The following is a 72,089-nucleotide window of genomic DNA, read 5'->3' on the forward strand; positions in this document are numbered from 1 at the left end:
GCGTCTTTTGTGTCGGGACGAGCGTCTTGCTGCAGGGGTCCGAGCGTCTTGGGAAGAATCCGCTCGGATTCTAATCCAGTTGATACCTGTCGAAGTGAGTACAAAAAATAATATTTATAAATTCCGAACTACAACTAGCAAGCGGTAATAAAGATCGATCCGCAGGGAGGTAGGGAGATAATAGTTGCTATATATTTCAGTCTGTCGGGTAACAGTTGTGGGGGTTTTGATGTGAATAAATTCTAAAACTAATAACATAAATTAAGTAAATAAAATAAAAGTTGCAAAATATGTAAACTATGATAAAAGAAATGCTAAGACAGTCGGTTCACTATAGCTGCGATGGCACATAATCCTAGGTAACTTCGAAATACGGTCGCGAAGGATGGGGAAAACAAGTCCTCTCGGTCCATGTTAAACAGTAGCTACCTCTCGGCCTATGCTACTATTCCCTAAGTCTCATTAATACGTAACTCTCGTTCTTGATTAATGATTCTTAATGCAAACTAAATCACGTTATCTCTCGATCTTAGCAATTTAGTCGTTTTAATTCGTTAATTATTGTCCATTCCTATCTCTCGATCTATGGGATGGTCAAGTTTAAGCATCTATCAAGTCTCCTTTCGGTCTCATTGAAAGATAAAGCACTTAAACAAACAAAGCAAACCAGACGCGTAACCAGTCGATCGACCATGGGTACCGGTCGATCGACCATACCGTGAATCGAAATCGCCTATAATGTATGCCATCTACGCTACAGCTCCCCTACATCCTAGAAATGGTGATTTAGCTACTCATATTCATGCAAATAACAACAATGAAATTGGTAATTAAAACAATAAATGAAAGCATAATTGAACTAATTAAATTGATAAAGCACATAAAACTATACTAGGGTTCAAGGGATCTAAACTAGCAATTTCTAAACTAATAAAATAGTAAGAACAAACTGAAATAAAAGAACAAGGATTACCGAAATTGGAACAAGCGAAGAATAGATCCGAAAGCAATGAGAACTTTATTGATAAATTGAATGTGAATGAAAACCTAAAGTAAAGTAATCTGAAAACTAGATGCCTGATACAGGAGAGTTGTGTTACGTTATATAGAAGAAGTAACGTAACCTAATTTCCTAAACTTAAGTAGAATGAGCTTCTCGTCTTTTAATTCACGCATCAGCTCGTGGGGTGGTCGATCGACCACTTGTACTAGTCGATCGACCAAGAGTGCTGTACAGAATTGCATTCTGACGATTCCTGTAGCGCGCACTGATCTTAAAACAGCTGCCATTTCTTCGTTACTTGGTCAAATCAGGAGTTCTACGCGGCGTTGGAAAGCTAAGAGGATAAGCTTTAACCTCCAATTGGAATAACTCGATTATCGGCTCTAGAACTCTAGATATTGCCATCTGAAGCCGGCTGAAAAATTGTGAAGTGCTTCTTTGCTTGTTAAACTCGTACGCACCCATGCTTTTGCTATCTTTAGGCCTTGAAACGCGCACCAAGCTCATTCCTCGAGTCAATACTTCATGTCAAATCCTATGCTAAACACTCCGGGCCAGATTTGGTCCATTTTCCGCCATATTCTTCACATTCCTACAAAATCACACGAAAAGGAAGAAATACACGAAACAAGGGAAATAGTAGCATAAACTACTTAATTGAGCTCTGAAATGCAAGTGAAATGAGGTGCAAAACATCATACATTAGACACGCATCAAACTTCCCCAAACCAAACCCTTGCTTGTCCCCAAGCAAGAACTAGACTCGTTCTTAGAACCTAATGGAACGAGTTCAATCTCAGAGCGAAATACAACAAGTAAAAACTAAACCAATTTAATGCACAACTAACAATCAATTAGCATTGTGAATCAAGCAAACGAGTTATGGAGTCGTTTAAAACTGCTAAACCGTCAACTATAGAGACTTATCAAATTGGACTCTCACGGGTCGCTCAAATCACTCAAATAAGTACAGGTAAAAATATGTAAAGATAGAAAGAAGTAATTTTGTAACGACACTCACCTAACTACGACCTATAAGAACATGCCTGCAATCTAATATGAAAATAATCTCTACAACTGTACATATGCATTCCAACCAAACCAGTGACCATGACACATGCCGAGGTAAATATGGATATGTAAGGTAATGGGTAAGAAGAGGCAAAAAAAGAATTTTGATAAGAGGAGTTAAAGCCAAGCTAGTAACTACATGTCCAAATTATAACAACATCCAACTTCTTGCTCCAGATAAATCAATACAAAATGTTGCTAATGAGTAGCACTAATCTCACACTCTCCACAAAAAGTCAACTCCCCAAATGATAATAATAAAGCATGGGAGCAAAAATCGCCATTTTATACAGACTTTGAATTATGCGATTTTGATTTTTTCTTTTCTTTTCTTTTCTTCCTTCTTTTCATTTTTTTCTTTTTTTCTTTTTTTTTCAATTCTATTTTCTCTTCCTTTCTTTCCTCCTTTCAACATTCCACCAACCTTCTCATACAGAGCAATATAACCAAGATGCAATAAACACATTCCCACAACTACCAATACTAGCTCGGATAGGGTAGGCTAAATAATGGTATGTAGCTTAAGGGACGAAAAGGCAAATTTGGCTATGTGAGGCTTATGGGTAAAATGAGAAAAGAGGACCTCTACCACATGTGTCAACAAACCACAAACCGAATGCATATGGGTATTAAGCAGATTAAGTACATATTTATGCATATTGATGTAACATGTCTTATAAGGAGTAACTACTCACATCCTAAATAAACTGGTCATAAATGTCACCAGTTATAAGCTCTAAATCTCATAATATAATGTAGTTTGCCAAAAATCTAAGTCAAGTCTCAAGTTGAGCAAGAAATTTAACGAAAACTCGTAGACTATGCATATATGATTCTACTAATAACATGTCAATTAGCAAGGCTTAGGCATAAACAGCTGCAAATGCAATGTCATCATTGAAATACTACCGTTCCGACTCGACCTATATGCTAAAATAAACGTGAATTTATTTGAAATTTTTGAAATTTTTCAATCAATTTTTTTTTTGAATTTTGATATATATATATATATATATATATATATATATATATATATATATATATATATATATATATATATATATATATATATATATATATATATATATATAGGAAATGAAATAACAAATGCAAACCGAAATGCAATAAACGTGAAACAGAAATGCAATAAAACATGTGAATGCAACGCAAAACCCTCGGGCGGATTTTACGAGGTGAGTGCAGGAATCCAAGCGTCTTTTGTGTCGGGACGAGCGTCTTGTTGCAGGGGTCCGAGCGTCTTGGGAAGAATCCGCTCGGATTCTAATCCAGTTGATACCTGTCGAAGTGAGTACCAAAAATAATATTTATAAATTCCGAACTACAACTAGCAAGCGGTAGTAAGGGTCGATCCGCAGGGAGGTAGGGAGATAATAGTTGCTATATATTTCAGTCTGTCGGGTAACAATTGTGGGGGTTTTGATGTGAATAAATTCTAAAACTAATAACATAAATTAAGTAAATAAAATAAAAGTTGCAAAAGATGTAAACTATGATAAAAGAAATGCTAAGACGGTCGGTTCACTATAGCTGCGATGGCACATAATCCTAGGTAACTTCGAAATACGGTCGCGAAGGATGGGGAAAACAAGTCCTCTCGGTCCATGTTAAACAGTAGCTACCTCTCGACCTATGCTACTATTCCCTAAGTCTCATTAATACTTAACTCTCGTTCTTGATTAATGATTCCTAATGCAAACTAAATCACGTTATCTCTCGATCTTAGCAATTTAGTCGTTTTAATTCGTTAATTATTGTCCATTCCTATCTCTCGATCTATGGGATGGTCAAGTTTAAGAATCTATCAAGTCTCCTTTCGATCTCATTGAAAGATAAAGCACTTAACGAAACAAACAAAGCAAACAAGACGCGTAACCAGTCGATCGACCATGGGTACAGGCCGATCGACCATACCGTGAATCGAAATCGCCTATAATTTATGCCATCTACGCTACAGCTCCCCTACATCCTAGAAATGGTGATTTAGCTACTCATATTCATGCAAATAACAACAATGAAATTGGTAATTAAAACAATAAATGAAAGCATAATTGAACTAATTAAATTGATAAAGCACATAAAACTATACTAGGGTTCAAGGGATCTAAACTAGCAATTTCTAAACTAATAAAATAGTAAGAACAAACTAAAATAAAAGAACAAGGATTACCGAAATTGAAACAAGCGAAGAATAGATCCGAAAGCAATGAGAACTTTATTGATAAATTGAATGTGAATGAAAACCTAAAGTAAAGTAATCTGAAAACTAGATGCCTGATACAGGAGAGTTGTGTTACGTTATATAGAAGAAGTAACGTAACCTAATTTCTTAAACTTAAGTACAATGGGCTTCTCGTCTTTTAATTCACGCATCAGCTCGTGGGGTGGTCGATCGACCACTTGTACTAGTCAATCGACCAAGAGTGCTGTACAGAATTGCATTCTGACGATTCCTGCAGCGCGCACCAATCTTAAAACAGCTGCCATTTCTTCGTTACTTGGTCAAATCAGGAGTTCTATGCGGAGTTAGAAAGCTAAGAGGATATGCTTTCACCTCCAATTGGAATCACTTGATTATCAGCTCTAGAACTCTAGATATTGCCATATGAAGCCGGCTGCAAAATCGTGAAGTACTTCTTTGCTTGTTAAACTCGTACGCACCCACGCTTTTGCTATCTTTAGGCCTTGAAACACGCACCAAGCTCATTCCTCGAGTCAATACTTCATGTCAAATCTTTTGTTAAACACTCCGGGGTAGATTTGGTCCATTTTCCGTCATATTCTTCACATTCCTACAAAATCACACGAAAAGGAAGAAATACACGAAACAAGGGAAATAGTAGCATAAACTACTTAATTGAGCTCTGAAATGCGTGTGAAATGAGGTGCAAAACATCATACATTAGACACGCATCAAACTTCCCCAAACCAAACCCTTGCTTGTCCCTAAGCAAGAACTAGACTCGTTCTTAGAACCTAATGGAACGAGTTCAATCTCAGAGCGAAATGCAACAAGTAAAGCCTAAACCAATTTAATGCACAACTAACAATCAATTAGCATTGTGAATCATGCAAACGAGTTATGGAGTCGTTTAAAAACTGCTAAACCGTCAACTATATAGACTTATCAAATTGGACTCTCACGGGTCGCTCAAATCACTCAAATAAGCACAGGTGAAAATATGTAAAGATAGAAAGAAGTAATTTTGTAACGACACTCACCTAACTACGACCTATAAGAACATGCCTGCAATCTAATATGAAAATAATCTCTACAACCGTACATATGCATTCCAACCAAACCCGTGACCATGACACATGACGAGGTAAATATGGATATGTAAGGTAATGGGTAAGAAGAGACAAAAAAAGAATTTGGATAAGAGGAGTTAAAGCCAAGCTAGTAACTACATGTCTAAATTATAACAACATCCAACTTCTTGCTCCAGATAAATCAATACAAAATGGTGCTAATGAGTAGCACTAATCTCAAACTCTCCACAAAAAGTCAACTCCCCAAATGATAATAATAAAGCATGGGAGCAAAAATCGCCATTTGATACAGACTTTGAATTATGCGATTTTGATTTTTTCTTTTCTTTTCTTTTCTTCCTTCTTTTCATTTTTTTCTTTTTTTCTTTTTTTTTTCAATTCTATTTTCTCTTCCTTTCTTTCCTCCTTTCAACATTCCACCAACCTTCTCATACATAGCAATATAACCAAGATGGAATAAACACATTCCCACAACTACCAATACTAGCTCGGATAGGGTAGGCTAAATAATGGTATGTAGCTTATGGGACGAAAAGGCAAATTCGACTATGTGAGGCTTATGGGTAAAATGAGAAAAGGGGACCTCTACCACATGTGTCAACAAACCACAAACCGAATGCATATGGGTATTAAGCAGATTAAGTTCATATTTATGCATATTGATGTAACATGTCTTATAAGGAGTAACTACTCACATCCTAAATAAACTGGTCATAAATGTCACCAGTTATAAGCTCTAAATCTCAGAATATAATGTAGTTTGCCAAAAATCTAAGTCAAGTCTCAAGTTGAGCAAGAAATTTAACGAAAACTCGTAGACTATGCATATATGATTCTACTAATAACATGTCAATTAGCAAGGCTTAGGCATAAACAGCTGCAAATGCAATGTCATTATTGAAATACTACCATTCCGACTCGACCTATATGCTAAAATAAACGTGAATTTATTTGAAATTTTTGAAATTTTTCAATCAATTTTTTTTTTTGAATTTTGATATATATATATATATATATATATATATATAGGAAATGAAATAACAAATGCAAACTGAAATGCAATAAACGTGAAACAGAAATGCAATAAAACATGTGAACGCAACGCAAAACCCTTCCCCAAACCAAATCACACAATGTCCCCATTGTGCAAAGTCATATAAGAAAATAAGCAAAGGAAATGGGAGTTGCGGAATTATAACTAAAATTGACATAGAAGAAGGACTCGGAAACTCACAAGACTTTAAGCGCAGCAAAAATGAAACCTCCCCAAACCAGCGTGAGCTAGGAGGTTTCAGTAGCCAGCAGTGCTATCAACGAGTACGTGAAAAGACAAACAAAAGTGCCGCACATAATTTCCGAGAAAGCAATTTATGAAACGCAAAATTATGTGCACAATAAGTAAATGGAAGAAAACAGAAATAAATCGGAGAATAAAATGGAGAAAATACTCCCTCAACTCCGCAAATCGACCAAACGCAGTAGGGGAATGATCGAAATGTGCAGGCGAATGACAACGGTCGATCGACCACCTTACCTCGATCGACCAAGATGACGGAAACAAAGCTCCTGAATCAGAGCACTCGACGATCGACTAAGATGGCGATCGATCGATCAAATAGTCTCTTGTAACTTCCTGATTTCTTCGAATTAGCTCAATAAATTGAGCTAACAAGGTCTATAAACCTGCAAATACACATAATAATGCGCCCAAAATTGCGCAAAATCCAAAGTAACAGTCTAAAGTGTATAAAAATCCTAAGCAAACCAAACTAAGCGAAGTTTCGCGCACACGAAAAACGATAAATAGTCTAAAAGCAATAAATTGTCTTAAAAAGGTCTTAGAAACGAATCAACGAAATCATGGAAAATCTCCGACCAAGGGTTCTGTCTACATGAAGTAGCTTCCGCAGTGCTCATCTCGTGCCGGACTCCACTCTACTCCGCCTGGAATACTCAACGGATCATCTCTAGCATCTTCCCAAGCATGGCCATCATCTTCTAGCTCCTCACACTCAAGATCCGACTCAAATTTTGACTGGCTCCTTCTTCTTGGGCTCCTCATCCTGCTCCTCGTCGCTTGCATAGCTCGGACATCCCAAACCGCCTCTCTCGAACAATGGACTCCTTCATAGCCGGGAGCGATTAGCGGTTCTTTCTTCCCAAACCGGTTCTGAATCACCAAAACAGAAGAATCTTCCTCCAATTTGCTCCCAATCTGGGGCGGAGGTGTCATAACAGAATAGGCACGAGGTAATGAAGGAGGAGTGTCAGTAATTACAACATAAGACTTACGAGTAGAAATCGCATTACAAGTCACAGGACACATAGCATCTTTCTTCCTATAAGTCCGAGCAAAACTAATGGATCGCTTCCCCACCTTAAAGGTCGTGTCCCCGAGCCAACATCAATAATTGCACCAAAGAGTGTGCGAAAGGGTCTACCCAAAATGATAGGGATATGGGCATCCTCGGGTATGTCTAACACAATAAAGTCAACTGGGAAGAAGAATTTTCCTATTTGCACAGGAATATCCTCTAGGACTCCTACGGGCTGGACCGCAGAACAATCAGCCATTTGCACTGTCATATTAGTGACTGCAAATCTAGTCAATCCTAATCTCCTAGCAAGACTCAAAGGCATGACACTAATACTAGCCCCTAAATCACATAATGCCTTCTCAATTGAGAAGGTACCAATATTACAAGGGACTGAAAAGCTACCCGGGTCAGCTAACTTATGTGAAGCAGTGTGAGTCAAATAAGAGCTAGATTCTTCAGTTAAATTAACAGACTCGACCTATCAAGTTTCCGCTTCTTATTTAAAAGCTGCTTCATGAATTTCATGTAAGCGGGAACTTGATTAACCAACTCAAGAAAAGATACTTGCACATTGAGACTATGAATGACATTTTTAAATTTTTCAAAGTATACCTCATCCTTCGTTGGTACCAAATCTCTCCGGATATGGGGGTCATCGAAGTAGCTTAGCCCTCTCCTCTAGGTCTCTCATACCGGCATCGGTGGACTTAGGCTGAAAATCCACTACTTTATCCTTGTTATAGCTCGAACCTTCTTGATCCGTCTCAGAATGAACCATTGACCGTTGTAGGGTCATACTTTGGAATCGAACGGACCCATCAATATCCGGATCTTGCCTCGATAGTTTTGAGCCGTCGTACCCGAAATAACAAGTCCCTCAAGTTGTCTGGCATTGGAGGATGGAATGTTTCGTCATCAGCTGTTTCCTCAGTCGATCGACCATGTTGGTCAGTCGATCGGCTGGTTTCAACAGTACCAGAAGCTATGTCATTTCGCGGACTGGTCGATCGACTGGGTGATGTGGTCGATCGACCGTGATTACTGTTGATCGTCTTTTTCTCGCCCTTTTTCTTCTTCCCTTTTTCAGCAGCTTTCTCGGGTCCATCGAGAGAAGACCCTCTCCTCAGCATCATTGCATGTACGGTCTCAATACGCTGATTCGAGAGTGAAATTGACTCGGATCTCACCGCATTCTTGTCTAATGTAGCAATTTGAGATTTTAGCTCCATGATTGAGACCTCATTTGCCGCATTACTTTTCTGTACCTCTACCATAAGCAGCTGCACTAGACTTATCAACTCTGCAACTTTATTATTTGACTCTTGCTGTGACGGAGTGGATGGTGGTGGGGTTTCATAATGAGGCACATATGGTTGATGCGGTGAAGTAGGAGCGTAATTATATGAATTGTCGAGTTGAAGTTGATGAAAAGCAAACATCTTTTCCTTAGGGTTCCTGCATGCCTCAGATGTGTGTCCCGCTCCGCCGCATCTCCCACAAAACGGCACCTGATGCTCCTGAGAATGGAACATGGGTGCACCCTTCTGAACTACTGTAGATAGGACCTGTAGGACCTAACAAAACAACACTAGAGGAAATGGTAAGAACTGCCTCAAGGTACTCAGTCTTCCCTTGAGGCGAAACACAGACTAAAATAAAAACAACTAAAACTAGCGTTGCCTCCCCGGCAACGGTGCCAAAATTTGATACCTGTCAAAGTGAGTACCAAAAATAATATTTATAAATTCCGAACTACAACTAGCAAGCGGTAGTAAGGGTCGATCCGCAGGGAGGTAGGGAGATAATAGTTGCTATATATTTCGGTATGTCGGGTAACAGTTGTGGGGGTTTTGATGTGAATAAATTCTAAAACTAATAACATAAATTAAGTAAATAAAATAAAAGTTGCAAAAGATGTAAACTATGATAAAAGAAATGCTAAGACGGTCGGTTCACTATAGCTGCGATGGCACATAATCCTAGGTAACTTCGAAATACGGTCGCGAAGGATGGGGAAAACAAGTCCTCTCGGTCCATGTTAAACAGTAGCTACCTCTCGGCCTATGCTACTATTCCCTAAGTCTCATTAATACTTAACTTTCGTTCTTGATTAATGATTCCTAATGCAAACTAAATCACGTTATCTCTCGATCTTAGCAATTTAGTCGTTTTAATTCGTTAATTATTGTCCATTCCTATCTCTCGATCTATAGGATGGTCAAGTTTAAGCATCTATCAAGTCTCCTTTCGGTCTCATTGAAAGATAAAGCACTTAACGAAACAAACAAAGCAAACCAGACGCCTAACCAGTCGATCGACCATGGGTACCGGTCGTCGATCAACCATACCGTGAATCGAAATGGCCTATAATTTATGCCATCTACGCTATAGCTCCTCTACATCCTAGCAATGGTGATTTAGCTACTCATATTCATACAAATAACAACAATGAAATTGGTAATTAAAACAATAAATGAAAGCATAATTGAACAAATTAAATTGATAAAGCACATAAAACTATACTAGGGTTCAAGGGATCTAAACTAGCAATTTCTAAACTAATAAAATAGTAATAACAAACTGAAATAAAAGAACAAGGATTGCCGAAATTGGAACAAGCGAAGAATAGATCCGAAAGCAATGAGAACTTTATTGATAAATTGAATGTGAATGAAAACCTAAAGTAAAGTAATCTGAAAACTAGATGCCTGATACAGGAGAATTGTGTTACGTTATATAGAAGAAGTAACGTAACCTAATTTCCTAAACTTAGGTACAATGGGCTTCTCGTCTTTTAATTCACGCATCAGCTCGTGGGGTGGTCGATCGACCACTTGTACCAGTCGATCGACCAAGAGTCTTTGTCATGCACTGCATTCGAAGATTCTGCGTGCGCACACCGATCTTAAAACAGCTGCCATTTCTTCGTTACTTGGTCAAATCAGGCGTTCTATGCGGGGTTGGAAAGCTAAGAGGATAAGCTTTCACCTTCAATTAGAGTCACTCGATTATCAGCTATAGAACTCTAGATATTGCCATCTGAAGCTGGCTTCAAAATTGTGAAGTGCTTCTTTGCTTGTTAAACTCGTACGCACCCATGCTTTTGCTATCTTTAGGCCTTGAAACGCGCACCAAGCTCATTCCTCGAGTCAATACTTTATGTCAAATCCTATGCTAAACACTCCGGGGAAGATTTGATCCATTTTCCAACATATTCTTCACATTCCTACAAAATCACACGAAAAGGAAGAAATACACGAAACAAGGGAAATAGTAGCATAAACTACTTAATTGAGCTCTGAAATGCGTGTGAAATGAGGTGCAAAATATCATACATTAGACACGCATAACCAGTGATCCTGGCTCATCTGTTGTGGACTGAGGACGAGTGGTTTGAGTAGGACGAGCGTCTTCATCAGAATCCGCTCGGATTCTGTTCCAGTGCAAAATTTTCTTCAAGATGCCTCACAGGACGAGCGTCTTACAGCTAATACGAGCGTCTTTGCCAGGACGAGTGTCTTGTCCTATAATCTGCTCGGATTTCAAGTCAGTGCCAAATAGTACCCACAAGGAGGCTGAGGACGAGCGGCTTGCCCTCGGGACGAGAGTCCAGTGCTGTTTTTCACGTTTTTCATTCTTTTCTTTCCATGATCATACCCTTGCACCCTTTTGTTATTCCTCCTTATCTTTTTCTGAAATTGTGCTCAATAAATATGTAAGAGAACTCTCTCTCACTACTCTCATGCAAGAAATTGTAAATAAAAGTGCGAAAATGTACAATATTATATAATGCAAAGGTTCGAGAAATATCTTACAAATGGTGGTTTGAGATAGGACTCCACCAAACTAGTTCAATTTGTCGAGATTCTTTGTCCATAGAGCTTAAGGCTCTTAGGAGGAGATCAAAAGCTTGTGAACAAGATCCAAATAAGCATAAGTATGATTTGCTTAACTTCAAGACGAAGCTTGGCCAAAGAAATTTGTCATTCATTTTCGTTTTCTTCTTCTTCTTGGCACTTGAATATTTACGATGCTTCAAACCAATTAGCCCATGATTCTTGTCAACATAAGGCATGAAGTGTGGTTCATATTTGTCCGGAGACTTCCACTTACCACCTTCTTCTTCAATTTCGGTGATGATGATAGCATTTTTATTATTCAATCCTTCCAAAGTAGAAGGAGAACTCTCATGACTTTGATGATTGAATTCTTTAGAAGTTAACATTGTGGGTGCCAAATTTCCACAAGTAGCTTTATGCGCAAGTTTCTTCTTGAGCTTTTCCACCAAGTACCCTTTGTATGATGTCTTGACCTTTTGGAGGAGATCCACCATATCGTCTTCAATAATCATAGGGTCCATAGTGGGTGTAAAGTAGTCTTCATGGGCACTAGGGAAGGGACATTCTTCTTGTTCATGATAAGATATCTCAAATTTCTCAAGAATAGGCTCCTCAAGTAGAGCAACCTCACAAACTTCCGCTTCCTTATCCCACGAGTTCTTGCAAAACACGATTTTATCATCATATCTATCTTGATAAGAATCATAGATGGGGGCTCCATTCAATTCTTTCTCCAACATCTCAAAGTTCACATCAAAAGACACACCCTCATACTCACAAAGGCTAAGAGTATTTGGCTTATTCAACCTCATGTCTTCTTCGTTGAATACAACACTTTCATATTCACAAGAGCTCAAATAAATTGGTTCTTCCCACTTCTCATCTTCCATATCAAAGGTTACTACTTCAAATTCACATTCATGATCAATGTTGAAGGAGTGGTGATGGGTGGTTTCTTGGGATTCTTTCATTTGGGCAATTTGAATCTCCAACTCCTCACCTTGGGTAATAATGCCTTGAAGAACATTATCCCTATTTTGGCTCTCTTCTAGCATTTGTTTGAAGAAGATTTGTTGATCTCCCATCATTTGGAGAATCACATTTTGAATGGGCTCACCTTCTTATTGTGGGTGGGTGTGAAAGTGGTTGTATTGTGGCAATTGAAATTCATTATAAAGTGGGTATTGGGTGGGTGGTTGTTGTGGATAATTGATGTGGTGATTTTGTTGGAAAAATTGGGGTAGTAGTTAGGATTTTCATTGTATGAGTTGTAAGGTAGGTTTGTGTTGACTTGCTCCTCAAACTCCCCATACCCATAGTCATACTCAAATAATCTACCACATACTCCATATGTCATGTCTCGAGTCATCATAGCTAAAACAAGGAAACAACTACAACCATGGAAACTACAAGAAAACGGTAAGAACAATCCTTGAGGAACAAGTTCCTCAAGGTGAAAGCAAAATCAAAATAGACAAACAAGTAAGAATTTAATCACATAACACCGTCCCTGGCAACGGCGCCATTTTGATGACAGTGTCGTTGGGGCTCTCAATCAAACACATTTATAATTCTCAACAAACAACTAGTTAGTGTTTAAGTCGAGGTCCGCTCGTGCAAAGGGGGAAGACGCTTAAATTATGGGCAGGGGAGACCAGCGGCTCAAGTGTCGGGACACTCGGATTGTATGAGAGGGCGACGAGCGTCTTCCTTTTGGGACGCTCGGACTATTCTTCAGAGTGCTTTGCTTGTTCCTTTCACATACTTCTTATTCTTGCATTGTTGATCTTAGTTCTTGCCTCTCCTTCCATACTCGTTCAACCAATATCGTCAATAACCTTCCAAATAAGCATGAGAGACGGGAATTTCCGCCCAATTGTCTCCTTTCCTACAAAACAAACATAATGCAATAGGAAAGCGAAATAGAAGGCATTTGGCGGATAAAATGGCTATGGAACGCTATAGTAATAACCGGGACGGAGGGAGTACATTATTAGATATGCTCGTACAATTGTTGGGTCCTAAACTATGTGTATGTACTTACTCAATTCACAAAGCGTCTTGCTTGTGACGGGCTAGTCCTGTCACAAGCTTGTGATCTCTGACAAAAAGGGAGAGGGGACAAGGTGGGGCACCCCCATGTGCTTCTCCACTCACCTCTTATGAGTATTTTGTGAGAGGAAATGGTATCCATCACAAGCTTGTGACGGATATCGCCGTCACAAATGAGATTTTGTGCTCCATTCAACTCTCTACCTATTTCCATTTTCTACACTATTCACAAGTGCACATTTAATTTCGATTTTCTCTCAATATATAAGTGAAAATATATTCATATGGGATCTTATTTAATTTGTTTTTATGAGTACATTAAAAATATACAACTTTTATAATTTTTGCAAACACGCGTTGACAAACGTGAAAAAGAAAGTGGTAGAGTGGAGTTGAATGGAGGAAGTATAAATGAACGAGATTTGCAGGAACATGCATTTTATAACTACCAAAAATAACTACTTTTTTTTTACAGCAACAAATAGCATAGCTTACAACAGAGCTTCCTGAGCAAGATTATGAGCTATCCTATTCACTCCCCTAGGACAAAAGCTAAGAGAGCAACAGTGAAAAAGAGACGCAATAGACTTAATATCCTGGATAATGCAAGTAATAGACGCAATAGGCTTATCCGCTCTGGCCTCCTGCATAACCAAGACAAGACAATCCGTAACCAATATAACATGAAGATACCCTTCATCCAAGGCCCATTTTAGCGCCTTGATAGCAGCCTGACGTTCAGCTTGCAGGGCAAAAGAAGCAAACGTGCGAGCATGCGCAATATTCCTTAAGATCCCATCACCATCCAACAAGCACCACCCCATGCCAGAACTTCTATCAGCCCTCCAAGCAGCATCACACTTAACAGTGCAGACATTTCCGCACCCAGGTGTTGGAAAATATGTCCTCAACAATAGTGCGATCACATGATTTAATATCATAATTAAATCTCATATAAAAAATACATAAGGGATGATTCATTTATATAGGCAACTAATCAACATTAATCGGTAACGATTGGCTTGCTAGAGTTTGACGTTACTGTCGTGGGACGGTGGTGGTCAGTTGATCCCTTAAGGTCACACCTAAAGGATGATGCCCTTATCTGTAAAGTTGATTAATTGTATGACGATACAAATTAATCAATTCCTTAAATATGAACAATTTATATTTATGAGAGGAAATATATATCTTATTGTAATGTGATTAAATAAGATTCAATTTAGTGAATTAATATGTTAATTTACTAAATTATGTTGAGGTTTTATAAATATTTCGAGGTAGAGGTAATTAGTTATTTACATTTACAAGAGGTTGTAAATTTAACTAACTAGCTATTATGGGACCTATTATATGTTGATATAACGGTAAAATATTACTCAATAAGTTGAGTGGATATATGTGTATTAATTTATCATATAATTGTTGTATGATCAAATTAATATTTAATTATGTGAAATAATTAAACACAAGACTTATAAGTATTTGTGGGACAAATATTATAAGACAAAAATGGACCCATATACACTAAGTGGACCGTCCAAAACCATAAGCATACTAGATTTTTGGTTTTTGTCATTTAGTTGTTGGATAGATTCTCCAGCATCTTATGACACACCTAAAACTACTAGCCTACAACCTCTACTAAAGCTTTTGCATGTGATAAGTTTTGAGAAGACCAAAAGTGTTCCATATAGAGCATATGGCCGGTACACACAAGGGTAAGAGGACACTTGTTGTTCTTATTTTTCTACTCTCTTATTCTCAAAATATGTAACATGAAAAAACCTCTCACATATTCATTTTCTTCTTCATCAAAACATAAGATTTTGATTCAAATTGTTCAAAGAAATTACTAATATTATTAGTGTAATATATGAGTATTAGTAATCAATTTTAAGGTAGACTACTAAACAAATATCTAGCAAATATTATTTAGTAGAGATAAGGGATAATCTTGGGTGCAATCAAAAGGAGTGGCTTCTATACTTGGAGTCTTTGGAGGATCATCCTATTACTCATCATACCTCAAGAACAAGTGAAGGTAGGAGACCTTACTTGTGCCCACGAAACCGAAATTAACAATGTAAGGGACATTGTTTTCTTATAAATCTTTTATTTTGTTATGCATGCACTAGATCTAAAGAACAAATAATTAAGAAGTTAATTAGTTCATTATTAGAGGAGTCTAATAAGAGGTAAATAAACCGAACACCAGGTCCAACAATCCAATAGGGAAATGAGTTTCTAATTCTCTTTGCTAGTTCAAAATCAGAAGAGAAGTCCAACGAAGACGCTTGAAGGAGGCAAGCATCCTTATTGCAGACTACCTCATTCATACACTGAATGTCTCCAAGAATAGAACTGAGGGCACCCATAGGCCAAGGGTGACGACTCCTGAAGACCATATCATTCCTACAACATTAAATTCTCCACAGGGTAGCGATAAGGGAAAAAGCAGGGAGGTGGGATCTGGGCCACTTAAGAAATACTTGACCCAGTTTATGACCCAAATCCTAACATCAATATCTACTCCCCAGTGATTCTAATTCCTAAAGGGCAGCTAAACCAAAGAGCTTTTGCAAAGCAACAATCTCTGAAGAGGTGAGAAATAGATTCCACACAAGTAGGTAAGCCATCGCAGAGAGTACAAGAGGAGCGCCAACTCATCTTGCGTTTGAGAAATTCAGACCCCACGGGAAGGGCATTAGCCATAAATTTCCATAAAAACACCCTTAGTTTGTTAGAAATAGGCAACTTACAGAGCTTTGATTTGTAGAAAGCCACAATGGTTGGAGACATTCTAGAGCGATCAACATTCGTGGTAGGTCCATCAGATAAGGCCTTAGCAACATAGTAACCTGAGTTGACAGTGTAGACACCATGTTTAGAAAAATTCCAATAGAATGAGTCTTCAGAAGGTTGACACGGAATATAAGTTGCGAGGATTTTCCTTGTAACTTCCGCACCCGTATCGAAACCAAGAGAATAAAGATCCCATCTTCTGTGATTATCATAAAGGTCGCCTACCAAGAGCGTAGAGTCAGTAGGAACGTCCAAAGAATCCCCGCAAAGATCATGAAGACTATAACCCTCTATCCATTTACTCTTCCAAGCATTAAAACGAGATGAGGATCCAATTGACCAAGCAATATTGTTGTAGATAAGATCGGAACCCCAGACAAGGCTTTTGAGAGCCCATGACGACGCATGGGGAGCCTTCCAGCGATTCTGGAATAAAATATCATCTTGGATACCAAGCTTGGGACCAATTATCATACTAATAAGACTTTCCGGATCACATAAGATTCTCCAAGCAGATTTAGCAAGGAGGGCTTGATTAAAGCAACCAATATTGCGAAGACCAAGGCCCCCTTTTCCCACAGGTCTACTAAGAAAGTCTTTACTACACCAATGAATAGACTTATTAGTTCTGGTTCCACTCCACCAAAAATGCACCATCAAAGACTGAAGTTTTGATGTTACACTTACCGGTATGCGAAATACCGATAGAGAGAAAAGGGATAGTGAAAAGAGAACAGAACAAATAAGAGTCAGTTTACCAGCCGAAGAAAGAAGAATATTATTCCAGGAGGATAGCCTTCGCTTAGTTTTTTCGACAAGAAATTTATATAGCTCCCTCTTAGAAGACCCAATACTCGTTGGTAAGCCAAGATAGTTACCAAGATCATGCTTAGGAGCAAATTTAAAGTCAGTCAAGCACTTTTTGACCATCATGAGTGAGCAATTTGGACTGAAAAGAATAGAGGACTTATCTTTGTTAAGGCATTGTCCAGAGGCAGCACAATATTCATCGATAAGGTTCATAAGAAAGTCCATATCCCCATAGTCACCACGTAAGAAGAAGAGTGAGTCATCTACAAACAGTAAGTGGGAGATTTTCGGACCGTTCTTACATATCTTAATACCCTTAATGAGATTACTATCCTGGGCATAGAGAATCATTTGTGATAGGACTTCCGTACACAGCGCGAAAATAAAAGGGGATAAAGGATCAACTTGCCTAATCCCACAACAAGGTTCAACATTTTCCATAGGAGCACCATTAATAAGGATTTCATAGGAAACAGTTTCAATAGTACTCATAATAAGATGAACCATAGAGTCTGGCAAATTCAAGTAAGAAAGCACCCCTCTTATGAAATTCCAGTTCAGTCTATCATAAGCTTTACTCATATCAGCCTTTAATGCCATCATACTCTTTTTACCATAACTCCTATGGTTGATGACGTGAAGAATTTCTTGAGCAATAACAATATTATCCGCAATACTTCTATTTGGAACAAAGGCACTTTGAAATGGACTAACCAGATCATCCATAACCCCTTTTAATCTGTTAGCAATACACTTTGTGATAATTTTCATAATAACATTGCAAAGGCTAATCGGCCTAAAATCCCCAACTCTCTCAGGGCAATCAATTTTTGGAATAAGGATAATAAAGGTTTTATTAAAATCCTTAAGAACAGTACCCGAATTGAGAATATTGAGAGCTCCACTAATAACGTCATTCATAACATTAGCCCAATACTTCTGGTAGAAGGCCGCAGGAATCCCGTCAGGACCCGGAGATTTTAGGGGTCCCAATTGGAAAACAGCCTGACGAACTTCATTTTTCGAATATAAACGACCCAACTTGGCTCTCTCTTCCATACCCACTTTACGTTTAAGATTATCAAATAAATAACCGTAGTTATTTATGTAATCTTCAAAACACTCAGGCTCAGCATCAGACTTAAAGATGTTAGAGAAGTATATATTAAACAAGCCACCAATCTCCTCCATATATCAAAAGTCCATTCATTAGACTCCTTCTTAATACCCAATATAAGATTAGCACCAGATCGTCCTTTAACCCAATTGAAAAAATATTTAGTGCACGTGTCACCCTCACAATTCCATTTCAATTTGGCACGTTGACGCCAATAAGTGCCAGCGGCAATAGAGAATTCCATTAGCATTTTATGACATGACTCATAGTTAGTAGTGTCACCACCATTCTCAATATCCAAAAGATAGGACTCCAGGTCTTGATCAAAAGAACTCCACTTTAGACCCCATTCATCTTTTTTGTTACAAGCCCAGACTCTGAAAGCTTTGTTTATACGACGTAATTTTGATAAAAGAGCATGAGAAGCATCACCCTTGTCTGTCCTTCCCCAGTTATCTTTAACCAGGCCACTACATTCAGCATGGTCAAAACACCAAGTCTCTAGCCTGTAAATTTTTTTCTTGCTTGGAAAATCATATTTGTATCAAGGATAATAGGTGCATGATCCGAAATTTGAATAGGCATGTGTTTAATAAAAGTATTAGGGAATAGAGAGAGCCAATCATTAAAAGCAAAACCCTTATCAAGTCTTTCATAAATATGATACGGATTCTCCCTATTATTACACCAAGTGAATCTAGGTCCCTTGAAGGGGATATCCATCGGACAGTGTAAATTCTTCGTTTGCCCCTCTAATTAATTTATCACTACCACCTAACTTATCAGACGAGAATTCAACTTGGTTGAAGTCACCAAAAAGAAAGAAAGGTTTGTCGAAGGAATTAGGATGATAAGTAAAAGATTCCCATACAGCGTCCCGCTTAGAATGATCAGGTTCACCGTAAACACAACACAAATACCACAAACTATCTTTACATTGATTAACCAAGAGGATAATAAGATTGCGGCTGGAAAAGACACATTCTAATTTACAACTACTTTTCCATCCAACCCACAGCCCCCCCTTTAAACCATCAGCGTCATACCCGGCAGACTCGAGAAAACCCATAGGGCGCAAAAGAACATCAATTGATCGTACATCACACTTAGTTTCAGAACGGAAGACGAAGTCTAAATTATTATGAAGCGACCTACAAATTGCTCTAATTTTAGGGATTGAAGGGGCAAGCGGTTCATCAAGACCCCTACAATTCCAAGCCAACCTGTAGATACCCAGTATCTGCTGAGACTCCAACAAACACCCGATGATTATCGGACTACGACATGTTTTGGGATCGCAGCGTTTGATCGACAGTTTGTTTACAACTTTACGTCGAAAAACTTAAAACGATTTCGAAAACAAAACATTTCAAAACATTTCAAAAATACCTGGAGTGTTTAATGCACGACGACGGGGTCGCAATGACACTAACTAGAGTCAAAACCGACACCGGACCAAAACCCGACTCGAAAATTCAAAATCCCGACTCCAACAACGAGTCAAACCGAGTCAAACACAAAAACCAAAAATATCTCAAGCCTTCTATACTAAGTTTTCCCGGATTCATGTTGGTCAAGTACCAAACATGTGACTACAAAACCTAGGATAGAACAAATCATGATTGTGTTTGTTGTGATAGTGACAACACGACTCGAAGTGCCGCGACGTGGGTCGCGCCTCTTTGAGCAGCCCAGGTGGTCACGTCGCTCAAAACTCACACAACCACTCATTCTCCTATAAATACCCCTCAAATGCCACCCATTTGAGACTTACGCGAGTGTCCGCCCCCTCTTTTCTCCCTTAAAATTCTCGACTCGACTTCTAAAGTCACAATCCGACGCGTGTTTACGACCTACGGATCGTAAACACGAGCCTTACACATTGTTTGGTACCGTCATCGTGCATTAAATCACTTGTCCGACCACTTTGACCACTACACCATCACAAAACTTTTAAAACACTCTTTTACTTACCAAAACGGTTTTAAACCGAGTTTTTTCCGATCAAACAAGTTGTTACACTTACGTCGGTCACTCGCCATAACCAAACATGTAAGTATGAGGGTGTAAAAAATCCTCTTTTATTATGTTTTCATTCGTTTCATGACTTTAACATGCTAAAACATGCATAACATGAACCAAAACATGGAATAAACGAGCCAAAATCGATTTTTGGTCCGAGGCGTAAGCCCCTTAGGTCGCCAACGCTCGCGCCTAAATGGGGTGCTCGGACTGAGAGATCAACCGTGTTTGTTCTCGTTATTTCCCTTAATCCATTTTCATATTTGTAATCGGTTTTTACCATTTCAAGTATTTTCGAAACCTTTTTGTTTCATTTCACATGTTTTAACCATAAAGCATTTTTCACCCTTGGTTCTTCATACCATGACGGTTAAATCCGTGTTTCGGTGATAATATTTGGTTAATGACATTTAAGAGGTATTTTAAAGCCTTTTATTTCATTTCTTTACATTTTCAAACAAACATATTAGTCACCAACACGAAATCATCCTTGGTTCTATATACCATGCCGGATTTTAACCCGGGTACGATGATGAGTACCGACTAATTACATTCAAAATGGATTTAAAACAATTAGTCCATAATCATTTTCAAAACTATTCGTGTCAAGCTTGTCATAACCGAACCCGACACCGAATATTATCAAACAATGATGATTATTCGAGTCTAGTTCTTCAAATCAACAAATACGGTCTAAACGACCCTTTCAAAATCAAACCGGGTCCAAATACCCATTTTCAACACGTTTCATAACGTTTTCTAAAATGATCGAACACGGCATACAAATAGTTGGCTAACCCGCGCCTCAAGCGTGCCTTTTTCTCATTTTCAAAACCAGAGGGAGGCCCCTTACACCGCCACCGGCTCGCGCCTCTTATAGCCGTCCCTGCAGGGCCCTGCTTTCCCTTCCAAAGATTAGTCTAGGACGATCCCGACTCCGGTTAACCCGGATATAGGACGGATCAGATGACTATTCGATTATTCAAAACCATATTTGCAAAATGCCTTACTAAGACAAATGGATCATGTTATGCATCCTAAACCTAATACGGTAAATGGATGTTTAATTTCCGTCTTGCATGCAAATCAATCATTAATCCAACTCGACATCTTATACTTGATACTTGGATTAAATCAACCGACTTAGAAAGCTCTCACATGTTAGGTTTAAAACATTGGATGCCCATTCATGCATTTAAACCGTTTTATCAACTTTTGCATTCAACCAACCAAGATCGATCAGTAGAGGCCGCTAAACGCGGGCGGGATTGGGTGTCTGATTAAAGGGCTTCCCAATACGTACCTTCACCTCTTACTCAGAAACTTTGGATAGTGGACGACCTTATCCAGGGCGTACGAGAGTCATTCTAGAGATAGGATGCTAAAGAGGGACGATTTCCTTATCTTTAGTACCTATGTCAAACGCTGCTTTGTGCTTCGATTTGACCGAGGTATAAAGTGGAATTCGAACGGGTTTCAGGCATCCCACAAATGCTTGGTGGCGACTCCGAACATCTCTAATCGTTTCGAGACCCTTACCAAGATGAAACCGACTGATCTAAAACGATCCGGTCGAAAGCACCCTTTACGCCGCCGAGCGTGACTTTCAAAAAGACCGCTGCCATTGTCCACAGATCGGCTGGGCATACGCAGGTGGGCCCATGTCCACACAACCCTTTCATGTAGACAAGTGAAGTTGAAACCACCGCATCCAGGCCACCCAACAGCAGAGCCAAACCTCGACTTCACCCTACCAAGCACATCTCATACGGAAACCCTTCAACCTTAAAACAGACACCAGCAAGACCACCACCTCCGGGTCAAAAAGCCCAACCGAAGCACCCAAGACAAAGCCGCATACAACACAAGAAAACCTCAACAACCAGACTCCTCAATCCGAAAAGACTAAAAAATACCCAACAAACCCCAGAAGATCCTAACAAACAGCAGGAACCATTAACACCAAACCTGCTACTCAAAATTACCTCAGACAACTCGACAACATTAGCGGCACAAAACCATCATAGACCCGCCAAAAGACACCAAGACGGGTCAAACCACTACAAAGCACCCCAAATTACCAAGGGACACCTCCCAGGACCACCGCCAAGCAAACAAACAGACAGACTTAAAAGGAACAAAACAGGTCGAAAAACAAATTTAAAAAAAACAGAGGGCACAACCGGTGGGGGAAATGGGGAGATCACCGTGTCGGACCCAAAAAGCAGCCACTAAGGACGAAGCAGCGCAGACGGATGAGTTAGCTCATCGACACAATCAGACAAACTTTAAGACAAGGCAAACAACCCAGGGATGGGGGGAATGGGGGGATCACCCCTTGATTGAAAGCGGAAAACGGCGGTGACAGGACAAGGTATCGACGGGACGGGACCGGAACGACAAGGAGGGAACAACACCCAGACAGTCCAAATAAAAGAACAAACAAGAACCAACACCGAGACAAGAAAAACAGCTCCATCCAAGAAGCGGGTAACGGAGCAGGAAGCAGCCGACATGAGATCAAAACGGGTCCAACCGACGGACCAAAAAATCGGGTCCCAGATCAAATCAGAGGAGGAGACGTTCTGGGCTACAGAAAATAACTACTAGTACACTGCAATAAGATAGATGCAGAGATGAGTAGTTGTTTATGAGTCTCTAATCACATGTATGCTTCGTATAGTGAGATTTTATGCGCCCGCAAGGTGTTTGATGAAATGCGCCAACAAACAAGTGTTCAAAGCTGGTATGGGTAGACCAAATAATTCTCAGTATTTATGAGTCGCATTATGTTCCTATAGAGGAAACTATGATTGTTGGTAGCTATTGAGCCACCAATGGCCAACCATAAGCCATAACCTTACCAAATAAGCATCCTATGTCGCTTAGTACTTCACCTTCGCAAGTTGTCTAACACGGTGGCAAATGAGCCTGAGCCAATCTTTGTGGATGGTTTAATTACACAAATTGCTAGGAAGACAGACTATCGGGTTTTTAACTTATAGGGCAACATACCAGTTTAAGGCTCGTTTTTCCTTTACGTGAGCTATTTTGAAAACTCGCTGGATTGGTTGAAAATTGAAATTCTCACGGTCTCACCTAAAGACGGGAGCTTGTTTTGGATGATTGATTAAGAAGTTGCGACCTGATTATTACGCCGACCAAATAAGCATACTGATATGCGTGTCGAGACCTTTCCCCTCCTACTATATTTCACCTTCAGTCAGACTACTTTAACGATCCTAGCTTTGGAAGTCCCACCAGGAGTGAGTATGAGGACGGTGGTTGGTGTGATGGTGATCAGACTCTAGAGTGATTAACCCGATATATTTGGGGAGGGTTTGTATGAGAAAATGAGAGTCTTTCAGTTCAATCAATTGATTCATAGCCTCGGTTTAGATGTATCCAGCCATCCAGACATGCGATTCAATTTCAGTTTGATTCAAGTTGAATCAGGCTTTGGGTACAATATAGGATTTTTAATTTTCCTTCTTTTTAATATCCACTACTTAAGATTAGACTAACTACTTTGAACATTACTTTATTTTAATGTCAATAGGTTTCATATTATAATGAGCTAAGTATTATAGTAATACTTGCTGTTTTCCTGATCACATGCTCCTGTTTCTCTCTCTGTAATTGACTCATGATTTCAAGTCATGTTTGTGCCAAACTTTCAGATCTATCTAAATACCATTTTCTTCATTTTCCAATAATAACTCTTCCTTTTTCTTTATTTTTTTTTCTGTTGTTCAACTGTCACTGTTATCTTTTGGAAGTGTTGCATTTTTTCTAAGTTGACATTAATCCCATTTTCCAAGGTTAGTAATTCTTACTTTTATGTCTTCTTTTTCATCTCAATTCTATGTTTTATTTGATGGATTCTTTAGTTTGACTTATGATCACTGTTTTTTGCACTTTGATTATGATTGTTTGAACTTTGAAAGTTTGTTCTGTTTTTCCCTGAAATCTTCATCTTAGCATCATTCATAACCTTTTTTCCTAGGGAAAATTCTCAGTTTTAGATTGTGCAAAGTTTGGGAGGGTTATGAGTTATGACTCGATGCAAATGGTATAAATAAACGTATTACTCTGGTCGTGAATAAGATGGAATAAAGCAAAATGACTCGCTAAATTATCGACGCAAATTGCATTATAGAGGTAATCTGAAAATAGTTTCTATGTATCAGTCTGACCCTCTTAGGTAGCAATAGCTTGGAAATTTGAAGGCACTCGAATAACGTTTTTTCATCGAGAGTCGTCTTACAGGGAAAGAAATTTTAACTGAAATGGTAAAATTCATGTTGTTTCTGCAGGCGGGTTACTCTTTTCCTTCTCGTCTGGTAATGGTTACAACAGTGTGCTGGTAATTGGAATTTTATTGTTTGATGTTATGTCACAGAAGAATTCTCTTTTCTTTAATGCTTATAGGGACATAATTGACTGGCCAATTTTTCGCGTTCCAAGTCTTTCTGAGCTGAGTCCTATTGGATTGATGAATCAGTGATAGAATCTGGGATGAAGAATACTGCTTGTATGTGCATAATCACGAAGATTTATTGAATAGGATTTCTAGTTAGGTTGACTACCGATAAGTATGGAGGGGTATATAGTTGATAATATGGATGTTGAAGAAGAATTTACGGCAGTGTGGCCAGAAGATGTAAATGAAGCCGGGAGTCAAGTCAATGTAGATAGGCTGAGGGCAGATCAGGATATGTTAAAGGAAGTTGCAATCAATTCGGAAACTTCTGAGGCCGATTTGGAACATCTGAATGAAATGATGGGTCAGAGTGAGAAGGGTTCGTCTCAGTTGTCGTACCTGGTACAGCACTGGGAATACAAGCAAGCAAATGCTGTTCGCCTGCTGAGAGAAGAGGTTGACCACCTGAGCAAGCAGAGAGAAGAGGCTGAGCTCAAGAGGTTGGAGATCTTAGAGCCATACGATTGTAATAAAGTGGCGCCAAAGAAAAAATATGAGGTGCTTGCAGAAAGTAAAGGGCTAGAGATAGATGCAGAATATGATACGGTTGTGTACTGGAAACAAAGGGCAGTGTTCCTGGAGAAAATGTTGGAGGAAAGTAGGCAGAGAGAACAGGCATTACTGGAGAAGTTGGAGGGCAGCATTAAGAATATGGAGAAACAATCTTCACCTGTTCAAGAATTGTCCGACATTCTCAAAAGAGCTGATAACTTCACACACTTTATCCTTCAGAATGCACCCATTGTTCTTGGTCATATGGTAAGCCTGCAAACCATTGGAAATCAGTACTATTTATGCATTTTTGGCCCTAATATGGTTTTATAACAGGATAAGGAATTGCGCTACCGTTTCATTTACAACCACTACCCAAGCTTCAAAGAGGCTGTAAGCAATTGTTTGTTGAATTGTTTTTCTCAAAGCTTGGTAATGTATTCTTATATAACACTTCTATGCTTGATAATGTGTGTTGTGCCATACATAAACTTGTGCTATTCTTTATCAGGACATTATTGGAAAAACAGAGACAGAAATTTTCTCTGGTGCTGGAGTAAAGGAGTCCCTGGACTTCAAGAGAGAAGTCCTAGAACGGGGAATACCTGGAAAAAGAGAGATAACATTTGAGACAGAGCTGTTTGGATCTAAAACATTTTTAATGTATGTGGAACCTGTGCTTAATAAGGCAGGAGAAACAATTGGTATCAATTACATTGGAATGGATATTACAGATCAGGTCAGCTCCTCTTCGATGTTTTATGTTTTGAGTGTATCAGTTGGTGATCGTATGGTTTACTCAACATACATCTGACCCTCTAGACAGGTGCTTGGTTTGAGATTGAGGCTTTTAGAGTAATAATGTAATGTTGCAATGCTGCAACATATATTGTATCGAAGTTCAAAATGCCTTTGCATGAAAGAAAAGACAAAAATAAAGAAATGGAGGTGCAAAGAGTCAAAGACCATCGTTATTTACCCGAGGGATTTGATTAGGAACATGTATTAGTGAACATGGCAATGTCAGCCTATTAGCAGGTGCTCATTGGTAATCTAGTTTGTATCTTCTATTTTTCAATTGATTTACTCATTGTCCAGTAATTCTGAGCTAAGAGGAATGAGGGGATTAATAGATTTTTGTTTATGCGAGCCTCATTGTTAGTGAACCATGTGGATGCTAGATAATTAATCTTTATAGAAAAGATGTGGTCATTTGTTTCCCTCTTCCTATGAAAGAAGTTATTGGAAAGCTCTTGTGGTCAAAATAGAAAGAGTCAAGTACTTGTACTGCAGCATTTTTTATGCTGTTGACTGCAAAATGTATGGTTTATGATTCGTCAACAGGTCAAAAAAAGAGAAAGAATGGCAAAGCTCCAGGAGGAGATAGCTGTACAGAGAGCAACGGAGATAAAGCTTAATAAGACGATACATATAACAGGTTTGGCAGCAATATACGAGTTTTGTTTTGATGCCTGAGTGTTGGGTATTTAACCTAAATATCTGCTCAATCAATTCAGAGGAAACAATGATGGCTAAACAAATGCTAGCAACCATGTCTCAAGAGATTAAATCACCTTTGACTGGAGTTTTAGGCGTGGCTGATATTTTATCCACTACAAATATGGACAGGCAACAACGAGAGTTGTTGAATGTCATGATTTCTTCAGGAGACTTGGTGCTTCAGCTTATAAATGACATCCTTGACCTGTCTAAAGTCGAGTCAGGTCTGAGACTACTCTTTTTTTTTTTAGCATACATCTTAAAGAAAACTGTGTATTTTATAACTTTCTATATTACATCTGAATCGGACACTTTGGATTCATTTTTTTATGGGAGTCAGGAGTTATGAGGTTGGAAGCTACAAAGTTCAGACCAAGAGAAGTGGTAAGGCATGTTCTTCAAACTGCTGCTGCATCCTTGAGGAAGACACTAACATTGGAAGGACATATTTCAGATGATGTTCCTATAGAGGTAACACCTTCAGTTTCTATAGTATTGAAACCTGCTTGTTTTGTTTAATGCAGTCATGTAACTGAAGGGTTCTGTAACGATTTTCAACAGGTCGGAATTACAAACTTTTTAAGATTTCATGCATGTTACTCTGTAAATACTAAGATTGAACAAAAAGGGTAATTAGCAAACTTACTAGAAGAAATCCAATTAAGATGCTAATAAGAAGTATAATAAACCCAAGTATAAGCTCCTTGAATAACAATATAGTCCGTGAGACCGTCTCGCAATAACGCCCCACGTGTTGCGCCTCTACTGGTATTTACACAATATGGATCTTGTATGCTAATACAATAAAGATGGAAAAATCTCTCCCTTTCCGCTAAATATGTGCCTCCTATCTCGGGTTTTCAGATTGAAGAGTTTTTCTCTCATGAACCCGTATAGATAGGTGATTGAGGAAGTGTTCTATACCTATTCTAGAATTAACGCCCAAAGTCTCCAATAATTAATAAATCATACTGATTAATTCCATCCTGATCCATCAAGTGACCCTGAAGGACAGATTACTACCCGAATCCGAACTCATTTAGGATTCAAACTACGAGCGGATCCTAGCAGAGCATCACAACTACATTAAAAAAGAATCAATTCTACAATATTACGGACATATGGGCATACTAATTCCTTCAGTCTCCCACTTGCACTTATGCCCTATAGGCTATAAGGCATCATAATCTCTTCTATTTCTTCACATGAGAATAGGGTAGGAAAAATGTCATCCTATAAATCTCTCTCTTTTCTCGAATCTCTGTGTTGAATTGTTACTCACATTCACCTTATCTGGGCACGTCAATACACTTACACAATTCACACTCTTCAAGAGGCCGAAGATGTTTAACTCATTTCGCAAAGGAGGAGCAAAGTGCATCTTGTCTAACCAACCATATGCTGACACATGTTCCATGACAAGTCCAATCATCACCTTTATAACAACATTTATAGCCACCTGTCGTCCGGTCATGGTTGACGTTTGATGATATCAAAACCAGCACTTTGCATGTATAGAATAATGAAAGACACTTTGCTGACACTAGGCGTAACCTTAGCAAAGTTCTTTTAACGGGTGTCCAGTCATTTTGCTAGTTAATTAACGAATATAATTCCATGTATAATAGTTGTACATGAAAATCAGTCTGACTTTGTTGGAAACATGTGTTTCAGGTGATTGGAGATGTTCTCAGAATTAGGCAAATTCTGACTAATCTGATCAGGTATTGATCATCTGCAACTTGCAGAGATCCATTCATTTAATGGGTTTCTTTTAGACTTCTGCACCTTTCCTATTTGAATTGAGTACTCTGTATGTAGCCAAGTTGCTAGATCTGATATTAAGAATTCTTTCATGGTTAGTACCCCCAAAAAAACACCTCTATGACTGCTGAGGGAGACTTGTTTTTCGTCACATAGTTGCTAGTTATATATTCTGTATGGGTGAAGCCTGAACATATCTTTACTTCAAACTAATTCGCTATGGCTACATAAGTTAGAGGTAAGAGAGTGATATCAGCTTGATGTAAGGTGAAAATAACACGAGGTAGTATGGATTATTTTACGTGTAAGAAAGTTAATATCAGCTCAGTTCTGACTCAGATGGCATTATAGCATTGCTCTCTAATTTTTACGAGTCCTTTATTGCTCTCCTTATTCATTTTGTCCAGTTGTTCATATTGAGGTTTAACAACCTAATGTATATTTTACAGCAATGCCATTAAATTCACCCATGAAGGCAAAGTTGGAATACGGCTTTATGTAGTGGCAGCTCCATGTACTACAGAAGATCAGAAGTTTGTCAATGATCACACTGACATTCAGGAAAAGCAAGGAGAAAATCCATATGGTGGTCAAAACAAGGTGGATGAACCTAAAACACCAAGCAAGGGCGGAGAAACTGCGTTTGTAGACGACAGAAGCTATGCTGCTGAATCTCCACAAACTGTGTGGATACGCTGTGACGTGTATGACACTGGCATTGGAATCACAGGTTTCATTACAACCTTTTCCTATTTGTTTGATTTATTATTATTATTGTTATTTTTATTGTTATTGTTATTGTTATACAACCTTTTCCTAGTATCGTGAAAAGATCACTAGCTTGGAGATCAAGGCCAAGACTACGTTCATGATCTTTTCCTACCTTAATTAAACTGATGTCCTCTATTTTACATGATATGCATCTACTTGCACAAATGTAATATAATCTCACACTATCTTAACAGTTGTTATTTTTTTTCGAATCTTGTGCAATAGTATTTTCAGGCTCACTTTATTTTCATTTTTTGTAAAGAGCATGCTTTGCCGACATTATTAAAGTACATGCCAGCCAGTGCGGATCATGCTCGGAAGCATGGTGGACGTCTTGCCATTTGCAAACAGCTGGTAATTTTGCTTCTACTTGCCATTTTAGTTAGATCTTGCCATTTTAAAATGCTAACTGCATTTCGGCTTCAAACTCTTGTAATTTGGAGGATGTCACTAGCTATACCGTTCAGATTGACAGTACTTTTTTTTGCGGAGACTTTTGTATGTTTTCAGGAGCTGTCTACGTTTAAACTTGTGTCAACTGATGTTTGGACACTTGTGCAGGTTGAGCTTATGGGAGGTCATCTGACAGTAAGTAGCAAAGAGCATTGTGGATCGACATTTACATTTGAACTTCCATATAGGGTCTCTTCCAATTCAGGGAATGATTCCGATGATCCTGATGAGCTTCCAGATGCTACCGGCCAAGGAAACAATACAGAAGCTGAAGATTTGACTGCTGGATATTTTCTGTTTCAGCCAGGAACATTAGGTTCTTCCTTGTTTAATTCCAGCAGGACACAAAGTACGTACGGATATAGCGGACTTCCTGACATCAACCCAGTGTCAGAAAAGGCTTCTGATGGTTTTACAATCCCCCAAAGGCATGATAAAATCGAATTCAAGGAAGATTCTAGAGTTAGTAGCAGGGGTGTCTAATACCCCGTGGTCGCCCGGGCGGCGGAATCGGGCCTCCAGTTTTGGCCACCGAATTTATAAGCTTTACTAATAAAATTCAATACAAACCTCGACATGTACTACACTTATACATTCATATTTGGGCCTCATTTTTTTGTGGTGCACCGGGCCTCCATTTACTTTAAGACGCCCCTGGTTAGTAGGATACTATGATTATGCCTATTTTATAAATTCATAATTCAATTCTATATTTCTACAGCCCTAAAATGCGATAATGGTAAAGAGATTTCATTTTGATGAAAGTGGTGATGAATATGCAAATATCACACAAAAAAATGAATAATTTCAAGGACATGGAGGCTCGAATGGCATCCCAAGTTTTAGCCAACCACATAAGACCTCCGGGAGGTTTCATAGGGCAAGGGCAATCATCAAGAGACCTTGCAAAAGTTTGTAGATACCTCATTTCTGCACCTCTCGCAAGCTACCCGGTGATGATTGGGCCGCATGTTTGGTACACGGAACGATTTATGACAATTCGTAAGTTTATCGTCAAGTGGCAGCTCAAATACTTGTGTCTACCCCTTGGTCGTCATCTACGCGTCGTTACGGTCGTTTTGACAGTAATTAGAGTACATTTGGAGTCCGAGTCAAAAACCGTCTTCATTTTCTAATAACCGTTTAAATGCCAAGTCGGAATATTCTGGAATGTTCCGGATATTTCTATTCCATATTTCAATCTTTTAATCTTTTGGTAAAGTATTTTCCGAAATAATATTTTAAATAATAAGGAAATTAAGATCAAACCGCAATTCCATAATAGAAACGCGGGAAATCTTTCTTCCACAGGAGGAAACTTTTGGGGAAAGGACGCCCTGCTGCGCCTCTTCCAAGAGCCGCAGTGGTTGCTGCGCCTCTTCCCCAGCTCCTCTCTGCGTATTTTATGATCTTTTCGAGATTTACTTCCAAAGTTTTACCGAAACCCTAATTCCTCCGTGTGATTAGTATAAATAGGGACCTTCGTTCCTCATATTTCTCACGCAAGCGTCCTCCTTTCTCTTCTCCCTTTGCATTCTAAGACCGTGCTCCTTGCTTATTGGCGTCTACGTGCTTGAACTTTTGACCACGTAAGCTCGGATCTTTCTGAGTACCAGCCTCGTTTTGCATGACCGACCAATTTGACCAACTCTACTCAATCAACTTAATCAATTTTGTTTAAATTTCTCTTACGAGGGCACTTTCGTCGCACATTCGAGTCGAGCAATCACTAAACATTAACTTAGTTAATCTCGTTTCATCAAACATGTAAGTCCGAGGGTGTAAATCCCATCTTTTATTATTGTACTTTATTTTTTTGTGAATCATTGTAAGATTTACGTCGAAAACATGTTTAAAACCGATTTATAAAACCTTTATTCAACCTTTTTTTTGCGGATTAACGGGAGATAGATGTCGAGAAGGAACGCAGCAACTGTTGCGCCTCTTCGAAGGGCCGCAGCATCTGATGCGCCTCTTCCTGAGGTTGCCGCAGTTCCTTCTTTCCTTCTTCTTCCTCCGTCTTAATTTGTTTACTTTCTTTCGTCTTTTCTTGTTTATTTCTTATTTCGTTAATATGATAATTTTAATACATAATTCATTAATAATTCATCTTTAATTCCCGACTTAAATCCAAAGTAATTAATATTTGCGGGTTTTCGTCACTAAAATCAAATCTGGGTTTTAGAGATTCGAATCATCGATATCAAGTCTCTGAAATTCGATCTTTGATATATTTTTTTTATCTGTTCGTCATTATCGTCAGTAGTTAAACATTAATTCAACCTAAATAGTTAGTTTTAATAAATTTAATTCATAATTAATCTTGTAATTAGTCTTTAATTTGTTCTAATTAATTTGAGTCCGTCTTTTATTGCTTTTATGACCAATTTTCATGTAAATAATCTATTAAACCACTTCTATCCGAGTCAAATATCAATAATCGATCATAAAATTCACCAACGAACATTAACAATATGCAGTTCCGGCTTCACAGCCAGAACTCACCTCAGGAACAGACGCAGTGACCACTGCGCCTCTTCCAAGAGACGCAGCTCTGCTGCGCCTGTTCCGGGTTGAGTTCTGTCTCTGAACTTCCGTTGTTGCTTTGACCTAGTTTATTAGCTTACGTATTAACCTAATATTATCCGAATTATCACCCTTAATCTGCTCCTTAATTTATTTTCCCTTTTTTTCTCAAATTATCCGTTTTAAATGTATTTTCGACGTAAATCAATCAAACCGTTGTAATTGTTGTAATTTTTAGTTATTGTATTTCTTATTGTATTCGTTATTATCGTTTGTTTGTATGTCTTCACATGTAATCAACCTAAATTCCTACTTCGACCTAATTGTATGCTAAATTACATGTTCACCTACTTAGTTAATTCTTCACATGCTAGGATTAATTTATTGGATGTTGCATTGCATGCATATAACCTTCAACATATCAAGTATAGATGATTTCCTCTAATCATTAGTAGAGGCCGCTATCGAGGTGGGCGGGATTAGGTGTTCGATCAAAAGAGCTTCGTAATACGTACCCTCACCCTTTACTCCAGATCTCTGTGAACATCCATGTTCATTGGCATCCACGAAAGTCATTCTAGACATAGAATGCTAAAGGTAACGAGTTCTTAGTGTTCATGTCACTACTTTGTGTCTTGACATGACATGAGGTATTCGAACGGTTCCAATTTCCCATAAAAATTGGTGGCGACTCCACAAATGCAAAAGCTTGTTTACCCAAGCGAACCCGTGGGCCCGCGTCCACAAAGTTAAAGATGTGAATGCAATTGAGGCGGAAGAATCTCATGTGTCACCTAATCTAGGTGAGGATTCAATAGCAACACCCTTAGTGACAAGTGAAAATATTGATGACACATTTGGTTCAACCACTACCGAGTTTGAGAAAGGAAGAGATTGTGAAATTGAAGATGAGTTTGTCCTTGAAGAGATATTGGAAGCACCAATTGAGAGGAAAGAGACGGAATTTGATCCGGCAGAAGTGAAAATGATAATGGTGGAAGACGACCCGCCGGCCGCGCAAGAAGCGGCCAAAGATGGCTCAAGATATGAGAAGTTCATGAACTTAGTAATGAAGATGGAATCCACCTTTCCATCACCGGAAGAGATGCCTCTTTACTTCGGTTTCTTAGCGGAAGTTGTTGTAAGAAAATGGAGTAAAGATGACCATGAGCTAGTCGCTTCAAGGGAGGAATGTAACTCGGTCACAACAAATGAGGTGCCTGCCAAACTTGATGACTCGGGAAGTTTCTCAATTCCATGCACCGTTGGCAACCAAAAAGTGGACCGCGCTTTGTGTGATTTGGGAACAAGTGTTAGCGTGATACCTCTTACGATTGTCAAGAAGTTAGATGTTACAAACTTGACCCGCACATCCATTAAAATCAAGCTAGCTGATAGGAGAATCAAACCGCCAATTGGGATTCTCAAGGATGTCATGGTAAAAATCGGTTGGCTCTCCATTCCCGCGGATTTCATGGTGATGGACATCTCTATGGGTAGGCGCTCCTATATAATCTTTGGTAGACCATTTTTAGCCACGGGAGGAGCTATTGTTGATGTTCAAAGGGGAAGTTTGTCATTTGAAGTCGGGAACGAGAAAGTTGAGTTTAAGTTACCAAGCGTTTCTAAGAGGGAACTGGTTAAAGACACGTTTGCTTCAGAAACATTGGGGCATATCTTATGCCAATGAACTCATGTGCAAGAAGATGACAAAAACAAGAATCAAGTACGGCTTGTGGATGATGAGAAGGGAAAAGAGAAATGCCACGTCAAGTTTGGAATGAATGACACTAACGTCCCTACAATCGAGTCCGTCTCTACCGCCTTCGGTCCGAGAATTGGTTTCAAGATTGAGAGGTTGCAAAAGCCGAGGAAGTTGATAAGTAAATTTTGCGGGAAATGAGAGTGTGAAAATTATCATGCAAAGGATAAAGGGTTTGACGATAACAAAGTGGACCTTGAAGAAGAGAAAGGGCTAAAATGGCAAGAAGTACATCAAGCCACGAGTGAACTACAAAATGAGTTGATAAGAGCGAAACATTCTCTTTCCTTGAGCAAGTTCAAGTCAAGTTCTAGTGACAAAAGGAAAATGGAGGGACACCAAGGGGGTGATCCCGGCTAAATGAATCTTCTCATCATGATAGGTTTGGTGAAGTTCCTCAAGAACCACCATTTTTGTAAATAGTGCATGCATATTAGATAGAACATGAGAGCATTTGGAACAATTTTCATCTTGTGCAAACTTGGATTTGGTGACGGGATGTCACACCGATGTCGTTTGGGAATATATGGAACACAAGCATACCCTTCACTTAGTCTAGTTCCCGACATGACGCGTCGGCTTGAAAGTGGAAAACACGCAAATCGAGGCTAAGTGAAGATGTTATGGCGTGTTCATTTTATATATACTTTTATCTCTCATTTTAGCTAGGTTTTGATTGCATATCATACTTTAATTAGTATATTTATGAGCTAATCTTGTGTTCTAGGTGTGTTGCTTGTATTTTATCGCATTTTGTAGGAATGAAGCACTTGGATGCTTTTTCCCGTCATTTAACAATCACCGAGTTCACTAAGCTAAGTGGAAGCAAGATGGACCATGGTAGGAAATTATGGAAATGACAAGGACCAAGCATGATCATGGAAGAGTGTGTTTCCAAGCCCAAGCAAGACTGTATGAGATATGGATTGATAATGCAAAATGATCTTACAAAAGAGCCCAAAAGAAGTCCAAATTTATGAAGAGAATACTAAACTTAGGATGATCATTTGGATGCTCTTAGGTAGTATTATGAAGCATTAACCGGAGGCTTAAAGATGACATTAATCGCAAACATTGGATTCCCTCAATATTTAATCAAGAAGTTAAGTGAAAATGCCCGGATTCCTACGCCCCCGATCGGGGCTGGCAACCCCGATCGGGGTTGACCTCCTCTTGGACTTTTACGTTATGCCCCTATTTTACTATAAATAGGGGACTTAATCCGTCATTAGGGGACATCTTTCATACATCTTCATATACCATTTTACTCTTTTATAGCCTTAAGCAAACAATTCTCTCACAGTTTTCATCATAGTTTTAATATTGTTAAGCATTTGATATTTGTTAAACATTTGGTTCTATTTATTCAAGCTTTTGGTTCTCATTTTGTTCTACCTTGCAAGTTCCTAGTTCAAGTTCTATTTCGGTAATTCTAAGTCTAATTTATTTAGTTTACATTTCTATTTTGGTTATCACATAGTTTTATCATTGGTATTTTAATATATCACATAGTTTGCTATTGCATTTTATGATTCACCATTTAGTTTACATTATTTCTATAATCATGTCTAGCATTTCTTACATCATAGTTTGTAGTTTACATTTCAATATGAGTAGCTAAATTTCCTTAGTCTAGAGACTAGGGAAGCCATGCAATAACTAATATATGTAAAATGATAAATTAGGCTGATATAATATTGTCTAATTATTTCTATCACATGTTTGTATCGTCACGATTAATCTTTGTTTAGAGGCCTTATTCATTGATTAAGTTTGTTAATTCTTTCTATAAGTCGAGAGGCACGGAATCGGATTAGACTAAGCATGTGTAGTAGGACGACCTAGTCATAAATGATAGTTTCTCTAGGACCCGGTCTATGGCCGACACTAATATCGATAGGTGGGTGTCTTTAAGCCTAAAAAATTGACAATTTTATTATTTCCGAGTTTTAACATGAATATATATTTACAATTACATGTGTGACCCAACTCCCCTAGACTCCTTTAATCATATATTTTTATATCATTTATTTGCTAATCATCAAACCAAACCAATCGTTATCGATCTTGATAGAAGTCTACTCATAGCATTTCATAGTGCAATTCCAGTCTCCTTGTGTTCGACCCCTATTACTACATTTATTTGTGTCTAGGGAAATTATCTTTGTTAGGTGTGCAACATAGCCTATCAAATTTTGGCGTCGTTGCCGGGGAGCACGATTTTATTGCGTTTAGATTTGTCGATTTCTATCTTGTTTCTTTTGTCTTGAGGAACATTTGTTCCTTGAGACCGTTACTTATCACTTTCTAGAGATTGTTGTCTTATGCCCAGGTTTTCTCGTAGCGGAGATTTGCTTTCACCGGATTCCGAGCCCGAGAAAATCTTTCGTAGAAGACGACGTTTTTGGAAAGAAGTTAAAGAAGCCGCTTCTCACGTGCAAGTTGAAAGTGAAAGAAAGTCTCACTTAAGACGATTTTAAAGCTCTTGAAGAAGAGGAGGTTTCTAGTTCATCATCTCCACCAGCACCACCATCTCCAACCAGAAAGACGGTAAAAATTTCCGATCATTCCAAGCCCACCGCAGCTATGCTTCCGGCCGATATTACAACAACTTAAATTACCGCCCCGGAATTCGAGATCAAACCAGTTGTCATTAGCCTTGTGGGGAGGAAGCAATTTGGGGGAAGTCCTTTGGAGAATTCCAATTTGTATATGCAAAACTTTTGTGATTATTGCTCCATGATTCGGCAACCGGGCGTCACTCAAGCCCAGATTAGGGAAATACTTTTCCCTTTCTCTTTGAAGGACAAGGCAAAGCTATGGATCAATAGCCTTGATCGCACCGCCATGGGGATCACAAATTGGGAGACATTGGCTCTTGCTTTCTATCAAAAGTTTTTTCCACCAGAGACAACTCAAACCTTGAGGAGCCAAATCACCGGATTCCCTCAACAAGCTCTTGAGAGATTATCTGAAGCTTGGGAGAGGTAAAAAGAGTTGCAAAGGCAATGCCCACATCATGGGTTGGATGCTTGGTTCCTAGCTATAACATTCCATAAAGGATGTTGTGCTGAGTCCCGAAGGATTATAGATTCCGCCAACAATGGGCGGTTTGATCAAATTGACACTGATATTGCAAATGCCACAATCGAATCCATGGCGACCCATGACGCGCAATATGTCAATTCCCGAAGTGTGCCACTCAAGGGTAAGGAGGAATCTTCCGATAATCCCATCTTGTTAGCTTAAATTGCCCTACTCCAACAACAATTAGCGGAACGAGATGCTAGGGATTCTCTTAAACAACTCAATGTCGTGTCCTCTACTAGCCAAATCATTGTTTGTGAAGGTTGGGGGGGTGCGGGTCATTATGCCGCTCATTGCCAAGCTACTATGGAGGAGGTATGCGCTTATCAAACTTTTAGACAAAATTCATATCCACCGGGTACATTTTCAAATACTTATAACCCGAATACAAGATTTTACCCGAATATGTCTTATTAAAATAATATTGTGCTTAACCCTCAACCTCAACCCAAACCACAACAACAAAATGCTTACATTCCACAACAACAAAAGTATAATCCCCCACCAGGTTATAAAAATCAAAACCAACAACAAAGGCCACCTCAGCAAAATTACCAACAAAATCAAAGTCCATCACCTCAAAATGGCCAACAAAACAACCAAGGAGGGGGTAAACTTGAGGCCTTGGTGTGTACACGGGGGCGCTTGGGATAAGCGTTTGCATTTGTGGAGTCGCCACCAATTATTATGGGAAATTGGAACCATTCGAATATCTCGTGTAGAATGACTCTCGCGGATGCCAATGAACACGGATGTTCACAGAGATCTGGAGTAAGCGGCGAGGGTACGTATTAGGAAATCCTTTTACTGAACACCTAATCCCGCCCGCCTCGATAGCGGCCTCTACAAATGATTAGGGAAATCGTTCGTATTCGATATGTTGTCGATTATATGCATGCAATACAACATCCAACGTTTTAATCCTAGCATGTGAAAATTAACTAAGTTGGTGAACAAACAATTAGCACTTATTAATGTCGAATTAGAGTTTAGAATTATTCACATGTGAAAAACAAATAAATACATCATCCATAATTAAATATAAGAAATAGCGATAATTAAAATTACAATGAATTACAGTGATTTAATTGATTTATGTCAAAAATATATTTAAGAGGGACGATTGGAGGAAAATAAAAGAAAATAAATAAGGTTGGAAAATATGGACAGGTTAAGGGAGATATTGCTGCTAATAGTCAATTAATTACGTAATTAAAGGGTTAAGTCAAAGCAAGAACGGAAATTCAGAGACAGAACTCATCCCGGAACAGGCGCAACACTGCTGCGTCCCTTGGAAGAGGCGCAACTATCACTATGTCTGTTCCTGGGTTGAGTTCTGGCTGTGAAATCAGAACTGCGGGTAGTTAATATTCGTTGGTATGTTTAATGATTGATTATCGATATTTGACTCAAGTGAAGGTGATTTAACATGTTAATTACATATGAAACCGTCATAAAAGCGATAAACACAAATTAAAACGGATTAAAACGAGTTAAAGATGAATTAAAACGGGTTAAAACTAATTAGGTTTACATACGAAGGCGGAAACGATTTGAAAGGACGTAATAAACTGGAAATAAGCAATGAAAATATGTACAAAGGACGAATTCCAGAAACTTGATATGAACGAATCGAGTCTCTAAAATCCGGATTTGATTTAATGACGAAAACCCGCAAATATTGAGTTATAAAGGATTTAAATCGAGAATAAAGCGTGATTATTAAAAGGAATGATTTATGTATGAAGGAAAAAGAAAGACAATAAGAAAGGTAAGAGAAAAGAAACGAAACAACAGAGAACCAAGGAAGAAGAAGAAGAGTAGAAATAGCGGCAGCCTCTGGAAGAGGCGCAGCAGATGCTGCGACTCTTCGAAGAGGCGCAACTGTTACTGCATTTCTTCTCGACGTCTGGTTACTGCTAATCCGTAAAAACGGGTTAATAATAGGGTTTTAGAAGTCGGTTTTAAACATACTTTTGACGTAAATCTTACATTAATTAGTACAAAAAAATAAAATACAATAAAAGATGGGATTTACACCCTCAGACTTACATGTTTGACGAAACGAGATTGACTAAGTTAACGTTTAGTGATTGCTCGACTCAAATGTATGTAGAAAGTGCCCTCATTAGAATATTTAGATTAAGTTGATTGATGTGTAGTGGTCAAATTGGTCGGTCATGCAACGTGACTGGAACTCAGAATGATCTGAGCTTACGTGGTCGATTGATCAAGCAGGTAGGCGTCGAAAGCTTAGAGCACGGTCTTAGAATGCAAAGAGAGAAGAGAAGGGCGGACACTCGTGTGAAAAATATGTGGAACGAAGGTCCCTATTTATACTAAAATATATGAAGAGTTATGGAATGACTCAAAATTTGGAAAGAAATCACGAAAAAATATGAAAACAGGCAGAAATGAGCTAGGGAAGAGGTGCAGCAGCTGCTGCGATCCTTCCAAGAGGCGCAGCATCTGCTGCGTCATTTACCCAGTGGTTTCCTCCTGCGGAAGAAAGAATTCCACGTTTCTTTTAGAGAATTGCGGTGGATCTCTACTTCCTTATTTCGTAAAATAAGATTTATGGGATATATTTTACCAAAAGATATAAAATTAATTTATGGAATGAATATCCAGAATATTCTAGGACATTCCGACTCGGCATTTTAAACGGTTTCTTAGAAAATGAAGCGGTTTTTTGACCCGAACTCCAAATGAACTCTAATTACTGTCAAAACGACCGTATCGGCGCGTAGATGACGACCAAGGGGTAGACACAAGTCTTTGAGCTATCACTTGACGATAAACTTATAGACTATCATAAATCAATCCGCGTACCAACATGTGGCCCAATCATCATTGGGTGGTCGGCGGAAGGTGTATAAATGAGCTATCTACAAAGCCCCTACTTTTAATGAGGCTTGGACAAGGCGAAAGTCAAAGTATAGCCATCAAGTCAATCGAATATTACAACCTGACGACTATGGCGACGCGAGGCGGCTCAAGGGATCTCAGCCAAGGACCTATCGTCGGAAACATTTTAGAGTCTGTCGACTATCGGAGAGGGTTGTTTAAAGTCTATTAGACTATGTAAGGAGGCTCTCCGGCCATATGAAGAGACCATACCTGAGACACTCCTGGGTAAAATGAGACCGAAGGCGCTTCGACAAAATTCTTTGGTCTGAAGATAACTTGATGTTGCTGGGGGAATCTACTTGCGTTGGTCTCGCGAACTCTCGTCGGGGAATATACTGATGATTCTGTCTGGATTGAATCATTTCTGGAAATCTGCTTGTGTCTGCTTCCAAACAAACTCCATCTCTCGAGAAGTGCAATCGGCAATCATGAACTCTCGCTGGATAAAAAGTATTGACAAAGGTGTGTCATAAAACACCGTCAAAGGGGCTTGACTGATAATGGCGTGTCCTAAGCACCGTTGGAAATCCGCTCGTTGTTGCAAGCGAAATCCTTGCTGGGAGATAAAATATTGCGACGGTTTCGCAGTCTGCTTTAGAAAAATATACGGGTCCGGACAAAAGTAAATGTCCAAAAGAATCAAATATATGATATAGGCGCGTACCAAAGATGGGCCCACAAATAACCAATTTATAATGAACTTTTGAAAATTGAGTTAGAGGAAAGCTGGGGAACAGGCGCAGCAAGAGCTGCGGCTCTTGGAAGAGGCGCAACAGGTGCTGCGTCTTTTCCTGGGTTTGTCCCCGCCTGAGTAAAAACACGATAAACCGTGTATTATTCACAATTAACAAAATACAAATCCTCTCTAAACTCTCTCAAATTCCAACTAATTTCCGTCAAAATTTGATCAACTCGTCCATTAATCATGACTAATAGAGGTATGCATCACATTCTTGCTTTTAATTCTTGTTTTTGATCAATTAGAGCCGAAAAAATTAGGGTTTCCCCTCCCCTTTATGTCGAAAATTTGGGGGTTTTGCCCTTAATGGATTTGTTTGATAAAATTGACATTAGAAATGGATAATTGGCAATGTTAGAAGCATAACCATGTATTCTATTTGTATTTTCGTCAAGTATTGAGCATTTGAGCGAAACTGAGACGATTTCTCAGCTGTTTCGAAAATTGCTTCGAAAATGCCTTTAGAATTGTCCATTTTTGATGAAATTTGGTTTTATGGAACTCTTGTGAAATGGGTGAACTTCCTAACATGTCGGATTTTTTTATTTGTGACGACTTTTTCAGGATACGTTTCTAGGGCATAATCGCTATTATAGCGAAATGCTGCCGAAATTTCGACTCAAACCCATGACTAGGCTTGAACTTAGACTTGACTTGACCCAATATTCACATGAGTGGTCGGGTTTTGAAAGAGATGGCCAAAGATGGCGGGAAATGGCCACTTTTAGGGCTTGAAAATGCTTGAAACGACCTCATCAAGGCTCGTCGTGGCTTGACACAACCTAATTTGCTTTAATTTTGCAGGTGACGTTCCTTCTACGTCGGGGAGGGCTCCCATGGACATGGTGGTTCTTGTCTTCGATTTACCTCGGAGACAAGGGGGAGAGGCTGTCGACGAAGCTTCTTCCTTTTCTGTCTGACTTGAGTAGCCTAGGTCGGTGGGACTGGGTTACTCCTGGCTTTGCGGTCCCCACTCTCTACATGAGGGCCATGTTACGTCCTGAGCTAATGGAGAAGGGGAATTCTCCTGCTACTGTCGGTCCTGGACTCTTGTTGGAGGTATGAACCTTTACTTATTTATTTATGAAAGATAATTACTTATTCATTTATTTCCACTTCTATCGATTTATGAAAGATCATTATCAATTATTTTTGTTCTGTAGGTGTGGGTGTACTCCTACTTTACCGGCTTCACACCCAAGAGGACGGAGCCTAAGCTGAGGACGTACCCTGTCGTGAGAGACTGAGTAGTGTGTCGTAGGAAGAGCCAACGCTCTTCTTACGGTGTTTGTCGACGGGGCGTGAATGCCCTAAAGTTGGAGAACGTAAGTATTCTTGATTATTTAGAAGCAATCATAGGAATGACCTTCTTTTCCCGTTTAGAGCCGATCATAGGAATGGCCCCTCGTTTGCTTGTTTTAGTGGGTGCCTAGACCTTGGGTGGACTACCCTGACGCTCCAGCCTTCGTGGCCGAGGTCCTTCGTCCTAGGAGCTCGAGTCGGTTGTTGCTAAGGACGTCTATGGGACCTGTGTGGTACCTGGGCGAGCGTTTGACTCGACAGTGCTATCGTGACACCTTCACGGTTCCCATCGATCCTCCATGGATGATGTTTAGGGAGCCTTCTGATGCCGAGAGAGAGGCTGACTTGGAGGACACTAGCGGTGACGCCCTTCTCATTCGTTGCGAGGAGTACTATCAGTTCGTTCACCGGAGGTTGGCGTTCTGGCCGATCGTGGTAAGTATCTCACTTTTCTGCTTTTGAATTGATTTGAAAAATGACGAATGATCGTCAAGTAAAAAGCTATTTGAAACTCCTAGGAGAGCTAGGTGGAAGGCGTCGAGCCCCCAGCTTACCCAGAGACCCTCGAGTACACCGACGCGGCGGGGATGACGACGATCTCGGAGATCCACGACTTTGGTGAGGAGGTGACGGACGCTGACATAGGGGATTGGCAGCACTAGTGATTAGGGTAAGCCCCCAGCTTCAGCAGTCTTACTTGTCTTATTTGCATAAGAATGCGTCTTTTTTGTTGTTTCTGAACCTTTTGGTTATTCAAATGCAGGTGGCATCGTCTCAGTACGTGGCATTGTGGAGGATGGCCAACCGGCTGCGGGCCACGGCCATCGAGGAACTTGTAGGTGGCTGAGGGCGACAGGTATGAACCTCTCTTTCTCTTCCTGATTTCATTTTCAAATTTCATTGCAATTTCTCGCATTTTTGTTTCGAAATGACTGAAATGAGTCATTTCTTCATCACTTGTAGAGAGAGCGTGACCTAGAGCATGAGCTGGTGCAGTCCCGAGAGAAGACATCTCATCTGTTGAGGGAGTTGGAGGTCAGGGACGCTGAGATCACTGCTCTCGAGGCGACCGTAGCTGAGCTGAGTGGTGACCAGAAGTAGCTACTTTCCCTTTTTATTGTTGTCTTGTATATACTTTGTACATCTTGGACTTCATTTTGGATTTTTCGGACCTATTTTGGGCGAGAGCCCTCAGTTTATGTGTATATCGCATTTTTGTTGTATATATGATGGCCTGAGTGCCTTTGCTGCTGGGTGTTTGCTGTTCCTGCAGGTTAACTTTAAAAATAGGTTTTGGTAGATGACGGTTTGTGCCGTCATGCTGCCAAAATTTACACAGAATTTACAAATAATACACATGACATACGAGTGGCTTAAGTTGGCGCAAAATGAGAAAAAGTAAAAAAGTGCCCGAAAATGAGCAAAACTGACAAAAATGTCCAAACAAGCATAGAAATGAGCAAAAATGATCAGAAATGAGCAAAAAAAATGACCGGACGGTAGGGAGGGCTACCCCTTAAAAAAAAACTTAAAAAGAAATGTATAAGTGTGAAATGTATTGAAAACGAGGAGTGAAATGATTCCCCTAAAAAGAATAAATAAAAAAAATGAGTAAGTGTGCTCGTTTGGCAAAAATGCCGAGTTCGTTTCGAAAAGCGAACCTGAAGAATTAGGAAACATAAAACATGGTAATTTGGCGGAATTACCAAAATAATATCCCATAGGAATAAAAAATTATAGCAAAAGCAAATTAGGAAAGATCCAAATCTGAAAATCACGGGAAAAGGCATGGGGAAGAGGCGCAGCAAGAGCCGGGACTCTTCGAAGAGGCGCAGCAAGAGCCGCGACTCTTCAAAGAGGCGCAGCAGATGCTGCGCCATTTCCCCAGCTGATCAGACCTCGAAGAAATTAGGAAATAATGTTTAGTATAAATAGGGACTTCAAGGATGCTTTTATTCACACAATCCCTTCATCTTTATTCCGTCTATCACCCAAAAACTCTCACATCTTCATAAAATTAAATTTCAAAATCATGGATGCTTTTGAAAACCGTCTCAAAGAGTGGATAAATGAGTTCACGAACATTGAGAAACATGATATGGGTGCGTTTAATTTAGGATCGATCTTGAGTCTCAAGCTAGTAAAAATCGTGAAGCCTTTCTTGGATGCCTGTCTCGAGTATTGGGACCTAAATTTTCATGTATTCGCCTTTCCTGGAGGCGATATTTGCCCTTTCCCTGAAGAAATAACTATTATTGGAGGATGGGACCCGGAGAATGCACCCGATGTACCCCTTAGCTCTCAAGGATATAAAAGTAAATTTAGAGACTTGCTCGGATTGACCAAGGCTGAGGTGGACCGTCTTGTGACCTCGAAAGGAGTCCCCGTTTGTTTTACTTTATTGACCGATTTATAAATAGGGAAGACCTTTCTATTTCTTATGTTGCGAGGCGCAGAGCCTTCGAGTTTTGTCTACTTCACTGTTATGTCCTTCTAGGGCATGTTGACAAGGAGATGAGGGGGGATCCTCGTTTTGTGAGCCTAGTGGAATAAATGGAGCTGCGCAAGAGCTCAGCATGCCTAGTTTTAGGAGAGACTATTCTTGGTTTGGATAACAGAAAGGCCAACCGTGAGCTTTCTTATTTGGGAAGTCCCATCATTCTACAGGTAAGAACCCACTTTCTTTCTTTTTTCATAGATGTCAACCATTTTTTTTTATTTTATTTTTTTCGTTTTTTTTTGTTTTTTTTTTCCGGTTGATGAAAGGGTATTAATTCCCTTCTTTTTTTGCAGGTTTGGCTAATGGAGCAGCTACGATTGATCGAGCCCGCAGTTAATGTGCCAAGATATCATGCTCGATCGATTGCAATGAGAACTAGGCTCTAATGGTGGACTTCACCCGGGTTTGCAATTACTGGGAAAATAAGTTGAAGAGTGAAGGAGGTCCCCTGATCCGGTGGATTGTGCCATGGTGGCATCTCAGGTCAGCTACCAGAGTCTCATCATTGGATCTGACACGGTCAGTTCGCATCCCTGGTTTGGAATTTATGATTTGTATTTATCCGGAGAGGTTGATGAGGCAAGTGGGCCTTAAACAGAAGATTCTGAAGCTTGATACCATCCCTCAAACTACATTGGCACATACTACAAAGATTTGTCGGGAATGGGCAATCAAGTGGGCTCAGAGGAACATGTGGTTCATACCAGTTCCTGTTGGCTCCTTATGGGTATCTAACTCATACTTGCAATGCAGGAAGGCTAGTACTCTCGAAGAGCGTTAGAAATTGAGGAAACACAAGCTTGTGGATTACAAGATTTGCGAGGTATCAAAGGAGAACTAGAAGTACTTGACTGAGGAGGAAGAAGAGGCCGGATTCCGAGTCGTTCATCCGTCGAAGAAACCGAAGACCGCTTCTGCCGTAGACATGGTGATGGATTGAAATGGCAAGGCTAGACCGCGAGAGAGACCTTTGGTGACTAGGTCGGAGATAGCACAAGAGCGCCCGGCTCGTGGTCGAGACAAGAAGTATGACAAGGATGACAAAGGCAAAGGGAAAAGGGAAGAATAGCCTTAGTCATTTATTTTTTTATTATTATTATTTAAGTTGTAATAAACGGCGGGGTTTTTAGAATCCTAGCTTAGCATTTATTTTCAGCATTTTATATTATTTGGCATTATTATTATTATTATTATTATTATTATTATTATTATTATTATTATTATTATTATTATTATTATTATTATTATTATTATTATTATTATTATTATTATTATTATTATTATTATTATTATTATTTATTATTTATTATTATTATTATTATTATTATTATTATTATTATTATTATTATTATTATTATTATTATTATTATTATTATTATTATTATTGTTCCGGGTGTAATTCCAGAGCAAGTATCGTTACCACCCGTGGCTTGTAGAATGATGTCTTGAGTTGGATTCTCCTTTGGTCTTATTCGTTCCTCTCGGCCTCTCCGGATGAATAGTGTATTTAGGTTAAGTTGTGTATTTCTCGATTGGATCCCTTCCTCAATGAAGGTTGAGGAGTATTTATAGACTTCACCTTTTGTCACGTAGTGGCCAAGTGGCCAAGTGGCTAGCAGGTGGAAAGACTGAGCTACCCTCGGCCGAGGGACCTGTGGCAGGCCGGCGGGCCCTGTTGACTCACCGCCGAGGGGTCTTGGATGTGAGTACGCGGGTATGTGTCCCGGCTGGAAGGTTGTCATGCCGAGACCCAGGCTGACCGGCCGATGGGCTTCATTGGCTAGGCTGTCTAGGTCGTTGACTTGCTGTGGACATCTTTGACCTTGCTCAATATGTTGACTTGGTCAGCGGTGCAGAATATGCCCCATCAATTTGCCCCCAGCGTAGTCTATGCCGTGGTATGGGCTTCGATGTACGTCTGAGCGTATATTCTGCGCAAGTAGTTTGTAGAAAATTTTCCTTCATCGGCTTTTTCTGCGGCGGCTTCTTCCGCTCTGCCTAGTCTTTCTTAGGCCTTCTTCCGCTCTGCCTAGTCTTTCTTAGGCCGTACCATATCCCCCCTCCACATGGATGTGTATTGGGCATCCGATGTGGAAAAGAAAGGGACGCTGGCCGAGACCGGGGTTGAGACTGCCGGTTATTTTTGATTGCCCCCGGCCGGCGGTGTCTAGCTTGGTCGATCATGTGGCCGGCGGAGAAAAGGTGCATGGGAATTTGTTGAGGAAGGTGAATAGGCGGAGAGTTTTGAATAGGCGTGTTGAAGACGTTTGGTCACTGTTGCATTGATTGACACAACTGTTGCAACGATTGACATCCCGTGGTTGCATGTCCGACACGTGTCTGCACGCTGATTGGTTGACGCTTCATGGGTCATTTGCTTTGATTGGTCCTGCTTCATGGGCTTTTCCCTATAAATAGGGCAATTGCTCCAAAAAATTGGCCACCAATTTCATTCTCCAAAATTTCCTTCTCTCTAAACTTCCAAGGGTTTCTTCTTCTAATTTCCGAGTTGTTACTCCGTGAGCGTTTTCTTCAAGGTAAACAAACAAACTTTCCAATTTTTAATTTTGTAATTTCATTGTAAACATGTCTTCTTCCGACGCCGGCCTAGTAAGCCGGGCCGTAGGTCACCTTCTCCCGAGGTCGATCCTCGACCGGGAGGAATGGGAGGATGATTCGATGTCGATGATGACGCAGAAAGATTTTGGTGACGATCTTTGAGGAGGCTCGTCCCTAACAACGTGAGGAAGTACGTTATGGATCACGGCCTTGCTTGTAAAGTCCGTCTTGACCGTTTGGACCCATAAGTTAGCCCGCTGTTTCGGTGAGATATTTTTCGAGAAACATTTCTTCTTCGGTGAGGGCTACGAAATCGTTATCCCGAGGAGGGTCAGTTGTCTGTTGCCCTCCACCGGGCCACACCGGCGTATATATGCGACATTTGGAGTTTGGACTCCGGTTTCCGCTGAATGGGTACGTTGTGGCCATCCTTAAGGCCATGAACGTTGCCGTTGCCCAATTGCACCCGTTGGCCATGAGGACCATAATCGGGTTTGTCTGGCTTTGTCTCTTCAAGGGGGAGGCCCCAACGGTGAACTTATTTCGCCGACTTCACTACCTCCACCGTCATTCTCTGGCGCGCCGGTGGTTCAGCGTGCACACGGAGAAGGGTTATATTATCACGACAAACTTTCCTCTTGCAAGGGTGGGCGGGGTCGGTGGGGTGTACGTTAAGGTGCCGAACGACTATCCGCTTCCCTGCTCCTTTCAAAGATCAAGTTAACTTGCGGTGTGAGACTAAGGCGGAGCATGACGATGGGTCTCCGGAAGAAACTCAAAATGGATGCTGGCAGGGTTCTTCTCTCGGAGGACGAGAGGTTGGCAATGCGGCTTTTTGAGGTAGACAAGGGTGGGCTGCCGAAAAGGTGGATTCCTCCAACGCAGATCATTCTTCAGGATGAGCCGCTTTGCCATGTCGGCCTCATACCGGCCCTAGCGCAGGGTGAGTGGGGTCGGTGTGAGGCCCATCACTGTTCTCGTTGTGTCTTTAAACTTTGATTTATTTCTTCTTCTTAACTATTGCTTCGTTTCCTTCGCAGGCCATTTTGGACCGGACCTGTCTGAGGATATCCTCCGGAGAATGGGGCTGAACAAAGATAAAACCGTTGCTAACTTACATCCCAAAGCTCTCCCCAATGACCGCAGGAGGTCGCCGACTGATCTCATAGAGCAGCGGCTGAAAAGCTTGAGTGCGGTGGAGACCCAGGCGAAGGTTATTAGTAACGTGTCGCGTCATACGCGCAAAACGAAGTCCTCGGCGGTGGTGGCGTCGACACCGGCCCCGCCTTCCATCCCCCCTGTTCAGAAGGAGACGGTGGAGGTCATTTGTATCTCCAACGGGGATGACTCCGACGAGGAGGAGGGCTCGCCCCTCGTCCGTAAAAGAAAACAGACGGCCTATACCGCGACCGTTGATTCTCTGGCGACGAGGAGACGCGCGTTTCGGCCAAGAGGGCCAAGCACGGTATTGTTCTTTCTGTGGCTTTAGATTTAGCCGGTTCCTTAGGCGCTTCGGCATGTCTGCGTATGTCGATACTTATGCTCGCTTTAAATTTTGTAGATCGGCCCCAGTCGTCCGCCGCTCCTGTTGGGCAGCAGGTGGAGGGGAGCTCTGTGCGGGCTGGTGATCAACACGTCACCGTGAACTCTTCATCCCGAATGTTTCCTTCCCCGCCACAGCCGTGATAAAAATGTCGCCACTGTCCCTTCATCCCGGAAGGTTTCCTTCTCCCGGCTCATAGATGAAGGCACGGAGTCGATCAAAGAGCGGCGAGGTGGTGAACAGTCTTACCGGTGCTCGTATCGTAGAGCGGGGAGAAGGTCGTGGCTCAATCCACCTTGGAGCTAAATGCCACTAAGAGGGTGGCCGCGAAGGCCAAGCAGATCTTCTCAATGAGCGAGAGGCTTAGGGGAGAGGCCGAGAGGGCGCTCTTGGGCGAAAGAAAACTCGAGCGGACGTTGAGAAAGAGGTCCTTCTTTGAGAGAGCCAAGGCCGAGGCTGCGGCAGCCTGAATCTGCTAAGTCTGCTGGAGAAGTGTACACTCGTTCGAGGCACGCCGACCTCTACCTCAAGCGAGAGGAATGAATCCAGGGACCTGTTTAAGGCCCAGGCGGAGGTGGTTCGGATCAGAGATGCCGTCATTAGGCAAAAGGATAAGGACATTGAGATGCTCCAAACCGTCATGCTCCCTAACATGTGTGCTGAATTCCGGGATTTAGCCGAAGGAGCTGCTAGGGAAGTGATTGAGGAGCTCTTCCCTCTTGATGGTTCCTTTCCGTGGGGGACGAGATATGACAAGTCGCTTGATGACAAGCTCGAAGCCAAGGAGCAAGCCGTGGCGGAGAAGGCTAAAGAGGCGGTGAGGGCGAAGGCGAGAGAGGAGGCGGCCGCCGAGAAGGCGACTCTGGCCGAGAAGGCTAAGGAGGCCCAAGAGGAAGCCAAGCGGGCAAAGGCGGCCGAGGGCTGCCGAGGCTAAAGCCGAGGTTTCCGCCGAAGGCCGAGGCCGCTAAGGGAGGAGCCGAGCGGGTACTCATCGAGAAAGTGCATTGCGCGCCGCTGCGATGGCGAGCAACAACGGACATAGGGGGATAGCATTTGTAATTTTTGGTCTTTTGGCTTATCCTTGTAATTTCTTGTGATTCGTTGAATATATTTAATAAGAGTTCGTTTTTACTTCACTTCTTTTCCTTGTGCTAGTATTCGAGCTTCGACTGTCCTTTTAGCGTCTCCGTCTTTGTCCGGGTTGTCTCTTTCCGTTATTAATTGAGTCTCTTATGTTCCCCCGCTCGGCTTGGCCGAGGCAATCTAGAGTGCGTGTCTCAATTGTGTTAACGCTTCCAAGGCATCTTGATCGTTTCAACAGTATTAACCGCGGCTGGTTATAACCGTCGCAGTGTGTCGCTTCCTTAGGGTGCATGCCGCTCTTGTCGATGCGACGAGTGTGAGCTATGCGTCTGCCGTGGCGTCTACTACTTGGAGTGATCTGCGACGGCGTCACACCTCTTGGGGTGATCTGCCGTGGCGTCTACTACTTGGAGTGATGCGACGGTGCTGTTTCTTGAAGGAGACTCCCGTGGCGTCTACTACTTGGAGTGATCTACGACGGCGTCACACCTCTTGGGGTGATCGCCGTGGCGTCTACTACTTGGAGTGACTGCGACGGTGGCTGTTTCTTGAAGGAGACTCCCGTGGCGTCTACTACTTGGAGTGATCTGCGACGGCGTCACACCTCTTGGGGTGATCGCCGTGGCGTCTACTACTTGGAGTGATCTGCGACGGTGCTGTTTCTTGAAGGAGACTCCCGTGGCGTCTACTACTTGGAGTATCTGCGACGGCGTCACACCTCTTGGGGTGACTGCTGTGGCGTCTACTACTTGGAGTGATCGACGCGTCCACAACTCTTGGGGTGTCTGCCGTGGCGTCTACTACTTGGAGTGACTGCGACGGTGCCCATGTCTTGAAGGAGACTCCCGTGGCGTCTACTACTTGGAGTGATCTGCGACGGCGTCACACCTCTTGGGGTGATCGCCGTGGCGTCTACTACTTGGAGTGACTGCGACGGTGGCTGTTTCTTGAAGGAGACTCCCGTGGCGTCTACTACTTGGAGTGATCTAACGACGGCGTCACACCTCTTGGGGTGATCTAGCCGTGGCGTCTACTACTTGGAGTGACTGCGACGGTGGCTGTTTCTTGAAGGAGACTCCCGTGGCGTCTACTACTTGGAGTGACTGCGACGACGCGTCACAACTCTTGGGGTGATCGCCGTGGCGTCTACTACTTGGAGTGACTGCGACGGTGCTGTTTCTTGAAGGAGACTCCGTGGCGTCTACTACTTGGAGTGATCGCGACGGCGTCACACCTCTTGGGGTGATCGCCGTGGCGTCTACTACTTGGAGTGATCTGCGACGGTGCTCGTGTCTTGAAGGAGATCCTCGCTCTTGTCGATATGACAGTGTGAGTCGGCTTCTGCTCCTTCCTAGTGATTATGGGAAGAGCGTACATTCTGATGGAAGACTTGGATGATTTTTCATTTAGGTAAAAACATGCGCCGGGGCGCCCACAGCTATTTTGGACACCTCCGACGTTACATGGAGTATTCCCGAGATTTTTCGGCGTCCTAATGGCCCGTTGAAGGCGTACCTCCCGGTTAGACGCTAGTTATATCCATGAGGTCGCTCTCTCCGTTGTAAGGATAGACCTTTCCCTTTCTCCGATTTCTTTGCCACCTTAAGGGATTGCATGTTGCATCCTCTCGGCGGCTATCCGGGCGTTCACCACCTCGTCATTCTCGTCTTTGGAGACGAGCTTATGCGCTTCCCCCGGTCCGAGACGTACATCAATGTTAGGGCCCGGATGGACATCATCGCGTCGGCCTCGCTCGTAGTGACGCGGCCTATGAGAACGTTGTAGGCTGACGAGCCGTCGATGACCACGAACTCGGCTAGGACATTCTTGGCCGCATTCCTTTCGCCGAACGTTAACGGGAGTCTGATTGATCCCAGTGGTACCAGTCCGGCCCCAGAGAAACTGTATAGCGGGTTGGTGCAGGGGCTTAAATCCTTGACCTTCAGGCCGAGGCTGAGGAAGCACTCCCTGAACATGACATTCGTGTATGCGCTTTGTGTCAATCAGGCACCTTTTGACCAGGTGGTTGGATATGTCCAAATTGACTACAAGTGGGTCGCTGTGAGGAGCGATGACTCCTTCGTAGTCCTTTCTTCCGATAGTTATGTCGGGGATGTTGGAAGAGGGGGTGGCTGTGTTGGGCACAAAGTTGATGGCCTGATAGAGCTCGTTCAGGTGTCGTTTGTACCCATGAGCGGACCCTCCGTTCTCGTGGCCCCCGATGACAACGTGGATCACTCCTATCCGTTCGAAGACGGATTTCTTCTCTGAACTGCCGGCGTCGGTCTTTTGGCTTTTGGCAACGTACTTGCCGAGGCTCCCTTCCCGATCGGCTCTTCAATGGCATTCTTCGATGCTGGCGGTCGTTGTTAGATGGCCGGTGTGGCCGTGGTACTCACAAGATCGGCTCGTGTCACCGTCACTCTTTTGGTTTTGGGGTCTCTCCCACTTCGGCCCTCGCTTTTGCTCAGGGCGAAGACTTCGGCGGCTGATACGACGAGAGGGGTTTTATCGTTATACCGCCTCTGGTGGTACGTTCCCGAACTCCACCCGGCGCCCGCCGAGTCCTGTTTCCTGGCAGATTTGTCAGGCCGTGACCTATTATTGTCACGGCGTCTTTCTTCGGACCGTGACCCGTTGTTGACACGGCGTCTTTCCTGCGGGTTGTCCTCCTGGCGGCTCTTCTTTTCTGAGTGCTCGGCCTCGCTCGGGCCTAGCCACGTCTTGTGATAGTCTTCTACCTTGATGGCTTGGTCGCCTTCTTCTTCCCGGCGGCATCCAAGCCCAGGCCTCCGCACTTGATGAGCTCATTTTTCAAATCTCCCCTTGGGAGGCCTTTCATCGGCGCGAAGGCCGCCGATTCGGGATTAATCTCCGAATCTGTGGACCTTTCCGTCGAACCTCTTCATGTAGCTTCGTAGAGACTCGCCCCCTTCTTGTTTGATAGTTAGGAGGTCCGATGTCTCCACGGCCCTTCTCTTGTTGCAAGAGTCCTGGGCTAGAAAGGCGTCCCTTAGGTCGGCGTAGTTGTACACTGCCGTCGGGAGCCCCTTGTACCAACTTTGAGCCATCCCATGCAATGTCGTTGGGAAGACTCGGCACCATACTTCATCGGGCTGCTCCCATACTGACATGTGAGACTCGAAAGCCTCAGCGTGGTCGGCTGGATCACCCTCCCCTTTGTATGATATGGGTGGCAACTTGAGCTTAGTTGGCACCGGACTTCTAGGACGTAGGCGCCGAGGGGTGTCGATCACATGCCGGACGACACGTGGCGATCGGCTCCTCGCATTCCTAGCTCGACTCCTCTCCTCGTAGCGGGAGGGACTCCTTCCCTGACTCTGGCGAGTCGGGCTTCTTCTTCTCCGACTCTGATGGGTCGGACTTCTTTCATTCCTCCGGAGTGGGCCTCGTGGGCTCGCTGCGGTGACGCTGTCCCCCGCGAGTGCGGTCGGGACTTATGTCCATCACCAAGATTCTGGCTCCTCCGGTGTTTCAACAGGGGCCAACCTCTTCCAAAGGTTCGTTCAAGTCTCTTGGAGTCACGTTCTGGGCCCTGGTCTCCTGGACGGGTCCCGCCGCTCTTGTCGGTGTGACAGTGTGAGTCGACGTCCTACCGATGAGGTCCAGGATTTGCTTTAGCAATGCCACGTCGACCACATGTCCCATGAGGGTGACTTGGTTGGCGGGCAGCGTCGCATCTGGTGTTATTGGCATCCCGAACTCCGGTTGGATTACTCCGCCGTGGGAGGGTCGTATGACTCGAAATTGTTGAAGGTATCATCTGGGTGGAGGGGCTCGTCGGTTACGAACACCTCTTGTTCTTTTGACATCTTCTTAGCTTTTTGGGTGGGTTTTTGTTGTTTTTTTTTTTGTTTTGGGAATGAATGTGACTAGCTTCTAGTGTCTTTCCCCACAGACGGCGCCAATTGTTCCGGGTGTAATTCCAGAGCAAGTATCGTTACCACCCGTGGCTTGTAGAATGATGTCTTGAGTTGGATTCTCCTTTGGTCTTATTCGTTCCTCTCGGCCTCTCCGGATGAATAGTGTATTTAGGTTAAGTTGTGTATTTCTCGATTGGATCCCTTCCTCAATGAAGGTTGAGGAGTATTTATAGACTTCACCTTTTGTCACGTAGTGGCCAAGTGGCCAAGTGGCTAGCAGGTGGAAAGACTGAGCTACCCTCGGCCGAGGGACCTGTGGCAGGCCGGCGGGCCCTGTTGACTCACCGCCGAGGGGTCTTGGATGTGAGTACGCGGGTATGTGTCCCGGCTGGAAGGTTGTCATGCCGAGACCCAGGCTGACCGGCCGATGGGCTTCATTGGCTAGGCTGTCTAGGTCGTTGACTTGCTGTGGACATCTTTGACCTTGCTCAATATGTTGACTTGGTCAGCGGTGCAGAATATGCCCCATCAATTATTATTATTATTATTATTATTATTATTATTATTATTATTATTATTATTATTTATGGAACAAATGAATAAAATATTAATTAGTTAAGAAACTATTATGATTTCCTTTTATTATTCTTGTCGAATTTCAAATGCAAATGCAAATGTCCTTCTATTTACATTAAATAAATAATGGGTTGTATCCTGTGAAGGATTGCCTATGTATTCATTAAAAATAAAATCAAACCCTGTGCGTAGTTCGAATAAATGTAAAAGAATAATTGTTCGAAGCAAGAGCTTGCAATGAACTTTAGAAAATAAGCACGAGCATTACTTACTCCTAAAATACAATACAATTTATTTGATGATGTGAGGATGTCGAAGTGTCAAAATGCAAGAGCATAGTGACAATGCTTTATTTCAGCGGGCCAAGGGCCATTTTTATTTCGTGTCGCATGGGCGGCACGTGGCTGTTTACGCAAGGCGCGATTCTATTCTACGGGTAGTATCGTTTTCCACGTGGATCGACAGGTAGGAGAGCTCTGACTGATTTGAGCGCTAAATCTCCTTCTTTGATGTTCCTGGGCTTAACCCATTTATTAAAGGCTCGTTTAATACGTGCCTGATATGTCTACACATTATGTAATGCTAGCAATCTTCGTTCATCCAAAAGGATGAGTTCCTCATAACAGTCCCTATTCCATTCAGCTTCTGGAATTTGACTTTCAAGCAAAATGCATAGGGACGGAATCTCTAGTTCAACTGGTTGCACATCTTCCATGCCATAGGTCAGAAAGAAAGAAGTGGCCCCAGTGGGTGTCCTGACTGATGTGCGATAATCCCATAGCGCGAAAGGTATTTTGCTAGGCCAATCTCGATAATTATCGATTATTTTATTGAGGATCATGACGACATTCTTGTTAGCTGCCTCTACCGTGCCATTAGTTTGAGGTCTATAAGGCGAGGAATGGTGGTGCTTGATTTTGTATTTGACTAGCAATTGTGCAGCTTCGGCTTGGAAATATGACCCATGGTGGTGCTTGATTTTGTATTTGCCACATGATTAGCTGTAAGACCGGTGTAGGATGCTGCTTCGACCCATTTGGTAAAATAGTCGATAGCTACCAAAATGAAACAATGACCTCATGTTCCAGGTGGAGCGATCTTCCCAATGATGTCGATTCCTCAAGCAGAAAACGGGCAAGGAGAGGTCATAGTGTAAATCAGTGAGGGAGGGACGTGTTGCACATTCCCGAAGATTTGGCAATTATGGCAATGTCTGGTGTATTTTATACTATTTGACTCCATTGTGGTCCAGTAATATCCTAGACGCGTGATTTTCTTTGCCATCATGGGTCCACTCATGTGAGGACCGCATTCTCCATCGTGAACTTCTTCCATCACCTTTTGTGCATGTGGATGATCAAGGCAACGCAAGACGACACCAAGAGGTGTTCTTTTGTACAATTCTCCTTGCATGAGGAGGTATTGAGAGGCTAGTAGGCGTATGGCACGTTGCTCCCTCTTATCCATATCTGGTGGATATGTATCATTAAGCTTGAAGTTTAGAATGGCTTGAAACCAAGGTTCCTCTGGGCTTCCTTCATCATCTGTAATTTGGTGTACATAGGCTAGTTCTAATCGCCGTTCGATGCATAAAGGCATTTCTACCATGTTGTCTGGCATATTAATCAAAGATGCAAGTCACGCAAGAGCGTATGCAAATTGATTCTCTTCACGAGGTAGGTGTAGATAAGTGACCTGATAAAAGAATTGGGCAACTTGATCTATCCTACCTTGATAGGGTGCTAGACTTTTACTTCGTATTTTCCAAGATCCCGTAATTTGGTTGATGATCAAGGAGGAGTCTCTGTGAACTCGAAGATTCTTGATGCCTAAACTTACTACTGCTTGTAGACCAATGAGGCAAGCTTCATATTATGTTGCGTTATTTGTCACCTCGAAGTCGAGTTTGACAGAAAGTGGTGTATGCTCGCCTTTAGGAGAAATGAGCAACACTCCTATTCCAAATACTCTTAGATTTGACGCTCCATCAAAATAAAGATCCCAGGAGTCTACACTGGTGTGTAGGATATCCTCATCTGGAAATGACAACATGTCTATTGCTTGGTTGTGTCGTTGATAGGATTGTCTGCGAAGAATTCGGCAACGGCGCGTCTCTTTATGATCTTCAGAGGTACGTATTTGAGATCGAACTCTGAAAGCATTAGGGTCCATCTTGCCAAACGTCCGTTGAGAACGGGTTTCTCAAAGAGGTATTTGACGGGATCCATTTTAGAATACACCTTGACAGAGTAGCTAAGCATGTAGTGGCGTAACTTCTTTGTTGGCCACACAAGAGTGAGGCATGTCTTTTCGAGAGATGTGTACTTGAACTCATATTCCAAGAACTTCTTACTAAGGTAGTAGATAACTCTTTCTTCTTTCCCAACAGTTTGTGCGAGCATTGCCTTCATAGCTGTTTCGGTGACTGTGAGATATAAACTAAGAGGTTGATCTCGTTGGGGAGGCATTAGCACTGGTGGCTTGGTTAGTATCTCCTTGATTCTGTCAAACGCCTTTTGACAGTCATCGTCCCATATGGTATGATCTGTTTTCTTGAGCTTTTTGAAAATGGGTTCGCAAATCATAGTAAACTTCGATATGAATCGGCTTATATACTGTACTTTGCCTAGAAATCCTCTAACCTCCTTCTCTGTTTGGGGTTGCAGCATTACGATTAGAGCTTTGATCTTGGATGGATCAATTTATATATCTCTCTGACTGACGACATATCCCAGAAGCTTGCCTGGCGTTACCCCGAATGCACACTTCTGAGGATTGGGCCTCATGTTGTACTTGCGCAATCTTAGGAAGAATTTGCGAAGGTTATCTATATGCCTCTTCCTATCTTTGGACTTGACAATCATATCATCGATGTATACTTCTACTTCTTTATGCATCATGTCATGTAGCAAAGTGGTCGCAGTGCGTTGATATGTAGCTGCAGCATTGATTAGCCCGAATGGCATAACAATATAACAATATGTGACCCATTGAGTAACGAAGGCTGTCTTATGCATGTCTTCTATGGCCATTTTGATCTGATTATACCCTGCCTACCCGTCCATGAAGGATTACAACGCATGATCCGCTGTATTGTCTACCAATATATCGATGTGTGGTAAAGAGAAGTCGTCTTTGGGACTTGCTTTGTTTAAGTCTCTGAAATCAACACAAACTCGGATTCGCCCATCCTTTTTGGGTACGGAGACAATATTAGCCACCTGTCTGAATACTCGGAAACTTTGATGAACCCGGCTTTGAATTGTTTATCGACTACTTCTTTGATTTTAAGAGCCCACTCGGTCCTCATCCGACGAAGCTTCAGTTCCACAGGTTTGAAACCTGGCTTGATTGAAATTTGATGTTCTGCAATATCCCTGTCAATTCCTGGCATGTCTTTGTAGGATCAAGCGAAAACGTCCTTGAACTCGTGTAGGAGATCTATGAAATTGGCCCTTTCAATTGGGTTTAAGGTCGTCCCTATCCTAAGTTCTTGGGGTTCTAGTTCAGTTCCTACATTGATGGGTTCGGTGTTCTCTATAACTGGTGCCCATTCCCCTTCTTGTAATATTTCTTTAACTATGTAGGGAGGTAATTCGACTGAGTCTGGGTCAGGATCATCCTCATTATCATCTTAAATAGAATTGCATTCAGAATAACACAAAGAGTAAGCAGAATCTGATTTATTCATATTAAATTTTGAAAAGAGTTGAAACAAAGAAGCCATCTCCTCAGTAGTCATTGGCGGTAAAGGGACAGCTTTTGGGACATTTCCTAAGCTACTGCTAACGACCTGTTCATTTAAACAAGGTGTTTGACGAGTTTTGACGGTAGGAACCATTTCTGGAGGGATGAAGTAGCAATCGTGGAAGACCTCGATTCCAACTAGTTGCATTCCTTTATAACGCCAAGGTTCGGGAAACCCATGAAAGTACTCTTGACTCCCTTCTCTAACGAAGTATCCATTTAGGGTAGGGAGGTAGGATCGCATTTAGATTCCTCTGTTCTTACAGTTTTGAAACTCAGTGAGCATCTCCAAAGCTTCTTCTTTCGTGGGTTTATATCCTAATCCTAGGGTATCCTCTGAGAGTTTCCTTCTCTGCAAGGCGCGAAGGTATTTTTCTTGGCAGGATTCAATGACATTCCCGGGAAGTATCCCCGATACTTGAGTATGTGGTTGACCACTAACTTGGAGTATGGGTTGAAGTATAGAGGTGCCAGTTCGCTTTCTACAGGGTTTATGCTCTGAAAGCCTCCAAGCTCATATACTGGGTCTGTGACTACTTGGTTACTTGACATTTTCCCTATTACTGCATCGATAGGTGACGAAGTGATCGTCAATAATTTGCCATCTAGAGGAATCTTAATCTTTTGGTGCAAGGTGGATGTTACCTTTTGGAAGCGTGAATCCAAGGCCTTCCCAGAAGTATATTGAATGATGCTTCGATATCCACTATTTGAAAATTAACTTTTCGCTCAATTGGCCCTTTGGCTATAGTGAGGTTGGTTAGTCCTACTACTTTACGTCGTGTTCCATCGTATGCTCGAACACCTTGGTTGGTAGGAGTCCAATCCGATTCTTTCATTCCCAACTTGTGTGCCGTTTTCAATGGTATGACATTTACTGCGGAGCCATCATCCACCAAAGTCATTGGTACATTCTTCTTTAGGCATGTGACTGTAATGTATAGAGCGAGGTTGTGACTGGCGCTGAAGGGAGAAAAATCTTCAACTGAAAAAGTAACTGGGTTACTTAGTTTAACTGAATCTTGGAAGACCAAGTTGACTATGTCATCAATCGTAGAGTTGTGTGCCACATTTAATTTAGCCAATGCTTGTAGTAAATCTTGACGATGGGGAAATTAACTCGCAACTAGTTGCCAGACTGAAATATCAGCCTTTGTCTTTTGTAGTTGTTTTAACAAATGGTTAGTAGACGTATCTTCGCCGTCATTTGGAGTGATGACATTGGTGTTAGTAACTGGACCATTAGCTGTGGGATCGTTCTGAGAGACATTTTGATATGGACGCCCTGAACGAGTAAGGTGGTCTATATCTTAATCTTCACTAGCCTTCACTATATCTTCACTAGACTTAACTAGATAGTGTTCTGTGTGGTATTCATCTTCATCGTCATCGGCCCATATTCCGTTGACGATACTGAGCTCTCTCAACTTGATGATCTCATCTTCTAGACTGATTATTTGATCGACTAGGTTGTCAACCACCATGATTACCTCTTAACCGTAGACTCTTGAGATAGACTTAGGGTTAGTGACACGTTTTCCCTAGGAATGGTGCCGGGATTGCGTAGAGATGCCACTACAGCTTCCAACTCTGAAACTTGCCTACTCACACTCTTTGCCCATGCGATAAAATCGGCAATGGTAGGAGAAATGGTGGAATAACTCCCCTCATCTTCTAGTGCGTGAATCTCATCTTTGACTGGAGAAATAAGGTGTGAACAATCCAAGGTGGATTCTTCATCTGTAATCATCAGAACTCCAAGAGGATTCTGACTATTGTTAGGCTTGCCTCCGGGAGGTATTTGTAAACGACCATCTTCAATAATATCTTGAAGGACATGTTTCAGTTTAAAGCATTTCTCTGTATGGTGTCCCTTGCCTCCATGATATTCGCAGTATGCATTCTCACCCTAGAATTTAGACTTCTTTTTTGGGTCAGGTGTAGGCCCTATGGGTTGGAGTTTACCTTGTTTCATCAATCTTTTCAGAGCGTTGGAGTATGAATCACCAATGTTTTTGAAATTCATTTGCGGGCTATTTTTCTTTGATGATTCGACAAGGTTAACCTCATCAGTTTTGCTAGTAGAGCCATAAGAACGACTCGTCGAACCTTGATATCCACGACCTACCGTCTTGGACAAGAGTCCCTTACGGATGTCATCTTCAATTCTTGTCCCTAACACCGTTAGATCCTTGAAAGACTTTATGTTTTGGTACCTCAAGTGGTTTGCATAAATAGGTCTTAGGTTATCCACGAACTTTTCCACAAGAGTGGCTTCGTCTGGACGTTCAACAAGTTATGTGCTAGTCTTCCTCCACCTACTTAAGAAGTCAGTGAAGCCTTCTTTTTCATTTTGGGTAAGAATCTCTAGAATGCGCATATTAACTTGGATCTCAGCATTATCTGCGTATTGTGTAGTGAACTCGATTGCTACATCGTCCCAAGTGGCAATTTTCTTGTGCTCCAAAGAGTAAAACCATTGCTTTGGAATGGTGTCGAGAGATGAAGGAAAGATCCTTAGGAACATCTCAGGTTTGATGCCTTTGGTAGACATATAATATTTGAAGGCACGAATGTGGTTTAACGGGTTTTTATGCCCCTTGAACTTTGGGATGTCAGTCATGTTGAAGTTGGTTGGTAATTGAGCATTTACCGCTTCATAATTATGATTATTCTCCCTGTAGATGTGATATCCCTTAAGGTACATTAGTTGCTCTTCCAAGTATTGGAGTCGCTTTTCAGCTTCAGTAGGACCTAGTGGAGGGTTGGTTTCTTGTTGTCCAACAAAGGGTGGAATGTCATCGTGCAGGCTCGCGTTAGGAACATCATTCTGTGAAGGAGGAAGCCTAGTTTCTACTACAACAATTCGGCCTTCAATAGCGTTGAGGCGAGCATAAGCTTGGTATTGGCTTGTTTGGAGACGGACGAGCGCGGCTAAGATTAGATCATTACCGTTTTGTGGTTGTCTATTAACACTTGCGTGACCAGTTCCAGGCATCTTGGAAACTGGGGATAAGAGATCAACGACGAATCAAAACCATGATCGACCATTTTGGCACACTTACTCAAAAAAAGGCTCAACTTGTGAAGTGGGAGTGTGCCACCATGTTAAGTGGGGTTTGAAAATGACAAAGTTTTGAAATGTTTGTCCTAAGCAACTGTAGTGTAGTTGTAGGAATGCTGACTCGAGGTGAGTTTTGAAATGGGTTTTGAGGCCCGAATTTTGACTGGACATTTGGACAGAGTTTCAACTCGTTTTGAGGCTATTTTAGGCCATTTTTGAAGATATTTACATTTTAAAAAGAGGTTTTGATTTTACAAAATTCCGTCATGGTTTTGTTTACAAAATGGTAATCACATATGACCCAAGTATTCATACATGCATTATAACAATATGCTGATCGCATTTATAAGGGTTTTGGCTTAAAAGGTGGGTTGTCATACCAAGCGATCAAACCCTGGTCTGTGGAGAGGTCCGTGCCAAACATGAGTAAGGTCGGTTCCTAGTCCATTTCCTCGAGTAGTGAAAGCCTTTGGTACAAACATGAGTATGTACCACGGTATAGGTGACGTCAATTGCTATCCATCCTTAGGCCCAGATAAGAATTTGGGCTGTCTAGACGGGAAGATTGGTCGAAAGGGTTGGGTTGGGCCTAGGAAGGCCGAATAAAACGACCTAAAAAGGTCAAGTAATGAAAACCAACAACTGTGTCGTATAAACTATTCCCTAACCTCGTTCAAGTTTTACCCTGGGTAACACGTAAGTGTATGATCTCCAACAGAGTCACCAAACTGTGGACACGGGGGCGCTTGGGACAAGGGTTTGAATTTGTGGAGTCGCCAACCAATTTTTATGGGAAATTGGAACTGTTCGAACATCTCGTGTCATGCCAAGACACAAAGTAGTGACATGAACACTAAGAACTCGTTACCCTTAGAATTCTATGTCTAGAATGACTCTCGCGGATGCCAATGAACACGAATGTTCACAGAGATCTGGAGTAAGGGATGAGGGTTCGTATTAGGAAGTCCTTTTACTGAACCCCTAATCCCGCCCGCCTCGATAGCGGCCTCTACTAATGATTAGAGAAATCATTCGTATTCGATATGTTGCATGCAATGCACCATCCAACGTTTTAAGTTTAGCATGTGAGAATTAACTAAGTCGGTGAACAAATAAATAGCACTTATTAATGTCGAATTAGAGTTTAGAATTGGTTACATGTGAAAAACAAATAAATACATCATCCATAATTAAATATAAGAAATAGCGATAATTAAAATGAATTACAGTGATTTAATTGATTTACGTCAGAAATATACTTAAGGCGGATGATTGGAGGAAAATAAAGGAAAATAAATAAGGTTGGAAAATATGGATAGATTAAGGGAGATATGACGGCTAATAGTCAATTAATTACGTAATTAAAGGGTTAAGTGAAAGAAAGAACAGAAATTCAGAGACAGAACTGATCCCGGAACAGGCGCAGCATTGCTGCTTCCCTTGGAAGAGGCGCAGCTATCACCGCGTCTGTTCCTGGGTTGACTTCTGGCTGTGAAGTCAGAACTGCGGGTAGTTAATATTCGTTGGCATGTTTAATGATTGATTATCGATATTTGACTCAAGTGAAGGTGATTTAACATGTTAATTACATATGAAATCGTCATAAAAGCGATAAACACAAATTAAAACGAGTTAAAGATGAATTAAAACGGGTTAAAACTAATTAGGTTTACATACGAATGCGGAAACGATTTGAAAGGACGTAATAAACTGGAAATAAGCAATGAAAATATGTACAAAGGAAGAATTCCAGAAACTTGATATGAACGAATAGAGTCTCTAAAATCCGGGTTTGATTTAATGACGAAAACCCGCAAATATTGAGTTATAAGGGATTTAAGTTGAAACGAGATTGACTAATTAGTACAAAAAAATAAAATACAATAAAAGATGAGATTTACACCCTCAGACTTACATATTTGACGAAACGAGATTGACTAAGTTAACGTTAAGTGATTGCTCGACTCGAATGTATGTAGAAAGTGCCCTCGTTAGAGGATTTAGATTAAGTTGATTAATGTGTAGTGGTCAAAATTGTCGGTCATGCGATGTGACTGGAACTCAGAATGATCTGAGCTTACGTGGTTGATTGATCAAGCACGTAGGCGTCGAAAGCATAGAGCACGGTCTTAGAATTCAAAGAGAGAAGAGAAGGGCGGACACTCGCGTGAAAAATATGTGGAACGAAGGTCCCTATTTATACTAAAAAATATGAAGAGTTATGGAATGACTCAAACTTTGGAAAGAAATCACGAAAAAATCTGAAAGCAGGCAGAAATGAGCTGGGGAAGAGGTGCAGCAGCTGATACGATCCTTCCAAGAGGCGCAGCATCTCCTGCGTCATTTCCCCAGTGGTTTCCTCCTGCGGAAGAAAGAATTCCGCGTTTTTTTTAGGGAATTGCGGTGGATCTCTACTTCCTTATTTCGTAAAATAAGATTTATGGGATAAATTTTACCAAAAGATATAAAATTAATTTATGAATATCCGGAATATTCAAGAACATTCCGACTCGGCATTTTAAACAGTTTCTTAGAAAATGAAGCGGTTTTTTGACTCGGACTCCAAATGAACTCTAATTACTGTCAAAACGACCGTATCGGCGTGTAGATGATGACCAAGGGGTAGACAAAAGTTTTTGAGCTATCACTTGACGATAAACTTACGGACTATCATAAATCATTCCGCGTACCAAACATGCGGCCCAATCATCATTGGGTGGTTGGCGGAATGTGTAGAAATGAGGTATCTACACTTGGCAATGTAAATGGCTAAGACCCAATCGGAAATGTTGGATTAACTACGAAAGAGTGATCAATCTCACAATACCGCAATCAAGATGTTAGAGTAACAAATGGCTCAACTAGCCTTATCAAGCTCTCAAAGAAAACGGGTCAATTACCACCTCAAGGTGAGCAACCACATGCTGCCCTCAATACCATCACCTTGAGAAGTGGTACGAAATATGATGAGCCACCCATGCCCAAGGAAGATGAGGAGGTACTTGTTGAGTTGTTGATTTCTCCTAATGGTAAGAAAGGTGAGGATATTCCAAAGAAGGTGGATGATCCGATTGTGGTTGAAGAAGTCAAAGATGTGGAGGATGCTCCTCCAAAGAATTATGTTGAAACAAAAGTGCCGGAAAAGTCAAAGTGCCTTTCTCTCATAGATTGGCAAAGCATCAAAAGAATTCCCAATTCGGTAAGTTCATGGAAGTTGTGAAGAATCTCCAGGTAATCGTTCGTTTTACCGAATTAATTACTCAAATTCCATCTTATACTAAGTTCATGAAAGACATTTTAACTAAGAATAGGACTTTTGACGAAGTTGAAACTATAGCCTTCATTGCCGAGGTTAGTGCTTTTTTGCAAAACAAGTCCCCTCCTAAGTTAAAAGATCCCGGTAGTTTTTCGATTCCATGCACAATTGGCACCTATCAAATTGATAAAGATTTATGTGATTTAGGTGCTAGTATGAGTGTTATTCCTTACTCTATTTGTGCTAAGCTTAATATGGGAGTCTTAAAATGTACTTGTGTCACATTACAAATGGCGAATCGTTCTATAAAACGCCCTTTGGAAGTTTTGGAGGATGTTCCCGTGAAGGTTGGTATGTTTTTCATTCCGGTTGATTTTATTGTTCTTGACATGGCCGAAGATGCTCAAATCCCAATCATTTTGGGAAGACCCTTTTTACTTACTGCGGGGGCGGTAATTGATGTCAAGAATGGTAAAATCACATTGGAAGTGGGTGACGATAAGGTCACATACAATTTGAATAGTGCCATTAAGATTCCTATGATAGAAAAGTTTTGTTATTCTATTGATGTTTTGGATGTTGTTGACATTGTCATAGAAGACTCTACACCTCGATCTTTGTCTAAAGATCCCTTGGAGGCACTCTTGCTATTGGAATTATTTGCAGGTGATGATGAGATTGGAAATGAGGAGATAGATGCTTTGGAGCATGAATTGGATGGAGAAGAGCTATCATTGGAGGAAAGCTCACACTTTATAGGTTTGGTTTCTACACCTCAAGACCTTTAAGTACAAAAACCCGAACTTAAACCCCTCCCCTCTAATTTGAAGTATGCTTTTATAGACGATGAGGAGATGTGTTCGGTAATTGTTAGTGCTAAATTAAGTGAGAGTTAATTGTCTAAATTGCTTCATGTTTTAAAGTCTCACAAAAAAGCCATTGGATACAAACTTGATGATTTAAAGGGCGTAAGCCCCGAATTTTGCATGCATAGAATCCATTTTGAGGAAGATCATAAACCATATGTCCAAGGTCAAAGACGACTAAATCCTAATATGCAAGAAGTGGTCAAAAAGGAAGTGATTAAATTGTTGGATGCAGGAATTATTTATGCAATTTCCGATTCTAAATGGGTGAGTTCGGTCCAAGTGGTTCCTAAGAAAGGAGGAACCACCGTAGTCAAAAATGATAAAAATGAACTAATTCCAACTAGAATTGTGATGGGTTGGAGAATGCGTATTAACTATAGGAGACTAAATTTGGCCACCAAGAAAGACCACTACCCATTGCCTTTTATTGACCAAATGTTGGAGCTGTTGGCATGTCACAAGTATTTTTTCTATCTAGATGGTTATTCCGGGTTCTTTCAAATACCCATTCACTCGGATGAGCAAGAGAAGACCACATTTACACGTCCCTATGGTACCTTTGCTTACCGTAGGATACCTTTTGGTCTTTGTAATGCCCCCGCCACTTTTCAACGTTGCATGATAAGCATCTTTTCCGACTTTATCGAGTCTATCATGGAGGTGTTTATGGATGATTTTAGTGTCTATGGTTCTTCTTTTGATGCATGTTTGGCTAACTTATCTAAAGTGTTGAAGCGTTGTGAAGGAGGTTGACTTGGTGTTAAATTGGGAAAAGTGCCACTTCATGGTGAATGAAGGAGTGGTACTTGGTCATATTATCTCAGAAATAGGAATTGAAGTGGCCGTGCTAAGGTCCAAGTTATTGAGCAACTACCCCCATTGGTAAATGTGAAGAGTTTAGGGAGTTTCTCAGGCCTTGCGAGATTCTACCGCCGTCTTATTAAAGACTTTTATAAGATTGCAAAACCCCTTACAGAGCTTCTTTTAAAAGATGCTCCCTTTGTGTTTACTAACTATTGTCTTGAGTCTTTTTATAGGATCAAGAGGGATTTGATTTCCGCACCTATCATCCAATCACCGGATTGGAACTTGTCATTGGTGCGGTTTAAAACTTTGTCATCTAAGTCAACCAACCAAAACAATATTTATAACTAAACAAACTACTCTTAGTAGAGTGGTAAGTAAAGGTCGAATCCCAAAGGACGGGTATTGAATTAAGTTATCGGTTGTAGAAAGCTATGTCTTAGGGTGTCACAAATTGGCTTGAGATTAGAGGTATCAAACTACACTACTTAACAATGAAATGTAAAGAAATGAAAGTAAAACAAGCAAGTAAAATAGGGGTTTGTAGACAATAGATTAAAGCACTAGGGTGTCATGGTGGTGTTCATAAAAACATGTTTACATAGTTGTAAGCAAATTATTGTTGTAGTGGAATGAGTTAGTTTATGCCTTACAATTCCTAGGAAGATTTGGGTCTCGGAGCCGCGTCGGTCAAGACTGTACAACACCTACAAGTCAATTTTGTTGGAGTATGTGTCCTCGACAATAATGCGATCACATGTTTAAGTCTCATATTAAGAATGCTGAAGGAAAGTAATACTTTATTGTCAACCGATCCACATTAATCGGTAATGATTGGCTGGCTAGAGTTTGACATTACTGTCGTATGACGGTGGTGGTCAGTTGATCCCTTAAGGTCATACCTCTAGGGTAACACTCTTAAATTATTAATTAATTAATTGTATGTTGATACAAGTTAATTAATTATTTAAAATTGAACAAATGATTTTGTGAGTAAGAATATGTATCGTATTGTAATTCGATTAAATAAGATTCGTAGTTAGTAATTAAATTGTCTTATTACTTCGGTGTATTTATTGTTTATGAAACAATTAAAATAAAAATGAATGGTTTATTATAAATACAAGTTGTTGTGATTTATAATTCGATGACCCATTTTGAGTAATTGTGATTGTGAAATACTATTTAATTTTTGTATGTGATTTATTTTGTTAATATAATGATTTTTAATAAGTTAAAAATGCATTATTGGATAACATGTCTAGTAACATGTCTTACATGTCACACTATACAAATTAACATATGACAAACTTAAATGTTGTGTGTGCCGTGAAAGTGGAGGGGGTTGGGTAGTTTTAGGACTTAATTATTGCTTTAATTGAGAATTAGACACAATGATTATGTTTCTAAAATAGACCTAAACCTACCCCTACCCTATGTATCCTGAGAAGAACAATTTTTTGCATGGATTGGGCATCCTACCCAAGACCACCCGGTCTCCCTTGTGAATTGGTAAAGTTTTTCTCTTCTAATTTTACACATTCATTCTAACATATGATAAGATTGATAACTCATTGTTCTCTCTATTTTTTGTTGTGGACACACTAGAAAATCAATCTCACAAATCTCTAATATTATTCTCTCATTACTAGAAGTAGTAAACTAATAATATTAGTTGTTATTTTAAGACACATATACTAATCTAGTAACAAATTAGTACTTGTATTAAGAGTGTTTAACTTGGTACAATTCCTTGAGGAGTAGATCCTACCATTGGCTCTAAATTCATCCTTGGAGCACTCGGTTTTTACAAAGACTAATTTGGTAGGAGACCAATTAGTATAAACCATTTCGGCCCTCAATGTAAGATTAATCGATTTCTTCTTACTTTGTATCATTTTAGTTATGCATGCATAAGATCTAGATTAGTTTATGACTAAACTAAAATATATAGTTATTAGAAGTATCTAATAAGAGGTTAATGAATCTTTCAATTGGTATCAGAGCAAATGGTTGTTGCATGCATAATCGGTTATTGTTTTTCCGAGTTAAAATGTTAACATATAAAACTAGAAATTTGTGATTTATGAAGATAAATACCACGAAATTTTTACATGTTTAACATTCTGATCCTAAATTGATTTTAGGTCATTTTTGATGATTTATGGTATTTTATTGCTCTTTAATATGATTTTAGTATTTTTATTACATTTTATTGAATAAAATGACACTTAAAATGCTAAAATTAGTTAGACTATGATTCTAACCTTGAAATTTTTACACAACCTGACATGCATATTTTACACATTGTATTAAAATTTCGTATAAAATGATTTTATATTGCATGATTTATGATTTTTACATGATAAAAATTGATTAAATAGAGGTTTTTTGGTTAAAAATGGTTAGACTTCGTTTATTGCCATGAAATTTTAGTATGTTGTCACATACAATATTTACACACTGTATGTAAATTTTGAAATAAGATGGTTTCATTTTGCGTGATTTATGATTTTTAGATGTAAAAATCACATAAATAGTGACTATTTTAGCAAAAATAGCTAAAATAACATTTATGGCATGATTTTTTTTTTTTCAATATTGTATATGTGATTTGAACATCAGATCTAAGTTGCATGTCAAATTTCGTTTTATTTGGATGTTTATTGATTTTATATTGTAAGATTGATAAATAGGAACTTTAAATAGTCATAAATTGTAAATTCGATTTTTGGGCATAAAAATTTGTTATTTTCAGGTTCTAGAAATTTATATAGAATATTCAAAATTTTAATTTTGATTTTTTTTACATAATTTTATGTTTAATTAGGAATTAAGGGATTAAAGTTACGTATTATGCGATTTATTTGTGAAATAAGTTGATTTTATTCTATGGGCAAATTTTTATTAAATTTTGGAATGTTGGGAATTTTCCAGAATATATACAAAATTATGATTTTGAAATTTTTGAATTTTTATGACTTTTTGGGAATTATTCCTTTATTATCATGAATAATAGTGTTTAAAGAGCAATAATAAAATATCAAGTTGAATTATTGTCAAATATTTAGTCAAGACTAAATTTTTGAGTCCTAAGAAGGTTAACTTGGACATAGATTAATTTTGTTTTTTTGAAACAACCCCAAAACGGGTTTACCTCATATCATTAATATCACGAATAACCAACGACATCACTTGTTCGGGTAGCAAACTATCCCATACATACCTACTTATTTCAGACGAACTAAAGTGGGCAAGCTCATGTGCTACACCATTGAGTTTCCGACTAACAAAAGACCAAATAACTGAATTGAAATCTGAACAGAAATAGAAAATGTCATCTAAAATTAAATGAAAATCACTATGGCCTTGCTCCTTCGTCTTCAACGCGTCAATCACCATTTTGCAGTCGCTCTCGATGATTATGCGCGTATGTCCCCTGCTCCTTGCTTCTTTAACTCCTTCGAGAATCGCCATAGCCTCCGCTAACCTTGGTTCCATCTCCGCCCTCCTATGCTCCGCTAAACCCCAAACCACCTCGCCATTGCTTCCACGACAAATCACTCCTACTCCCATTCCCCAACCTTCCTTCACCCCCGCATCTATATTCAGCTTTACATACCCCATCCCTGGTTTCTCCCACTGCCCATGTCCACCCGGAACTACCCTTGCTGCCTCCGTGCTTCCCGTACTTCTAACTCCCTTCTCATACCCTCTACTCTCTTCACCACCCGCATAGCATCCAACTGTTCTTGCTCGAACACCACTTTATTTCTCGCTTCCCATATCGCCCAACACCCGAACATGAAAATATCTATCTCACTATCCTCCAACTCCCTCCACACATCCTCCACCCACTCCCTCACCCGCTCATACCCCTCCGTCCTCCTTACTTCAATCCCCAGCCTATCCCACACCCCACCTGTCCACCCACACCCCCGTACAAGATGGAGACTGGTCTCCAACTCGCAACAATAAAGAGGGCATCCTGCATCAATGGATCGAATACGGGTAGCTACATTAGCTTTAGTAGCAATAGCTTCGTTACATAGCTGCCATATAAAGACCTTGACCCTAGGCCAAACATTCGCTTTCCATATACGGTTCCAGAGCTTCTTCTCCCCCGCATAGCTTGATGACCCAGCGCCCTCTAACTCGTCTCCTACCATGGCTTTATAAGCTGATTTTACCGAATACTCCCCCCTCTTTTCCAAATCCCACATCCAACAGTCCTCCGGTTTCGTAGTGCTAATACGTATATTTAGAATTCGTTCTTGCTCGAAAGGTAGAAAAAGCTCACTAACCTTGGCCGTGTCCCACGCCCCACTATCCGCAGTCCACAGATCAGCCACACGCATATCAACTGGTGCCTCTCCCCTATTAGAAAGAATGAGTCTCGACTGTGTGGGAGGAATCCATGGGTCTGACCACATATTCGTACTTAACCCATTCCCAATACGCTTCCTAATCCCCAGCTTCAACACCTCCCGAGCCTCCCAAATTCCACGCCACGTGTAGCTAGGATTAATCCCGAGATTTGCTTCCATAAATTGTCCACTCGAGAAATATTTACCACCCAGGACACGAACCATGAGGCTAGTCTTATCGGTCAAAAACCGCCAAGCTTATTTGCCTAAGAGCGCCATATTGAATTTATGAAAATCCCTAAACCCTAATCCACCCATTCCCTTCGGCTTACACAGCTTCGACCAAGCAATCCAAGGGATCTTCGCCCTACCCCGAGCTGCTCCCCACCAAAACCATGACACAAGGGAGCGAAGTTCATTACAAAAATTGTCCGGGAGCTTGAAGACACTCATCGCATAGGTTGGGATTGATTGGGCCACGGCCTTTATCAACACTTCCCGACCCGCCTTCGAAAACAACTGCCCTTTCCATCCTTGTAATTTCTTCCCCAACTTGTCACGCACCACATTCGCTACCACATTCCTTGAGTGACCGACCATTGTAGGTAGTCCCAAATATTGGTCCTGACCTTCAACCATTCGAACCCCCAACACTTGAGTAACCCCATCTTTATCTCGCTCATGAGTTCCTCGGCTAAAAGAAACCGTAGTTTTTTCGAAATTAATCACCTGTCCCGAGGACCCAGCATAGGCGTGTTAGATCTCCTTCACCTTAATTGCTTCGTCCATTTTTGCCTTAACAAAGAAAATACTATCATCCGCAAAAAGAAAATGTGTTACCGTAGGCGATTGACGGGCGATCCTTATGCCGTGTATAGACCCTATTTCCGCAGCTCGTCTCATTAAACTTGATAAAACCTCCGCACACAGAATAAAGAGATATGGTGATAGAGGGTCACCTTGTCGAAGTCCTCGCTTGGGTCGAAAATTGTCTGACGGAGTGCCATTGATAAGGATAGAAAAGGTTACAAAAGTCACACAATGCATCACCCTATCCACCCATCCTGTATCAAATCCCATACGGATCAAAACCCGCTCCAAAAAGTGCCACTCCACTTTGTCATAAGCTTTGGACATATCAAGTTTAAGAGCCATGAACCCATTTTTGTGCTTGGAATTTTTCATAAAATGGAACATTTCAAAAGCCACTAAAATATTATCGGTGATGAGGCGACCCGGTGTAAAGGCACTTTGATTTTCCGACACAATTTCACCCAAGAAAATCTTCAGACGGTTAGCTAACACCTTTGACACCAATTTATATATGACATTACATAAACTTATGGGACGAAAATCGGTCATTTTATCCGGTGCCTTTTTTTTTGGAATTAAAACAATATGAGTTTTATTAATACCTTCCGGGAAAGGTGCCCCTCGCAAAATGCCAAGGACCGTTCGAGTTACTGCCTGCCCCACTATATCCCAATAGGTCTGATAAAAGAGCCCATTCATGCCATCCAGACCGGTAGCCTTTAAGGGATGCATCTGGTTTAACGCGGTCACAACCTCCTCTTCCGTATAATCACACCGAAGAAGCGAATTCATACTTCCCGTAACTCTCCCAGCCACTCCATCTAGTAAATGCTCATAATGTTCCGGCTGCCCCGTAGCAAAAACATCCTCAAAATACTCCCTCGCCACCCTAGAAATATTGTCCAGA

At 40.9% G+C, this 72,089-nt stretch overlaps 3 protein-coding genes and 1 non-coding gene across 12 annotated transcripts; 2 read left to right on the top strand and 2 right to left on the bottom strand.

The window, feature by feature from the left end:
• The first annotated feature begins 23,002 nt into the window (after positions 1–23,002).
• On the top strand, positions 23,003–30,520 carry LOC141605504 (histidine kinase 5-like). 9 transcript variants are annotated; one of them, XM_074424313.1, is made up of 12 exons: positions 23,003–23,074; positions 24,645–24,671; positions 24,760–25,570; positions 25,640–25,696; positions 25,815–26,042; positions 26,648–26,741; positions 26,821–27,027; positions 27,144–27,274; positions 28,478–28,527; positions 29,017–29,297; positions 29,601–29,692; positions 29,900–30,520. In XM_074424313.1, exons 3-12 carry the CDS (start codon positions 24,926–24,928, stop codon positions 30,272–30,274), a joined length of 2,160 nt encoding a protein of 719 aa, XP_074280414.1. In that variant the 5' UTR covers positions 23,003–23,074; positions 24,645–24,671; positions 24,760–24,925; the 3' UTR covers positions 30,275–30,520. The 9 variants fall into 9 exon arrangements, with proteins under 9 accessions (XP_074280414.1, XP_074280410.1, XP_074280412.1 ...); XM_074424309.1 differs by lacking the exon at positions 23,003–23,074 and adding an exon at positions 23,350–23,791 and having other exon boundaries at positions 25,640–25,735; XM_074424312.1 differs by lacking the exon at positions 23,003–23,074 and adding an exon at positions 23,418–24,149.
• A 68-nt stretch (positions 30,521–30,588) lies between these two features.
• Positions 30,589–34,007, top strand: LOC141607449 (uncharacterized). Its single transcript, XM_074426798.1, has 2 exons — positions 30,589–30,661; positions 33,121–34,007. The coding sequence occupies exons 1-2, from the start codon at positions 30,589–30,591 to the stop codon at positions 34,005–34,007; spliced, it is 960 nt and encodes a 319-aa protein (XP_074282899.1).
• Positions 34,008–36,997: 2,990 nt separating this feature from the next.
• On the bottom strand, positions 36,998–37,105 carry LOC141610255 (small nucleolar RNA R71). The gene has a single exon (XR_012528157.1). It is a non-coding gene; the product is annotated as a small nucleolar RNA R71 (small nucleolar RNA).
• Positions 37,106–69,155: 32,050 nt separating this feature from the next.
• Positions 69,156–69,629, bottom strand: LOC141607450 (uncharacterized). Its single transcript, XM_074426800.1, has one exon. The coding sequence runs from the start codon at positions 69,627–69,629 to the stop codon at positions 69,156–69,158; it is 474 nt and encodes a 157-aa protein (XP_074282901.1).
• Between the last annotated feature and the right edge of the window lie 2,460 nt (positions 69,630–72,089).

The sequence above is a fragment of the Silene latifolia genome, chromosome 10, assembly GCF_048544455.1.
Source record: "Silene latifolia isolate original U9 population chromosome 10, ASM4854445v1, whole genome shotgun sequence".
Classification (NCBI taxonomy): domain Eukaryota; kingdom Viridiplantae; phylum Streptophyta; class Magnoliopsida; order Caryophyllales; family Caryophyllaceae; genus Silene; species Silene latifolia.

Coding starts and splice junctions, on each gene's coding strand:
- LOC141605504 (XM_074424309.1), top strand. CDS start 24,926: ATGGAGGGGTATATAGTTGATAATATGGATGTTGAAGAAGAATTTACG. Junction 26,043..26,647: donor GAATGGATATTACAGATCAG/GTCAGCTCCTCT, acceptor ATTCGTCAACAG/GTCAAAAAAAGAGAAAGAAT. Junction 26,742..26,820: donor TAAGACGATACATATAACAG/GTTTGGCAGCAA, acceptor CAATCAATTCAG/AGGAAACAATGATGGCTAAA.
- LOC141607449 (XM_074426798.1), top strand. CDS start 30,589: ATGAATAATTTCAAGGACATGGAGGCTCGAATGGCATCCCAAGTTTTA. Junction 30,662..33,120: donor CCACATAAGACCTCCGGGAG/GTTTCATAGGGC, acceptor CACCTAATCTAG/GTGAGGATTCAATAGCAACA.
- LOC141607450 (XM_074426800.1), bottom strand. CDS start 69,629: ATGGGGTATGTAAAGCTGAATATAGATGCGGGGGTGAAGGAAGGTTGG.